This window comes from Salmo salar, chromosome ssa05 (assembly GCF_905237065.1).
Source record: "Salmo salar chromosome ssa05, Ssal_v3.1, whole genome shotgun sequence".
In the NCBI taxonomy this organism is placed as follows: domain Eukaryota; kingdom Metazoa; phylum Chordata; class Actinopteri; order Salmoniformes; family Salmonidae; genus Salmo; species Salmo salar.
The window spans coordinates 54939025-55010733 of record NC_059446.1 but is presented as its reverse complement, the minus strand read 5'-3'; the positions used below and the strand labels follow the sequence as shown (position 1 = coordinate 55010733).

General features: G+C 43.6%; 6 protein-coding genes across 6 annotated transcripts; 5 read left to right on the top strand and 1 right to left on the bottom strand.

Moving 5' to 3' along the window:
• The first annotated feature begins 2897 nt into the window (after positions 1-2897).
• Positions 2898-5010, top strand: LOC106605142 (myomesin-3-like). The gene is made up of 4 exons (XM_014200493.2): positions 2898-3003; positions 3084-3128; positions 3391-3528; positions 4533-5010. Exons 3-4 carry the CDS (start codon positions 3442-3444, stop codon positions 4869-4871), a joined length of 426 nt encoding a protein of 141 aa, XP_014055968.1. The 5' UTR covers positions 2898-3003; positions 3084-3128; positions 3391-3441; the 3' UTR covers positions 4872-5010.
• Positions 5011-6618: 1608 nt separating this feature from the next.
• LOC106605000 (myomesin-3) lies at positions 6619-15052 on the top strand. Its single transcript, XM_014200191.2, is given in 11 exon segments — positions 6619-8517; positions 8640-8770; positions 9724-9811; positions 11088-11126; positions 11400-11505; positions 12472-12635; positions 12943-12979; positions 13201-13223; positions 13340-13395; positions 13970-14088; positions 14090-15052. Coding segments are annotated over 10 exon segments (903 nt in total). The 5' UTR covers positions 6619-8517; positions 8640-8731; the 3' UTR covers positions 14322-15052.
• A 643-nt stretch (positions 15053-15695) lies between these two features.
• On the top strand, positions 15696-17035 carry LOC106605182 (fatty acid-binding protein 10-A, liver basic). The gene is made up of 4 exons (XM_014200562.2): positions 15696-15944; positions 16226-16398; positions 16635-16724; positions 16928-17035. The coding sequence occupies exons 1-4, from the start codon at positions 15878-15880 to the stop codon at positions 16976-16978; spliced, it is 381 nt and encodes a 126-aa protein (XP_014056037.1). The 5' UTR covers positions 15696-15877; the 3' UTR covers positions 16979-17035.
• A 14507-nt stretch (positions 17036-31542) lies between these two features.
• srr35 (35 kDa SR repressor protein) lies at positions 31543-35797 on the top strand. Its single transcript, NM_001173914.1, is given in 5 exon segments — positions 31543-31679; positions 32962-34119; positions 34408-34597; positions 34730-34780; positions 34960-35797. Coding segments are annotated over 2 exon segments (348 nt in total). The 5' UTR covers positions 31543-31614; the 3' UTR covers positions 33245-34119; positions 34408-34597; positions 34730-34780; positions 34960-35797.
• A 7707-nt stretch (positions 35798-43504) lies between these two features.
• On the bottom strand, positions 43505-48242 carry LOC106605140 (proline-rich nuclear receptor coactivator 2-like). The gene is made up of 3 exons (XM_014200491.2): positions 47782-48242; positions 46937-47155; positions 43505-46519 (listed from the first exon to the last, which is right to left on the bottom strand). Exon 3 carries the CDS (start codon positions 46491-46493, stop codon positions 46023-46025), a length of 471 nt encoding a protein of 156 aa, XP_014055966.2. The 5' UTR covers positions 46494-46519; positions 46937-47155; positions 47782-48242; the 3' UTR covers positions 43505-46022.
• Positions 48243-56998: 8756 nt separating this feature from the next.
• On the top strand, positions 56999-68130 carry LOC106605139 (cannabinoid receptor 2). The gene is made up of 3 exons (XM_014200489.2): positions 56999-57224; positions 65094-65208; positions 65371-68130. The coding sequence occupies exons 2-3, from the start codon at positions 65124-65126 to the stop codon at positions 66468-66470; spliced, it is 1185 nt and encodes a 394-aa protein (XP_014055964.2). The 5' UTR covers positions 56999-57224; positions 65094-65123; the 3' UTR covers positions 66471-68130.
• The last annotated feature ends 3579 nt before the right edge of the window (positions 68131-71709 follow it).

Here is a 71709-nt window from a genome sequence, read left to right as displayed (position 1 = left end):
CCTTGGCTCAGTCCCCCTAAAGCAGAAAGACTTCATAGGCGATAAGGACTTTAAAGGCTAAGTGGCTGTGAAAAAAAAGTGGTTGAGATCAATGATCTGAATCCCCTTCCTAAAGCCAGCCTCTATTGGGCTTTTCCAAACTACACTGGCAGAATTTATACTTGGCTTTACAGTATGTGGCTCGGTTAGGATTAGCCAAGTTTTTTTCAACTGCACAAAGTCCATCACATCAATGGAGTTGAGTGGAGACGAGAGTGTGCGGACAGTATCTCTGACTACGTCAAGTCGCTGTCAGTCGATACTTCTAAACATGTAAATATGTCAACCCTTACCGTGTACCTATGTTTGTCCTCTGTAGCTGCGTGCCTTTCTTTATTTGCTGAAATCCATCATTTTTAATAAAACGTTAATCAAATTCAACCATCAAATGCAAAATGGTTTCTTCGTCTCGACTGACAGCGTCTACATGCAGTCAGAGGTGCACCCCTTCCACAGTCGTCGTAACCCAACTCCACCGACATGTCCATATGTGTGGAGTTGAGAAACCCAGCTAAATTAGGAAGTGAGAGCACAACCTCAGATTTCAAATGAACTCTGCGAATATCAGGACTATCGTTACAATGTATCTTTTTTGTTTTGTCCACCGTTTGTCCATGTAAGAACTGACATACTGAAACTCAGAGCTAGCTGACCCTTGTTTTCTCAATGACCAGGGTATTGTTCCTTAGGCACCAAACAGAAGAACTTGACCAATAACAAACCCGAATGAACACAACCCTGGTTATAATTTAGACAGTAACTGTATTCATTTTGTGTTGTCTTATTTACAGGTCTGTAACCTGGATGGGGGGGCAATACTATCAGTTCCGTGTTTTTGCTGCCAACGTGGTTGGTGTTGGTAAACCCTCTGAGCCCAGTGAGGCTTTCCTGTGTGAGGAGTGGACCATGCCTGAGCCAGGTGAGGATGATGCAATCATGAAAACACACACACTTACTCATGCACGCACATACACACGGACGCATGCACACACACATGCACACACACACACACACACACAAAGAGTTCGCACCCACACGCACGTTTACTCTCTAAAACACACACACATTCATACATTTCCTCTCTAAAACACACACTCTTTCTCTCTCCCTGTTCCCACTCTGTCATTCGGTAATGGAGCAGTTCAGTGCACAGCCGTGGCCAGCTGTGTTGGCCCCATGGTCTTTCTCATAGAATGGCTGCCTGTTGTGATATTCATATTGGAAATGGAGAGAGCCACACACCATTTATCCCGCACAGCCCATTAATCCAGCTGAATCCATCCTGATCTCCCCGTGTCTTAAATAATTTAAATGCGACTGAAAATCATTAAGCAAATGAACTACCGTGCACTGGCACTAAAAACGAAGGGGTAGATTAAGCAAAATCACTTTACTTGTTTTTTTAAAATTCTGTTATTATTATTCGTTCGTTTCTTTATGTTGGCCTGTTCTGTCATAGACAACTTGGCTGTTTATGGGTGATTATATAAGACGGGAAAAGGATGAATAAGAATATTCTCCGTTTTAGCCTGATTTTAAATCATTTCAAATAGTTTATCTGTGCTTGAATAAGCATGCATGTTGCAATGTAACCAGTAGAAAATTCCAAAAAGTGCAGACCCTGCCCACCTGGCACTCCAGTCAGGATGAACCAAACACTGATTTCAAATAGTACTTGAACCCATGTCTGGTTGGTATATTTCTATCACAGTAGACACTTATCAATCCATGTACTGTATAGAATGAAACACTATGGGTTGACACAGATAAACAAATGTGTTTTTTTCCTATATTTCTCTCTTTGTGTTATGCTAACCCCACTCATCCCCCAGGCTGCCCTTATGACCTGGAATTCAGGGAGGTGAGGCATAACTCTCTAGTCGTCCTGTGGGCAGTGCCTCTCTACGAAGAACAGCAAGGACCAATCACAGGGTACCTGGTGGAGCTGAGCGAGGGCGACCAATCACAGAGCTGGACTGCTGTGAATGAAGAGCCAATTGCAGACACCGTTTTCAAGGTTGGTGAGATATACTTGTTTTATGTAATAAGGATATAGGTACATTAAAATAGAGTTAATATGTTTTTGATAAAAAATTATCAAATTGATTTTGGTGTGTTTGTGTTCCCAGGTGTCAGGTTTCCAGTCTGGTCAGACCTATCGTCTCAGAGTGTGTGCCTTCAACAAGGCTGGAATGGGCATCCCTTATCTGCCCTCTGAGCTTATCAGAGCCCAGACCCAACCAGGTGAGTCATTTTAGGGTTTTAGTTAGCCTGGTTCACGGTCTGTTTGTGTTTGGCGTAACAATGACCATAGGAGTTGGCAAAAGAGCACAAACAGGTCTGGGACCAGGCTTGATTTTAGCAATACAGGTCCCTGATGAACAATATCACCAGAATGACTTATGATTCATGTTCTTTCTCCATCAGACACCAGAGACATAGAGATTGGTGTGGACAATGATGGCTTCATCTTCCTGGCCTTTGAGGCCACTGAAATTACGGAGAAGAGCACGTTTGTCTGGAGCAAGAACTACAAAGAGGCTATTGAAGCTGCAATAGGTACTGCAATGTTGTGTGTATGTGTGTGTCTGTCTGTTACAGAGAGAGAAAAACAGTGACCTGTAGAGTTGTGAGAGGGCATGTAACCCATGAAAGACTTTAATGTTAAAGAGGTCAGCAAAGGGTCAGACTCAATGGAGATTCTTCCTCACCTCACACTACGATGCAAAATGTCCTCTCTTTTCACTGAGCACTATGGTCCCATTCAGGCCTACTGAGTCCCCTGGTCTGTCCTTTAAGCCCACTGTCCTTCTGTCTGTCCTTTTAGCTAACTGTCCTTCCTTCTGTCCATCCCCAGGTCCATCCTAACCTTCACAAACGCCACTAAAGAGGACCTGGGCCTGTACACAGTAGAGATGAGTGACAACCCAGACATCTCTTCCAGTTTCACCTTCACTGTGGAAGGTACTTTATACTCAAAGCTAAAGAAGACCTGCACAAAAGATGGCTTCTCCCTATAATTCTCCCTCTTTCTTTTCCCATAGATCTGGAGAGACTGACTGAGCTCGGAAGGCACATCTGCCACCCATGTAAGACTTAGTTACTGTAATAATACAAGTCTCTATCGAGCTAAAACAATTGATAGTGCTCCTTTTCAAATAGAAACAGGCATTATAATATATTGTTCAACATCACAATTTCAACAACCTATTCCCTCAGATGTTTTCTTGGGTAAGCCCTATTTTTCGATTCCTGTCATTGCACCCTTCCTAGATTCTTTTGTTTGCTGAAGCTTGGAGGCCAACCTGAATGCATAACCTATTCCCTATTCATTGTTCCCTCCCCCTACAGTGATAGCCCTGCGCTCCAAGTGGCAGGTGGAGGTGTCAGAGGAAAGGGAGCATGCGTCTCTGGATGCAGACTGAGAGCCCGAGCAACGCTGCAGAGCTCCGCCTCGTTCTCAACGACAGAGAGATCTCTAGTACTGCAGTAAGGAGCACTTCAAAACACAGGCTATATGTTCTAATCTCAGAACCCAGAACTAAACATTGTGTGTACTAGTCTGTCAGGAGAGTGTGTATGTCTCAAATGAATACTAAAACTAGCTTGGGTGTCAGAATGTTCCTGCTTTAGTCGATAGTGCAGTAATGTACGAGTAGGAAGACGATGACAAGTTGGCTGAAGCAGAAATAGACTGGTCCAGGCAAGTTATAGCATGTCTCCCAGAGGTGTGTATAACGCATAAGCTACTGAATTTTGCATACACACATTTATTTTTAAATATATGCAGATGATTATGTGTTCCCGAATCCATTTCCAGTGACATTCTCCATAAAACAATGAAATGTAGATGTGCCACAAAATAGCAAAATGTTTTATATTTTCCTCATTCAAGTTTGCATTAGTAAGAGGTATTGGCTGTATAGAAAGAGAAAGTAATCACAAAAATGTTTACCCTCACCATCGTATTTGCAATTTCATTTAAACATAAATCACCTTCATAAAGATTTTCACCCGAATGTACGTAGCAATATGATAGCAATGTTGATTTGTTATGAAATCAACCTAAAAATAACCACAGGTTGGAAGACTACTGTCGGCAGAGGTTGTTGCAACAGATGTGGATTTCCCATGGGGTTAAACTAATATCACACCACATGCATGGTTTTTGGACTCAGTGTCTTGCATGTGGTTACTCGGTATGGAATAGCATGATTGCATCCATGCACGTGTGTATACATGTACGTCAACACTGCTAAGGGTTTATTACTAAATGACTACAGATGAGGATTTTGTGAATAAACCAATCCCCATTTCCCCCATTTTAGACCCCTTGCCTTGATTAGGCCAAATCAACATGCAAGTCACACTTGTAGAAGTTATTGTAAAAACATGCTTTCTGTGAGGTATGCGTGCCTGCGTGTGTGTGCACATGTATGTACATACGTGTGCATTCATGTGCTTGTGTGTGTCCTCTCTCTCTCTCTCCCTAGGCCCATAAGATTAACTTTGATAAGGGCAGTGGGCTGCTAGAGATCCTGTTTGACCAGCTGTCAAAGGAGGACGAGGGCTCCCACACAGCTCAGCTCTGCAACGGCTGCGCCAAGAACCAGTTCACCCTGGTGCTCGTGGACGAGAGTGAGTCCATCTGGTCACCCCAACTCACTGCCGGGATGTTCATACTACCGAACCGAGCTGAGCTAAACCAAGCTGTGATGAGCTGGCCTGTTTTTGCATCCTCCGTAGTTGCTGGAAGTGCTGAGCTAGCACAGTTTGCTTCAGATCGGCACAATAGAGTGAAAAGGGCAGCTTACTATTGCTGTGAACTCTAAAGAGCAGTAAATATTTGGCTTGGCTTGATATATAGATTTGTTCCAATCAACTATATTGGTAGTTAATATATACTGCTCAAAAAAATAAAGGGAACACTTAAACAACACATCCTAGATCTGAATGAAAGAAATAATCTTATTAAATACTTTTTTCTTTACATAGTTGAATGTGCTGACAACAAAATCACACAAAAATAATCAATGGAAATCCAATTTATCAACCCATGGAGGTCTGGATTTGGAGTCACACTCAAAATTAAAGTGGAAAACCACACTACAGGCTGATCCAACTTTGATGTAATGTCCTTAAAACAAGTCAAAATGAGGCTCAGTAGTGTGTGTGGCCTCCACGTGCCTGTATGACCTCCCTACAACGCCTGGGCATGCTCCTGATGAGGTGGCGGATGGTCTCCTGAGGGATCTCCTCCCAGACCTGGACTAAAGCATCCGCCAACTCCTGGACAGTCTGTGGTGCAACGTGGCGTTGGTGGATGGAGCGAGACATGATGTCCCAGATGTGCTCAATTGGATTCAGGTCTGGGGAACGGGCGGGCCAGTCCATAGCATCAATGCCTTCCTCTTGCAGGAACTGCTGACACACTCCAGCCACATGAGGTCTAGCATTTTGTTGCATTAGGAGGAACCCAGGGCCAACCGCACCAGCATATGGTCTCACAAGGGGTCTGAGATCTCATCTCGGTACCTAATGGCAGTCAGGCTACCTCTGGCGAGCACATGGAGGGCTGTGCTGCCCCCCAAAGAAATGCCACCCCACACCATGACTGACCCACCGCCAAACCGGTCATGCTGGAGGATGTTGCAGGCAGCAGAACATTCTCCACGGCGTCTCCAGACTCTGTCACGTCTGTCACGTGCTCAGTGTGAACCTGCTTTCATCTGTGAAGAGCACAGGGCGCCAGTGGCAAATTTGCCAATCTTGGTGTTCTCTGGCATATGCCAAACGTCCTGCATGGTGTTGAGCTGTAAGCACAACCCCCACCTGTGGACGTCGGGCCCTCATACTACCCTCATGGAGTCTGTTTCTGACCGTTTGAGCAGACACATGCACATTTGTGGCCTGCTGGAGGTCATTTTGCAGGGCTCTGGCAGTGCTCCTCCTGCTCCTCCTTGCACAAAGGCGGAGGTAGCGGTCCTGCTGCTGGGTTGTTGCCCTCCTACGGCCTCCTCCACGTCTCCTGATGTACTGGCCTGTCTCCTGGTAGCGCCTCCATGCTCTGGACACTACGCTGACAGACACAGCAAACCTTCTTGCCACAGCTCGCATTGATGTGCCATCCTGGATGAGCTACACTACCTGAGCCACTTGTGTGGGTTGTAGACTCCGTCTCATGCTACCACTAGAGTGAAAGCACCGCCAGCATTCAAAAGTGACCAAAACATCAGCCAGGAAGCATAGGAACTGAGAAGTGGTCTGTGGTCAACCCCTGCAGAACCACTCCTTTATTGGGGGTGTCTTGCTAATTGCCTATAATTTCCACCTGTTGTCTATTCCATTTGCACAACAGCATGCGAAATGTATTGTCAATCAGTGTTGCTTCCTAAGTGGACAGTTTGATTTCACAGAAGTGTGATTGACTTGGAGTTACATTGTGTTGTTTAAGTGTTCCTTTTATTTTTTTTGAGCAGTGTATATATCCTCAGTGTGCTAGTAGGTATGTGACCCTGTGGTTGTGTCTTTGGCACACTTTGGGGGGGGGGGGGGCTCTGAGGGGGGCTCTGAGGTACCAGAACACATTGAGAGAAAAAAGTGTCAACTGCAAAGTGGCAGCGCTGCAGACAGAGTAAACAGCCAAGTAGCCAACCGTCTATGGTGGTGAAACGGACAGTACTCTCCAAGGTGTTGATTCATTCAAAGAATTTTAGATGTCACTGCAGTATGCCCACATACTTGAGAATAGCTGCAGGGCTTACACAAATTTCTTATAGCCTAATTTTCCAGAAATCAATGTACAGCAACATTTTTAGACGACACTGCAGAACACCTGTCATATTATGCATATGCACACATACTCAGCTATGGGGCTTGCAAGACCAGAATTTCATGTAATTTTCAAGACGTCAATGTAGCAGTAGAACAAATATCACGATACAGGAATATAACTTCAAATAAAATAAATCAATGTATGCTACAGCAGAACACACATATGATAATACATAGGACTCCTGCCTGTGTGATAATAAGAAGCACATATCCATATTACCTTCACAGCACCGAACAATTTTGTAAAGGAAATAAAAATGTCCTACCTTAGTTTTCAAAACCTCCCACAATGACTCTCCGCATGTCAAGTCCATTTAACTCCAGAGAGTCAATTTGTTGCTCAAAGCCATGAGCGGGCCTGTGACGATTAGCTTCCTTCCAGGGATTTTCTGAAGACTCTGGCTGTAGTGTCTATTTTTTCATTTTCAGTGTTAACTATTTTAATTTAACTAGGCAAGTCAGTTAAGAACAAATTCTTATTTCCAATGACGGCCTACCCCTAATCCAAACGACGCTGGGCGAATTGTGCGCTGCCCTATGGGACTCCCAATCACGGCCGGTTGTGATAGAGTCTGGAGTCAAACCATGACACCTCTAGCACTGAGATGCAGTGCCTTAGACCACTGCACCACTCGGGAGCCCTAAAAACTATAACCTGGTTGTCCTCTTTAGCCTTGTCTATAAGGCTTGCTGCAACCAACTGTGCCTTGGTTCGGGCATGTTGAAAAAAAAAATCTGTGGGCTTTGTTTACGTCTGAGGCATAGGATGTTAATTTTCTGTACATCCCACCCACTCTTTTGCTAGTTTAATCCCTCCCGGTCGTTTCTAGACCCAAGCTCCCTACCCTGTTGCACGTTGTACAGCCCAACTTTTAATTCTACATGACAAGCCAGGGGTTATACGTTTGATTGTTCTTGAACTGCAAATTGCACCTGCTCTGAGCACTTCGTTGGTGGATGCACTGGAATCAGTGTGGCAGGATAGGATGATTACACAGAAGGATTGCCATGCTTTTACTTGATGGTGTTTTTGGGGGGACGGGAGAAATAATGAGGAGGTAACTTGATTTAACGCCGATCGCTTTTATTCGAATGTCTACAGTGCGAACAGTGAAACAATTAATAAATCATGCCGCGAGAGGTACCGGATCAAACAAAGTCATATCTGAAAAGGTGCCGGATCCTCTCAGAGAGTTTCTCCCATCCGGCTGACCAAAGTCCATGTAGGATGTGTTTTCATCTACTGCCAACAGTAGATAAATATCTAATTTCAGTGTAAAATGCTCCTGCCAAATAGGTTCCAAATGTGCTGAAACAGATTCAATACGCCTCAATGCCCTAGTTTCCTATCTGTCACCAAAGTTAGTCCCTTTCCTTAGCTTTGTGGCTAGTGGCAAAAACATACCCATCTACAGTTTATGGAGTGCAAACACTGTTGAACAGGCAGCTATATCTTTACAACATATAGTGCTGACACACCAGAATATAGTGAGTTTCATTGATTGAGTGCCAGCAAAGATGGCCGCTGTATCTCTGGTCCAGTGTGCGCAGTTAATCATCGCTCTGTTTTTCCAAGGACCCTATTTTCTGGAGTTTTTGTCATGGACCGTGATAGAGGACTGTGAGTTTATAATCAAATGCAAGGTAATTTGTAGATTAGTTATCATTTATAGATCAATTATCCAATATCTTGTTATCTTTGTTATGAAATAATCACATGGATTCTGTATTCTAATATGCATGTGTGTTGTTATGAATGTATTCAGTGTTACTGTATCATTCTGGGTCCATGTGACCAACGTAAGCAAGGATACGACTCTGAAGTGGTTCAAGGACGGCGTGGAGACTCCAGCTGTGTATGACCAGCAGACGAGTCAGCACCATGACTCTGCAACAGGTACACATACCACATCCAGTCCTCATAGGGCTGGTTTCCTGAACCCAGATTAAACGTAATCCTGGACTAAAATACACTTTCAATGGAGATTCTCTATTGTGAATGATTTTAATCCAGGACTAGGCTGAATCTGGGTCTGGGGAACTGTCCCAAAATGTCACATCACTTTGCTCAACCCCACTATTTAGCGCAAACGTGGAGATTTGACCTGGCGACCTTCCGGCTACAGATCCCCCGCTCTAACTATTAAGCTACCTACCACCTCATATTTGCAGTATAGTAATGGATATGTAAAGTAATGCACAGTAGTACTGGATGTACAGTAACGGGATGGTGGCAGATGAGGGAATAGGGTTAAGCTCAGGAGAACACATATCATCAGTGATCATCACACACACACACACACACACACACACACACACACACACACACACACACACACACACACACACACACACACACACACACACACACACACACACACACACACACACACACACACACACACAGAGAGAGAGAGAGAGAATCTGTGTCAGAGTGTCTCTACAGTATGAGTATTTATAGATCATTGCATAATTACCCACTGGGCACACACTGGTTGGATCAACATTGTTTCCACATCATTTCAATTAAATTGCGTTGAACCAATGTGGAATAGACGTTGAGTTGAAGTCTGTGCCCAGTGGGTAGGATTATCTGTGTACAGAAAGTCAAATGTGTTCACAAACCCTATGTGTATGTGCGTGCTGACATTGTTTATTTATTTTTCTTTTTGTACCTTTATTTAACTAGGCAAGTCATTTAAGAACAAATTCTTATTTTCAATGACGGCCTAGGAACAGTGGGTTAACTGCCTTGTTCAGGGGACATGAATAACGCAGGCATGTCTGGTAACCAGACATGCCAGCGTGTGTGTCATAATGATTAACTGTTGTCTCTCTGGTGAATCTCAGGTGACTAAGAAGGAGGCAGGCCACTGCAAAGCTGTGGCGTCTGATGGTAGAGGACAGGATGTGAGCACACTGGAGTTACTACATGAAGGTGAGACATCATGGCACTGTCATGGACAACCACAGACATGGGCCCATATTTGTAAAGTACTCAGTTTTGCTTCGTAGATCCTAATGAATATGATGACTTGGACTGGGGGGGACCTGATCGTAGATCAGCACTCCTACTCTGAGGTGCTTTATGAATACGGGCCGCGGTCTAGCCGAAATATCGGTGAAATATTACAGTACGTTGTCTCTCAAGTTACATTGTTATGAGGCAATTTCAAAGTGCATTATTGGTTTATGTCTCATGATCATTCTGAAGATGCAGAAACTGAGACTGCACATTATGTAATATTATCATCCATGTATTATTTTAATTTTTTTATTTTATTTAATCTTCATTTAACTAGGCAAGTCAGTTAAGAACAAATTCTTATTTACAATGACGGCCTACCAAAAGTCAAAAGGCCTCCTGCGGAGACGGGTGCCTGGGATAAAAAAGAATAAAAAAGGAATACACTATAAATATAGGACAAAACATACATCACAACAAGAGAGACACAACACTACATAAAGAGAGACCTAAGACAACAACATAACAAGGCAGAAACATATGACAACACAGCATGGTAGCAACACAGCATGGTAGCAACACAAAATGACAACAACATGGTAGCAGCACAACATGGTAGCAGCACAAAAACATGGTACAAACATTATTGTGACCAGTCAACAGCACAAAGGTCAAGAAGGTAGAGACAATACATCATACAAAGCAGCCACACAACTGTCAGTAAGAGTGTCCATGATTAAGTCTTTGAATGAAGATGCATAGAGGTTAATGAACATTATAAACGGGGTGGTTTGAGCCCTGAATGCTGATTGGCTGAAAGCCGTAGAATATCAGACCATTTATCAGGGGTATGACAAAAATGACTTCTTACTGTTCTGACTACGTTGGTAACCAGTTTATAATAGCAATAAGGCACCTTGGGTGTTTGTGGTATATGTCCAATATACCACTGCTAATGGCTGTATCCAGGTGTTCATAGAATGTCTTATATGGACTTTGGTCAGCCGGATGGGAGACACTCTTGTTGGCCCTGGCAGGAACACTGTGGACCAATCACAGCGCTTAGGGACCCAGCCCAGAGGTCAGAGGTGAACCAGGGGCCAATAGGGGAACACTCACGACGCGTTGCATCATGCACAAGAACAGCCCTTAGCTGTGGTATATTTGTCATGTACCACACCACCTCAGACCTTATTGCTTAAGTAGAGCCCACTGTCTGGAGACAAAATTATTCTGTCTTTATTTACAGAGTATGACAAGCTCCTCCAACTCCTGAGCAAACAGTGTGGTAAGTTCAGCATAGAGTTCCTAATACTATTACGGCAACATTTCAGTACTGAAACATGAGTGACTTCTCAAGCATTCTATGGACAGTTTTTGGATGGGGACAACTTAAGATGAAGTCATATCCTGACTACAGGTTAGAATCAAATACAAATGTATTGGACCTAGACTACAGTTTAGACAGCATGCCCTGTCAACTGTCAATATCCCAACAAGGACATTCTGTCACAGAGTATCATCTCTCTGAGTTTGACTTTTTCCTCTCTCTGTGGCACAGCGCTGTCTGCAGGCCCAGTGAGGATTCAATGCACTGCTATGGGCTTCAAGCTCTACTGCTCTCTCAAGTACTATATCAGCTACATGAAGACCAGCTGGCACTTCAAGTGAGTTCCCTTGCCTGGCCTGGCCTCTGTACTCTGCCCTGCCACACAGGCTGTGCTCCAGGCCCACTGGTTCTAAGTTGTATACATTATACAGTCAGCCTTTGCTATACGGAATAGGGTGAAGTTGCCCCTAGGCGCTGATCTTGGGTCAGTTTCCCCACTAATTGTTAAGGCTAGGATTGGGGGAGGGGAAGTTGACCCTAAATCTGCACCTAAGGGACACTTCACACCAGAGCATGGTACAGGGAACAGGGACTGGACTTTTATCGCCACCTGCTGGCAGCTTTTATGGTTAGCACCAACCACCAACCCTGGTTCCACAGAGTTACGGAGCAGGCAGGCTTTTGTTCTAGTCCAGCATTAACACACCTGATTCAACTAATAGACGGATCATTAAGACTTTGATTAGTTGAATCAGCTGTGTTGGTGCCTGTCTGGAGATCCTGCACATCCTGTAGCTCTCCATTACGAGAGCTGGTGACAACCCAACACAGAAAAACCACATGAATTTTACACGTGAACACAGGTGAAGTGCTCCAAAAACACGTTTTCATGTGATCACATGTGAAGTTAATGTGATAATATGTAACGCAACATGAAACTACCCGTGAAAATGTGAAATTTCATGTGAAATCATGTGATTTGTCTGTAAGGGCACTGCTGTAGCAGCATGGTTTGTTGTCCAATTTAAACTCAGTTGCTTTAGCATTTTTGTTTTTCTTCACATCGCCCCACGTCTTCCTTAGTGAGACAGTCTGAGTCTTTAATCCCAAATCCATCTCATCTCACCAGATTGAAAAAGACCAAACATAAAGGCTTTTACAAAGAAACTTAAAACTGAAAAAGTAAAGCCCTCAGACATAAATAGTTTTAGGCCTTGTATGGAAGTATCTTTTGTTGGATTTTAGACAAATATATTCTATTCTATTGAATCGTATTATCATGTTCTATTTCATTGTGTACCAGGGAGAGTAGGATTGGCCAGTTGGAGAGGTGTAAGCCTGGCAGCAGTATGCCGAAGCTGTGGGTCGAGGTCTTTGCGCCCACGGAGAACGATAAGGGGAAGTACACCCTGGAGATGTTTGATGGTCAAGAAAAGCACACCCGCTCACTAGGCCTATCTGGACAAGGTTAGTCTGACCAGTCTGATTCACTCAAAAAGCAGTATTGTCTCAAAGCAGTTAAGCGAAATAGGCTTCATACAGGGATTTTACTGCTTCAGATTCATGTCAATGTCTTCACAACTAGAATGTAAACTTCAGAATCTGACTATTATTACTCAATTATAATTTAATTTGTCTGCAATCTTGATCTACATTCATATCTTCTAAGACAGGCAGTTGGTGAATATTACATTCTTCCTAAATACATTTCAGTAATCTATATTTAATTATCTCTCTCTCTCTCTCTCTCTCTCTCTCTCTCTCTCTTTAAAAGCCTTTGCTGATGCTCTTTTGGAATACCAGAGGTTGAAGTAAGTGCATTACCATATTGATGGTGAGCGCCCAGCATGGCTTGCAGTGGTAAACACTAACACAAACAATTGCAGGTACTATTTCCTATCACTATTCTCACATGGACAAACAGAAAACTGTTCTATATTCAATATTAATGAGTTTACATATAGTATGGTGATGGATATGAAACCATTTGCAAATGTATTTACCGGTTTTACCCTTGTTTTTTACTACAAAGGCAAGTGGCGGTTGCTGCGAAAAGTGAGTAGCCTACTCTTTCATTGTTTCTTAATTATTTAATTTTCTGTACACTGGAATGATTGAATGAGCTTCCTATGGATGATTCAAGGGAGTAAATGTCCTTCTCGTTGCTTTAGATCGGGCCAAGGTGACCAAGGGCCTACCAGATGTGGTAGCTATCATGGAGAATGAAGTAGGCTAACTACTAAATAATACTGTCCTATTACGTGGTTACCATGTTCACTAGTACTTCATTAACCTTTTACGTCCGATTTTTGTAATTGTACTGTTAGACCAACGAGTAGAAGAGCTGATCTAGGATCAGTTTAGCCTTTTAGATCATAATGAATACAATTAAATGGACAGGGGGAACTGATCATAGATCAGCACCTTCTCCAATACGTTATTTTAAAAAAAATATAGCCTTACCTGCCCAAGTCAACAGTGACAAGTGGTATTTGGTCATTGTTCATATTTACAATGACTGTTGTGAATCATGTCATCTCTATGTAACCGATGTGAAATGGCTAGTTAGTTAGCGGTGGTGCGCGCTAATAGCGTTTCAATCAGTGACGTCACTCGCTCTGAGACTTGAAGTAGGGTTTCCCCTTGCATTGCAAGGGCCGCGGCTTTTGTGGCGCGATGGGTAACGATGCTTCGTGGGTGTCAGTTGTTGATGTGTGCAAGGGTCCCTGGTTCGAGCCCAGGTTGGGGCGAAGAGAGGGACGGAACCTACACTGTTACATCTATTTCCCTCTCCTCCCCAGTCTCTGTGCTTGACCTGCTTCGCTGACGGTGACCCTGCCCCAGAGATGTTCTGGCTGAGGAACGACAAAGGCATCGCCTCGGGGGGGCCAGTTAAACATCGCCAACGAGAATAAGTGCAGCACTCTGACCGTCAACAATGTGACTAGCGAGGACTCGGGCAACTACAGCATCTTTGTGCGCAACCAGTACGGCACTCAGACGGTCAACGTGACCATAAGCGTGTACAAGCACGGCGCCCGATGCAGTGGAGATGTAAGGAAGGGGTGTTGGTTTTGTTGCACTAAGAGACGATTCCAACTGGGTACAGACGTCAATTCAATGTATTTTCCACGCTGGTTCCACATGACATGAAAACAACGTTGATTCAACCAGTGTGTGCCCAGTGGGTTGTGTTTGAGTGGTGGTTGAGCCAGTTCGTTTTCATGGGGTTAAATTGGAGTTAATGGGGAGTGAAATGCTAGAAGCGGTTAATTTGTGGCATTGGGATGTAGCAATGACTAAGAAGTTATTTGTGCAAGAGGGAATGCGGTCAATTAGAACTATTTGAGGTCCAGTCAAAAATGCAACAACCTGTATTGTTGTGTCATTAGACTACCAATAAATATCCCAAGAGTGTCAGCTACAATTTTATGATGTCGACCCTTTCTTTCTGGAGTAATTTAATAATAGGACATGTGAGCAGGGGCTAGAAAGCTCTGAAGTAGGATTCAATGGCCAAGGCGAGCACATTAAATGTTAATTTCATGTCTTGACAGCAGCAGACTTGATGCCAATTGCAATTATCTCCCATGTTGTATTTCACTAGAGGTGTCATGTTAGTCATGCACACGGAGCAGATTACATAGGTGCGCGACACATCAAGTGCGTTTTTCTATATCAACCTAATTTATGCTCTTACCTCCCTGTATTAAGGCTGTAATCTCACTCACTCAGTCGGCACCTGCATCTCAAGTAGGTCTATTAGCCTGTTAGCTCTCCACATACAGTGTTTGTCCTATCACGTGTCTCTGCAATCGCTTCTAATAAAGCTGCTAATAAAGTAATTTGATCTTGGTGGCTCAACACCGTTTCATTCACCTCAACATGCCTCTGATGTTGTTATTGTGTGCACTGTTTGAGATGTCTGCTAGAGGGATTCGTAATTCAATGATTATTAGAAACATCTCAAAAGTGCGGGAAAGTATTATGCAAGCAAAGAGTAGCTACAATATGTCTTCTGAACTGATAGAGGAGCTCTTGCCCAATGTGTCATTCACCCATTGCCTGGCTAAACAGTGGAGTAGATTTGAACACTGTTTTTAGGAAGATTCCACAGGACATCAGACCTGGGTTCGAATACTATTCAAACAGTTTCAGAGTTTGCTTTAGCCTGCCCGGAGAGCCATGTGGCCTGGTTTGCACTTTTGCACTGATTTTATCGGTTCCATTGTGCTAGGCAAGCTCGATAAAGCCCAGCTAAAGTATTCAAAATGATTTCATATAGCAATTTAAACACGGGTCTGCATTTAGGACAGTATTGCAATAAGTGCTCAGAAACAAACTTGAGATCTGCGTGTCAGAAGTTTCAGACGCCAATCTATTGGGATGAGTAAAACCCATGCATAAGTCATTTTATAGCTGACATAACGTACTCTTCCCCATCCCAAGACAACTGGAAGTTGGAGTCATGCCAGACAGATGTAAGCGAACTCTGGGTTGTTCAAACAATGGGGAACATTACTTCAGAGGCGGTGTTACTGATTAGACACAGAGACACAGAGCAGAGCCCCTCTACCTGCTGATATAAGTAGCTGTGGGGGACGCAGTGCCATCTCTACATTTGTGTTGAGCTTCGCACAGCTGTCTCAGGCTCTTATTGCCCATCTTGGTGAAGGAGAAGAAACCGGACCGGTACAGACACAGACAAAATGGCCTTCAGTGGAACGTGGCAGGTGTACGCTCAGGAGAACTACGAGGAGTTTCTCAGGGCCATCTGTGAGTTTCCTAAAGATCCATTGCATTGCATGTATAGGGTTGTTTAGGGGTGAATCTGAAATGTATTTGCTTGATTCCTCGTGTCCTCTTGGAGGAGAGAAGATTAATGGTTCCTCCCCTCTGACCTCATCCAATGAGTTTTGAAAACGGACAGAGGATGTAAGGAATCAAGGAAATACAAGAGATTCAACTATAGATTCCCAACTATGACCCAAAATGAAAAGGTAGGGTGTGCCTCCATGGGTCCAATCCTAAACTAATGAGTCCTGCCTGTCTATCAGCCCTCCCAGAAGATGTTATCAAGCTGGCCAAAGACATCAAGCCCGTCACTGAGATCCAGCAGAACGGCAATGACTTTGTCATCACCTCCAAAACTCCTGGCAAGTCCGTCACCAACTCCTTCACCATCGGCAAAGAGGCCGACATCACCACCATGGATGGCAAAAAGATCAAGGTAGGAAATCCCAATATACCTGTCTGTGTTGAATCTATACTTATGAAAGTATTGATTGATTGACTGACATATTGTTAAATCGTCAGGTTTAATCTTTGAACTGAAGTCCAGTAATCGGGGGGGTCAAGACGATAGTCTTGTATCTGCAGTTAGTGTATGTCTTGTTCACTCTTCCAAGTTCTCACTTGTTATTGCTTCACATTACTGATCACCTCTCTCTTCTCTGGCCCCTACAGTGCACTGTCAGACTGGAGGGAGGAAAGCTGATGTGCAACACAGATAAATTCTCCAGCGTCCAGGAGCTCAAGGGAGGAGAGATGGTTGAGGTAATTTGACCTAATGTTGGTACCACTGAAAAATAACACACTACAAATCTGTCAGTACAGCGTGTCAAATATAAGCATATACAGTTGTGAAATATGAGGCACAGATCAAACAAGCTGTCTATTTCTACCTTATGTGGTTTCATTTATATAATAGTGACCTGACCACAGTAACTAAACACTTTTCACTACCTCCTCCATTTCAGACGCTGACAGTGGGCTCTACGTCACTCATCAGGAGGAGCAAAAAGTTGTGAACCTGGAATGGTAGCAGGCAGTCCTTGGCTATTTAAATAAACTTGCTTGACATAAAACGTGTGGTTTATTATGTGTGCTGTGAACATGCTGCTGTGCATCATCTAATAAACCGTGAACACTGATTGAATAATAGAAAAGTATTCAATATATATTTCACATATGATTCAAAATACACAGTCTATCTTTTCACAGTGCCCTATCAAATACTGAATAGGCCTATAGTGTGATAATTCACACTCAAAACAGCAAAGTCGGGTACATCAACTCATTTCACATTGTAAAACAAACCACTGAATCGCTAATGCATAATTTACATTCAAGATGTACAACTAAAAGAAAAACCTGTATCTACGGATTTCACATGACTGGGAATACAGATATGCATCTGTTGGTCACAGACATTTTTTTAAAAAGGTAGGGGCGTGGATCAGAAAACTAGTCAGTATCTGGCGTGACTAGGGTTGCACATTTTTGGGAATATTCAGAGCTGGTGTCACGTCCTGACCAGCAGAGGGAGGCATTGTATTAGTTTTGGTCAGGACGTGGCAGGTTTTGTGTGTGTGAATGGTTGTGTTGGTGATTGGGACGCCCAATTGAAGGCAGGTGTGTTGAGTTGCCTTTGATTGGGAGTCCTATATAGGAGTGTGTGTTTTTCTTTGGGGTTGTGGGTAGTTGTCCTTGCACTGCGTTGTATGTGCCTGCAAGACTGTTGCTGTCGTCTTTATTGTTTTGTCCAGTGGATACTTTACTCCTTTTTTTTTAATTAAAAAACATGAGTATCCACATACCTGCTGCGCCTTGGTCCATTTTTGAAGACAGTTGTGACAGAACTACCCACCAAACCAGGACCAAGCGGCGGAAGAGGAAGGAGCAGCAGGAGTACAACATGATGGACCAATGGACTTGGGAACAAATCCTGGACGGAGAGGGACCATGGACGCAGGCTGGGGATTATCGCCTCCCGCAGTGGGAGATTGAAGCGGCGAGAGCGGAGAGGCGCTATTACGAGGAGAAAGAGCGCAACGAGCGCGAGAGGCAGCACCAAGAATTTTTTTGGGGGGGCACACTGGACAGTCGGTGGAGCGGAGGTCGGAACCAGAGCCAGTCGGGCTGACATGGGAGGTGAGCGAGGGGTACGAGGCAGAGACGGTGACAGAGTTAATGGGTAAATTAAAGGAGAGAGAGATGAGAGAGCTGCTAGTGTGGTGCATAAAGTACGGCATTCGCCCTAATGAGCGTGTTGTGGGAATGACGTCACCTGAGGCAGCTCTCCATACTCGTCCTGAGGTATGTGCTGGTTGTCTGGTAAAGACTGTGCCTGCGCCCAGATACAGGCCTCCTGCATGTCTTCCCAGCCCTGCACGTCCTGTGCCTACGCCCAGAACCAGGCCTCCTGCATGTCTTCCCATCCTGGTCAAGGCCGTGCCTCCTCCACGGACCAGTCCTCCAGTGGGTCTCCCTATCCTGGTCAAGCCCGTGCCTCCTCCATGGACCAGTTCTCCAGTGGGTCTCTCCACCCTGGTCTCTCCTGTGCCACCTCCTCAAACCAGGCCTCCAGCGGGTCTTCCCAGACTGGTGAGTCCAGGGCCTGCGCCCAGAGCCAGGCCTCCTTTATGTCTCCCCAGCCTGGTGAATCCTGAGCCGGATCTGCCAGAGTGGCCCGCCGTGCCGGATCTGCCAGAGTGGCCCGCCGGTCCTCCGGCCCAGCCCGAGTGGCCCGCCTGTCCTCCGGCCCAGCCCGAGTGGCCCGCCTGTCCTCCGGCCCAGCCCGAGTGGCCCGCCTGTCCTCCGGCCCAGCCCGAGTGGCCCGCCTGTCCTCCGGCCCAGCCCGAGTGGCCCGCCTGTCCTCCGGCCCAGCCCGAGTGGCCCGCCTGTCCTCCGGCCCAGCCCGAGTGGCCCGCCTGTCCTCCGGCCCAGCCCGAGTGGTCCGTCTGCCAGGGTCAGCCCGAGTGGCCCGTCTGCCCGGCGCAGCTATCGGCGCCACCGAAGTGGGCGACGCCGACGGTGGAGCGAGGTCCACGTCCTGCACCTGAGCCACCTCCAGGATAGGTGGGTTGGGGAGGGAGGGTGTAGCACCGTGCCGTCGGTGACGGCAGCCACCCTCCCATCCCTCCCTTATTGTTTAGGGGGATAATTTTTGTTTGGGGGTTTGTTTTTTTCTTTTAGGTGCATTCCGGGGTCTGCACCTTGAGGGGGGGGGTACTGTCAGCAGAGGGAGGCATTGTATTAGTTTTGGTCAGGACGTGGCAGGTTGTGTGTGTGTGTGTGAATGGTTGTGTTGGTGATTGGGACTCCCAATTGAAGGCAGGTGTGTTGAGTTGCCTTTGATTGGGAGTCCTATATAGGAGTGTTTTTCTTTGATGTTGTGGGTAGTTGTCCTTGCACTGCGTTGTATGTGCCTGCAAGACTGTTGCTGTCGTCTTTATTGTTTTGTCCAGTGGATACTTTACTCCTTTTTTTGAAATTAAAAAACATGAGTATCCACATGCCTGCTGCGCCTTGGTCCATTTTTGAAGACAGTTGTGACAGCTGGAAACGTTCCGTGGGAATATATGGGAATTAACGGAAATGTATGCAAATTAATATACCATTTAAATGTAGATGTTTTTTGCATTGGATATATTTACCATATCAAATGGGGACAGAAACATAAACATTTTACCTTATCATAAGTAGACATAATTTCAAATGATTAAATCCTTCCAATAGAAATAAAAAAAATAACCATTTAGTTACAAATTGAACTTTAATTCCTCTTCCCATGGGATGATTTCACTGAACAACAAAAGAAAGGGAATATCCAATGATCCATCGCATCTCCCAAAAATGTTTTCAACATACAGTTGAAGTCGGAAGTTTACATACACTTAGGCCAGAGTCAATAAAACTTGTTTTTCAACCACTCTACAAATGTGTAGTTAACAAACTATTGTTTTGGCAAGTCGGTTAGGACATCTACTTTGTGCATGACACAAGTAATTTTTCCAACAATTGTTTACAGACAGATTATTTCACTTATAATTCACTGTATCACAATTCCAGTGGGTCAGAAGTTTACATACTGTGCTTTTAAACAGCTTGGAAAATTCCAGAAAATGATGTCATGGCTTTAGAAGCTTCTGATAGGCTAATTGACATTTGAGTCAATTGGAGGTGTACCTGGTGGATGTCTTTCTAGGCCTACCTTAAAACTCAGTGCCTCTTTGCTTGACATCATGGGAAAATCAAAAGAAATCAGTCAAGACCTCAGGAAAAAAAATTGTAGACCTTCACAAGTCTGGTTCATCCTTGGGAGCAATTTCATACACCTGAAGGTACCATGTTCATCTGTACAAACAATAGTACACAAGTATAAACACCATGGGACCACGCAGCCGTCATACCGGTCAGGAAGGAGACGCGTTCTGTCTCCTAGAGATGAACATACTTTGGTGTGAAAATCAATCCCAGAACAACAGCAAAGGACCTTGTGAAGATGCTGGAGGAAACAGGTACAAAAGTATCTATATCCACAGTAAAACGAGTCCTTTATTGACATCACCTGAAAGGCTGCTCAGCAAGGAAGAAGCCAGTGAACCAAAATCACCATAAAAAAGCCAGACTATGGTTTGCAACTGCACATGGGGACAAAGATACTTTTTGGAGAAATGTCCTCTGGTCTGATGAAACAAAAATATAACTGTTTGGCTATAATGACCATCGTTATGTTTGGAGGAAAAAGGGGGAGGCTTGCAAGCCGAAGAAAACCATCCCAACCGTGAAGCACGGGGGTGGCAGCATCATGTTGTGGGGGTGCTTTGCTTCAGGAGGGACTGGTGCACTTCCAAAGATGTGGCAAAATGGCTTAAGGACAACAAAGTCAAGGTATTGGAGTGGCCATCACCAAGCCCTGATCTCAATCCTATAGAAAATGTGTGGGCAGAACTGAAAAAGTGTGTGTGAGCAAGGAGACCTACAAACCTTACTCAGTTACAACACCTCTATCACGAGGAATAGGCCAAAATTCACCCAACTTATTGTGGGAAGCTTGTGGAATGTTATGTGAAACGTTTGACCCAAGTTAATCAATTTAAAGGTAATGCTACCAAATACTAATTGTGTGTATGTAAACTTCTGACACGCTGGGAATGTGATGAAAGAAATTAAAAGCTGAAATAAATCACTCTCTACTATTATTCTGACATTTCACATTCTTAAAATAAAGTGGTGATCCTAATTGACCTAAGACAGGGAATCTTTACTAGGATTAAATATCAGGAATTCCCTGTGGGTCAGAAGTTGAAAGAAGCTGAAAGAAATCATTCTCTCTACTGTTATTCTGACATTTCACATCTGTAAAATGATTTAGTCTAGAAACTAAAGCTTTGGTTGTCTTCCTCTCAGGCTTCCATGTCTTCTCCCTGGACCTCCTCAATGTCCACCTCTTGAACACACCTCTTGAAGACTCTGAGGCCTCATCTTCACCCTCACTTTCCAACATTGTTGAGGATGGCTCGTTGTCAGGCTCAAAAAGCCTCAAATTTGCCCAGATGGCCACCAATTTTTCAACCCTTGTATTGGTGAGCCTGTTGAGTGCTTTGATGTGTGTGTTCCCAAACAAGGACCAGTTGCGCTCTGAGGCAGCTGATGTTGGTGGAATTTGGAGGATGATGGAGTTAACAGGGGAAAGAGCCTCAGATCCACAAAGTCCCTTCCACCAGGTGGCTGGCGAGATATGTTGGCATGACTGCCATATTGCATCTCCATCCCAAAGCCCTTGCTTGGAAGTGTACTTCGCCAGACTGCCAAGAACCTTGCCCTCATCCAGGTCAAGGTGGCGAGACATAGTAGTGATGACACCATAGGCCTTGTTGATCTCTGCACCAGACAGGATGCTCTTGCCAGCATACTTGGGGTCCAACGTGTACGCTGTGGCGAACAGAAGTCTTCACGCTTTTTGATGTATTTCAGAACTGCAGTTTCCTCTGCTTGGAGCAACAGTGAAGTGGACAGGGCAGTATGGATTTATTCTCTTATATCTGCAAGCAGAGTCTGAACATCAGAACGGATGGCATTGTCTCCCTCAATCCGTGCAATGGCTACTGCTATAGGTTTCAGGAGTTTCAGGCTGCTTACCACTCTCTCCTAAAATACATCATCCAGGTGGATCCTCTTGATGGGGCTGTCCATATCAGGAGACTGTGATATGGCCATTTCTTGGAGAGACTCCTTCCCCTCCAGGAGACTGTCGAATATCATGACAACACCACCCCAATGGGTGTTGCTGGGTAGCTTCAATGTGGTGCTCTTATTCTTCTCACTTTGCTTGGTGAGGTAGATTTCTGCTATAAATTGATGACCCTTCACATACCTAACCATTTCCTTGGCTCTCTTGTAGAGTGTATTCATTGTTTTTAGTGCAATGATGTCCTTGAGGAGCAGATCCAATGCATGAGCAGCACAGCCAATAGGTGTGATGTGAGGGTAGACCAAGCAGCCTTCATGTTCGCAGCATTGTCTGTCATCAGTGCAAATACCTTCTGTGGTCCAAGGTCATTGATGACTGCCTTCAGCTCATCTCAATGTAGTGACCGCTGTGTCTGTTGTCCCTTGTGTCTGTGCTCTTGCAGAATACTGGTTGAGGGGTGAAGATGATGTAGTTAATTATTCATTGCCCACGAATGTTCGACCAGCCATCAGAGATGATTGCAATACAGTCTGCTTTCTCTATGATTTGCTTGACCTTCACATAAACTCTGTTGAACTCTGCATCCAGCAAATGAGTAGATAAGGCATGTCTGGTTGGAGTGGTGTATGCTGGGCAAAGAACATTCAGAAATCTCTTCCAATACACATTGCCTGTGAGCATCAGAGGTGAACCAGTTGCATACACAGCTTGAGCAAGACATTCATCAGCCTTTCTCTGACTACGTTCCTCCATTGAGTCAAAGAAACTTCTGATTCCACGAAGACCATGAGCTGTTGCTATCGATAAGGTGTCTGATTAATAATTTTTACCTCGAATAGAAGTAGAGGGACTTTTGTCAGAGATTGCTTGTTGTGAGCACTGAGGGAACTTTATGCACTTGGCCAGATGATTCTACATCTTTGTTGCATTCTTCACATATGATTTGGCACAGTATTTGCACATGTTCACAACTTTTCCTTCTACGTTAGCTGCAGTGAAATGTCTCCACATATCAGATAGTTCCTGTGGCATTTTCCTGTAAAGATTATATTTTTTTTGTAAAATAACAAACAAATACAATTCAATGTACAGATAAATAGTTAAGCAGTTAGATTAAACAACTCCTTTGTAAGATAAAAATTTTTTAAAATGTAACATGTATGGAAACAAGTGAATTAACACTCCTCAGTTAGCAGGCTCAAGCAAGCTAAAACCCACATGGTAGCAAAAACTAACTAGCAGAAATTGTTAACAAGTTATAAATGATTTAAACACACTTTGCTGTAGGCCACTATTTACTAGTTAACAAAAAATTATGTATGTCACATAAAATATATTCACCCCACCCAGTATTGGAATCAAAACTTACCAGAAAGCATGTAGTCCTTGGCTCAGATGGTATAGTAGTGTGGGCTCAATAACATCTCATTAGTGTGCAAGATCTTGAGAATCAGCTGTACATGTGATGGAGAGTGCACTGTACATGTGATGGAAGAATGCACCGTGCATGCAGAGGGTTGCAATTCCATTGAATTGGGGATAGTTTAATAACCAAAATATGCCACAAAACCTAGAATTGCCTTATGTGTACCCCACAAAAAAGGTTCACTGTTATAAGCTAACTTTTTTGATGAATTTAAGCAAAATTCCCCAAATTCCTGGCCTTAACTTCCCATGGAAAAGTTTCCGACCCTTTGCAACCCTAGGCGACCACCATTTTCATTATGAAGTGCTGCACATCTCCTTCCCATAGAGTTGGTCAGGCTGTTGATTGTGGACTGTGAAATGTTGTCACACTCCTTTTCAATGGCTGAAGTTGCTGGATATTGGTGGAAACTGGAACACGCTGTCATACATGTCAATCCAGAACATGCTCAAAAGGTGACATGTCTGGTGAGTTTGCAGGACATGCTCAACTTCCAGGAATTGTGTACAGATCCTTGCAACACGAGGCCGTGGATTATCATGCTGAAACATGAGGTGATGGCAGCGGATGAATGGCACAACAACGGGCCTCAGGATCTTGTTACGGTATCTCTGTGCATTCAAATTGCCATCAATAAAATGCAATTGTGTTCGTTGTCCGTAACTTATGCCTGCCAATACCATAACCCCACTGCCACCAATTTCACACTCCCTCAGAACTTGGGAGAAATTAGCTTTTGTGCGTATGGAACATTTCTGGGATCTTTTATTTCAGCTCATGAAACATAGGACCAACACCTTACATGTTGCATTTATATTTTTGTTCAGTGTAATTTATTCCACTGTAGGGATGAATATTTTAGCTGAAACCTTCCTCAGCGTACATGGTCATTACTAAATACACAGGTGGCCACAGGTGTTCAGACTGATGGGTAATATTGGCCAACAAAACCCAAGCAGGGGATACTGGTAAGCCACTATTTGAAGTTGTGATTCTTACCTGATGAGTTCAGGACAGGCTGATCTTTCCATTAAGCTGCTCCAGGGGGCTTGCTCCAGGAAGTACACCTGACGGCCCCAGCACAGACGTCAATTCAACGTGTATTCCACGTTGGTTCAATGTTGAAGGCGTCTGAATACTTTACGAATGCACTATACCTAGTATCAGGCATAATTACATGTGGCCATTGACCAATTTTATAAAATGACTGCAAAATAGAGTTGTTTTCCTTGCAAAACGTCTTCTGTTTGGAGTAAATGGTTTCTGTTGCAAAACGTTTTGCAACAGACAAAATTATTTGCAACAAAATCAATGTAAGGAATAAACCCCAGGTGTCAATCAAGTTTGACTGGCCATCTTCCATTTTGCACATTAGTTTGACTAATCTACAATGACTCATTTACTGTATGTGACTGTGAAGGAGAATGAATGGGCACAAGCCAAGGTAGAGAGACTGTGAGGGAACCACCTGCCGGAACAACCGAGCTACCCCCCACTAAGGCTGCGTTTAGACAGGCAGCCCAATTCTGATATTTTTCTCACAAATTCAGGGGTGTCCAACTCATTCCATGGAGGGCCTAGTGTCTGCTGGTTTTTGTTTTTTTCCTTTCAATTAGGACCGCCCCGTAGCACTCACTTCCGTCATCATGAAGTGCTTTGAGAAACTAGTCAAGGATCATATCACCTCCACCCTACCTGACACCCTAGGCCCACTCCAATTTGCTTACCGCTCCAATAGGTCCACAGACGACGCAATCACACTGCACACTGCCCTAACCCATCTGGACAAGAGGAATACCTATGTAATTATGCTGTTCATCGACTACAGCTCAGCATTTAACACCATAGTACCCTCCAAACTCGTCATTAAGCTCGAGACCATGGGTCTAGACCACGCCCTGTGCAACTGGGTCCTGAACTTTCTGACGGGACGCCCCCAGGTGGTGAGGGTAGGAAACAACATATCCACCCCACTGATCCTCAAAACCCCACTGATCCACCCCACAAGGGTGTGTTCTCAGCCCTCTCCTGTACTCCCTGTTCACCCATGACTGCGTGGCCATACACTCCTCCAACTCAATCATCAAGTTTGCAGATGACACTACAGTGGTAGGTTTGATTACCAACAACGTCGAGATGGCCTACAGGGAGGAGGTGAGGGCCCTCGGAGTGTGGTGTCAGGAAAATAACCTCACACTCAACGTCAACAAAACAAAGGAGATAATCGTGGACTTCAGGAAACAGCAGAGGGAGCACACCCCCTATCCACATCGACGGGACAGTAGTGGAGAAGGTGGAAAGTTTTAAGTTCCTCGGCGTACACATCACAGACAAACTGAAATGGTCCACCCACACAGACAGCGTGGTGAAGAAGGCGCAACAGCGCCTCTTCAACCTCAGAAGGCTGAAGAAATTTGGCTTGTCACCAAAAACACTCACAAACCTTTACAGATGCACAATCGCGAGCATCCTGTCGGGCTGTATCACCGCCTGGTACGGCAACTGCTCCGCCCACAACCGTAAGGCTCTCCAGAGGGTAGTGAGGTCTGCACAACGCATCACCGGGGGCAAACTACCTGCCCGCCAGGACACCTACACCACCCGATGTCACAGGAAGGCGAAGAATATCATCAAGGACATCAACCACCCGAGCCACTGCCTATTCACCCCGCTATCATCCAGAAGGCGAGGTCAGTACCGGTGCATCAAAGCTGGGACCGAGAGACTGAAAAACAGATTCTATCTCAAGGCCATCAGACTGTTAAACAGCCATCACTAACATTGAGTGGCTGCTGCCAACATACTGACTCAAATCTCTAGCCACTTAATAATTAAAAATTGGATGTAATAAATGTATCACTAGTCACTTTAAACAATGCCACTTTATATAATGTTTACATACACTACATTACTCATCTCATATGTATGTACTGTACTCTATACCATCTACTGCATCTTGCCTATGCCGTTCGGCCATCGCTCATCCTATGTACATATTCTTATTCATTCCTTTACACTTGTGTATAAGGTAGCTGTTGTGAAATTGTTAGATTACTTGTTAAATATTACTGCATGGTCGGAACTAGAAGCACAAGCATTTCGCTAGACTCGCATTAACATCTGCTAACCATGTGTATGTGACCAATACGATTTGATTTGATTTGATTTAGACAACCAGGTGAGGGAGTTCCTATCTATTAAGTGACCTTAATTCATCAATCAGGTACAGGAGGAGCGAAAACCGCAGACACCCGCAGGCCCTCCGTGGAATGAGTGTCGTGCACTAATTATTCTTTTGACCAATCACATCAGATCTTTTTCAGGGCAGATCTGATTGGTTAAAAGACCAATTAGTGAAGAAAAAAATGGGTCTGAATTGGGCTACCTGTCTAAATGCAGCTTAAGGTGTGCTGAATGCCAACAAACACTAACAGGAGAATGTAAGAGACAGGTAAGTAATGCAAGTAAACTGAGTTATTGGCCAAATATTCTCAGCCAGGTTTTGGCCTGAAAAATCATATGTAGAATAAAAGGTGTAACCATTTAGTAGTTATAAAACTCAGTCAGTAACATTTCATTTGCACAACATTGAAACCATGAAGGGCACCTAGTTCAACTGCACTGGGACAGACATGATTTTCATTCAATGCAAAATCCCATATTATACAGTATATTATAGAATGATCAGAGCTTTTGCCTACCCAAAATCATAAAAGTGCATGCAAAGGATTATTTTGTTCCCCACTTTAGAAACCACACACTTTTACACAAGTCATGCCAGTAAAACAGACCACTGAACCCTTAAACAATGTTTAAAATAAATGTACAAACATTTAGGGTGCATACCCACTTACAATATCACAAAATTAAAAACCTTGCAAAAAAAAGGAAGGGGTGGAGTATCCACAATCAAATACTTTACAGAACATGTACATAACTAAAAGAAAAACTGTATTCTGATTCAAATGAATGTGTGCACTCATTCAATTCAAGATGACAGACAATGAAGGGGAGATGAATGCTTACACATCTGAAATGACTACTTAGATGAGGCTCTTAAAGTCCAACTTTCACTAACAACCAAGGTAGTGAAAGATCTAACACATTTTCAAAACCCATCAGACAGTTGGGTTTCAGTACCACCTTTGAGTGACTTTGCATAAGCACACCTAACTGAAACAACCAGGCAAGTTGTGAAATGGTACAAATCAAATGAATGAAACTTGTGACATTTTCAAACCATAGATTTCCATATTTTTTTATGGTTTGGTTTGAAGACCCACACACACCAAAACCTCACATGCACAGATAGGCTTGCTAGGTCTACATAAGACACTTCAGTATCATGGCATTCACACATTTTGTTTGTGCATGCCGCCACCTACTGTGCGGTAGTGTATAATGTTACATATTGATACAAACTGAAAAATGCACCACCATCCAACCCTACAGTACCAGTCAAAAGTTGACACACCTACTCATTCAAGGATTTTTCTTTATTTTTACTATTTTCTACATTGTAGAATAATAGGGAAGACATAAACTATGAAATAACACATGGAATCATATAGTAACCAAAAGTGTTAAACAAATCACAATATATTTTGAGTTTCTTCAAAGTAGCCACCCTTTGCCTTGACGACAGCTTTGCACACTATTCTCATTCTCTCAACCAGCTTCACCTGGAATGCTTTTCCAACAGTCTTGAAGGAGTTCCCACGTATGCTGAGCACTTGTTGGCTGCTTTTCCTTCACTCTGCAGTCCAACTCATACCAAGCCATCTCAAGTGGGTTGAGGTCAGCTGATTGTGGAGGCCAGGTCATCTGATGCAGCACTCATCCCCCTCCATGGTCAAATATCCCTTACACAACCTGGAGATGTGTTTTGGGTCATTGTCCTGTTGAAAAACAAATGATAGTCCCACTAAGCGCAAACCAGATGGGATAGCGTATCGCTGCCGAATGCTGTGGTAGCCATGCTGGTTAAGTGTGCCTTTTAATTCTAAATAAATCACCTGACAATGTTACCAGCAACGCACCCCCACACCACTGCCTCCATGCTTCACGGTGGGAACCACACATGCGGAGATCATCCGTTCACCTACTCTGCGTCTCACAAAGAGATGGGTAATCTGCTTTTACCATCAGTCGTATTAGCCTCTGTACAATCATTGGATAACAAAATAGACAAACTACGATCACATATCCTACCAATGAGACATTAAAAACTATAATATCTTATGTTTCACCGAGTCGTGGCTGAACGACGACATGACTAACATACAGCTGGCGGGATTTACGCTGCATCGGCAAGATAGAACAACCACCTCCGGTAAGACGGGGTGGTGGTCTGGGTATATTTGTAAACAACAGCTGGTGCATGAAATCTAATAGTAAGGAAGTCTCAAGGCTCGCCTGAGGTAGAGTATCTCATGCTCCAGATACTCAACTAGTCTAAAGAAGGCCAGTTTTATTGCTTCTTTAATAATAGGGAAGACATCAAAACTATTAAATAACACATGGACTCATGTAGTAACCAAAAGTGTTAAATAAAACTGTTTTACAGTTTTCAGCTGTGCTAACATAATAGCAAAAGGGTTTTGTAATGATCAATTAGCCTTTTAAAATGATGAACTTGGATTAGCTAACACAACGTGCCATTGAAACACAGGAGTGATTGCTGGTTGCTGATAATGATATGCCTAATGTAGATATTCCATTTAAAAAATCTGTTTCCAGCTACAAGTCATTTACAACATTAACAATGTCTACACTGTATTTCTGATCAATTTGATGTTATTTTAATGGACAAAGAATGTGCTTTTCTTTCAAAAACAAGAATTTCTAAGTGTGTGTGTATTACGAGTGGAGAGAAATACTCATTGGAGGCAATCAAAAAGTGTCAAATTTAGTCAAGATGAACATTAATTGTATTGAGGCTTATTTGATCTAATAGAAGTTTCGTAATCCTTAGGTTGTTATGAGTGTACTGATGTGTGTTGCACGTGACATCCCGGCAACTTTGAGGAAAAAATACCATCGAAATTTGAGAGTCTTTGCATATTCATGAGGCTAGCATAGCATCTCACTCTCCATCGCATACAGGCAGTTGACGTCAATATTTTTAAAAATTATTCAAATAACAAATGTGTCCACCAATCCAAAGAGAGGAATAGGCGGGAGCTTGGCAGAACGGCAATCACCGCCCCTGCGAGTAACCAGTTATGTTATACACCCTGATGTATTCCAATGTGCTTATCTCAAGCACACTGGTGTTGCAGTAATGAACATTTACCAAGAGATGGCATCAATGTGCCCTTGTACACACAAGGGCTGGTCCATTTATTTTTTTATTTCGTTTTTTTGTTGCCTGTTGAAGTTGCATTATTTGGCTAATATTAGGTAGCGTCATATGAGTCATCCTGATCTTGGTACCCTTACGTTCTGCTTCACTACACGGATATCAGTATAGCGAAACAGACCGTAAGCTCTCGCAAGATCAGAATGGTTCGTACAAGGCTAAATAAAATGGGCTGGTGGCTTCAAGGAAAAAAATTGTCCAGTGTGTTAGAAATGCCAGGGTCGATTTCTAGTCCGTCTGCCCCTGCTGCATCCCTCTCCAGACCATTGGAGACCAGGGGCCATCACTAGTTAACACAGCCACAAAGACAAAAAAAACCACCTATTTCTACATTTTCTCTTCTTAAAATCTGATTTTAAACCTAACCCTAAAAATCATATTTTTGTTTTCATAAATGTTTACAATATAGCCAATTTTGACTTGTTTTGGCTGTGTTATCTAGTGAAAACCTATCACCTTTGTGGCAAAAATATCTATTGAATTTTTCCAGTAATTGTCTTCAAAGCTGATTCGTTCCATCACTCACAGCTGTATATTTGTGAACATTTTAATATACATCCAATGTCTGCCATGATTCTGGATGACGTGATGGCGTTGTAGATGCTCGCACTTGCTCCAGTGTGCCCCGAGAAGGTGTTACCGACTCTGTAAAGCAGATTGCCGCGACCCCAAAACGGAGTATGTGAATTAGATTACGTTGAAAACAACGTCCAACATGGCCGACTGTCTCCAGTTCAGATTTACCTCAGTGCTCGAGACCCTTCCACACAACTCTCCAAAACTAGGCCTACACCAAACATGCAAAACTCAATTTTTATAATTTTCTTCCTGGATGTTTTTTATATAAATAATTTCAGCAGTGACCCTAGCTCTTGAGAACCCAATGGTGCCCAAGGGGATTTACAGCCAGTGACCGTCTTGGGTTCTCAGTTGAGGGTATGGAGGACAACTGGATATGTGAACTATCGACGCTCTGTTTTAACATTTATAAACATTTGTCATTCTCCCTAGCGATATGGTTTTAGAAACTTCAGGAACTTTCATATACAGTGTATTCAGAAAGTATTCAGACCCCTTGACTTTTTCCACATTTTGTTACGTTACAGCCTTACTCTAAAATGTATTAAATCGTTTTTTCCACTCATCTACACACAATACCCCATAATGACAAAGCAAAAACAGGTTGAGTGGTCAGAACGCTCGGATCAACTTGTGCCTCTGAGAGCGAAATGCTCTGAATTTATTAAAGGACAATCTGACTCTGACTCTCCAATACTCTGAATTTACAAATGCCCAGAGCACACTCTGAGTGTCCCTGGCACTCCAGATTGAATTTACGAGGTTATGTGAGGTTTTATGTGTTGTTGTTGGAGGTGCGTCTTGGTCAGTTTAGCTCAGAAAATGCTGCCCTCCTCAATGGCCCCCTAATCGTGCCTAATTAGCGGGCCGACCGTGGTTACTCATCATTTAACATCTAAACAGCCCTTGCCCAAAATGCCAGATGGCCAGGCCACCCCTGGTGGGCAGGGCTAAAACAATGGTATCTGAGCCTGCGCGCTGGCCTCTGTTCGCCGATAGACGAGACCACCTCGCTGCTTTTTTGCTACAGCTAGAACAAGTCGTATAATTTACTGATATTAAATTATATCAGCAATTTCAACCGTAACAACAATATTTTACAATGGCTAGGTACATGAGGCCCCCTAACCCATCACTCTTCATTAGAAACATCTCCGACGAATCCAGGTAGCTATGATTTGAATCATTCGGGCGTGCGAGGTAGTACAGTAGCTAGCTAGCACTAGCTAACGAGCAACGTTAACTAGGTGGCTAAACTGTGTTTACTGATTTTAGCTAGCTAGCATTTACAATGAAAACTTGTAGCTAAGTGTTGCCAGTTGCTTTTTAGTTTGTATGATGGGAAATGTTAACGTTAGTTGGATAGCTAAGCTAGTTATCAGAAAACGTTAGCTCGCTAAGCTTTGTATCAAAGCTAACGTTAGCATGTCTGCTAGGCTGCACATGAGTTTGCACCAAATGGAATGGTTTGCACAAAAACAGGAGTTGTTTGAACCAACTGTGAATAAATTAACTTAGCTGGGTATCTTTCTACCTGCCAGGTTGCCAGCAGTGGTGGGAAAAGTACCCAATTGTCATACTTGAGTAAAAGTAACGATACCTTAATAGAAAATGGCTCAAGTAAAAGTCACCCAGTATAATCCTACTTGAGAAAAAATATTTTGGTTTTAAATATACTTAAGTATCAAAAGTAAAAAATTATTGATATTAAGAAAACCAGACGGCACGATGTTCTTGTTTTTTAAATTGTATTTACTGATAGCAAGGGGCACACTCCAACTCTCAAGCATAATTTACAAACAAAGCATTTCTGTTTAGTGAGTCCACCAGATCAGATGCAGTAGGGATGACCAGGGATTTTCTCTTTAGGTCCGCGAATTATACCATTTTCCTGTCCTGCTATGCATTCCAAATGTAATGAGTACTTTTGGGTGCCAGGGAAATGTATGGAGTAAAAAGTACATTATTTTCTTCAGGAATGTAGTGAAGTGAAAGTTGTCAAAAATATGAAATGAAAGTACAGATGCCTCCAAAAAGTACTTAAGTAGTGCTTTAAATTATTTTTACTTAAGTACTTTACACCACTGGTTGACTGTTTATGCTCTTTTTCCAACTCCATATCATGGAACTGGCTGAACCAGTACCTGGGCTTAATTGGCATGCATGCCAAACATGACAATAAGTGACAGGAGTTGGCATGATGGCACAAACAGACTGGCACTCAGGCTACCATCTACCTAGCTTGTAATGCATGAAATACCTCTTGTCCAATGTCACATTTTATACCCCTATTTCAATGGTAAGTATTAAGCCAATTTAGTTGAATCTGAAGGTTATTGGCCACAGTTGCAGGTTTGAACTTTGAATCACACTGGTTTAATGTTAGCCCAAAAGGGTTGAACTTCGCTGGCCATTAGATGAAATGTCCTGTCATTTCATAACACTTTAGGCCAGAGGAACTACGCCGTGAATTTGGTCGTTATGGGCCTATTGTAGATGTCTACATTCCACTTGACTTCTCTACACGGCGACCAAGAGGATTTGCTTACATTCAATATCCTTTATACTCATGTAATGTATTAATGAACATGTCTTTCATTCGGTGCATTATTATTATTCACACGTGGGGTCATATTGACAATGTCACACGTCTTGAGTTTGCCTACTGTTTTGAAGTATCGTATATTTGTCATAAAAGTAGGCTATACTGGTTTATGGGAGGGGAACATTGAATGTTGTTAAACACAGTAAAATGTGTACAGACATGAATCAACATCTCCTCTTCTAACTAAAATTGCTTCTGTTACCCTAGAAATGTTAGACGTACAGTTCTGGAGAAACCCCAACAAAGAATGTAAAGACTGGTGTAGTGTAGTTTCAAGCCAAAGGGACCATAATGATTTCAGGCAACAGGAAATAGTGGGAGAAGAACACAAAGAGCAAAGTTAAAGCACGAAGATACAAGGAGGCGAAAAGAGGGCACGAAGGCAGCCGTTTGTCTACCAAAGAAAGGAAAATAAAAGGATGTATTGGGCGAAGACAAGCCGGAAATCTCAAGTTCTTCTGCCAAGCAGTTAAAGAGCATAAAGGTCAAGCTGAAGCTCAAAGGTCAAGCATGTTAAAGGTAACAAGCTTAATGTTTTGTATCCTACCAAATAGAACCCTTGCTCTTCACCTCCAGACATTTTTGCTCTGTGTGTTCTGTGTACGAAAGGGCAAGACAATTCTAACTTTAATTGTAAGAAAGTTTACTGAAATAAGATTTCAATGTTGCATTTGTATGGCCTTTGTTCTCGTTTCCTCACGAAATTTGAACAGACGTTTCAGCTTCATGTTTTTAATCTTTTAGCTTACTATTATCCCATGTTGGCACACAATTGACTTAGCAATTTGAAGCGTCCAGCCTCTTTACTGAATTTTTTTAATACTTTCGTAGTTGTATGTGTGCATACATGTCTCCCCATTTCCACAAGTGAAAGTAAAAAGCCTTAAGTCTGTAGCACATTCGAGGACGTGCGAGATGCAGAGGATGCCCTCCACAACCTGGACCACAAGTGGGTGTGTGGTCGACAGATCGAGATCCAGTTTGCACAGGGTGACCGAAAAAGTAAGAATGGGTTTTATTTAGGTGCCCTGTATGAATGCACTATTTACTACCTACCAATCAATTCAATGTGAAGAATTTCAAGTTTCACTGTCGAAACAGTTTACCCAAGAATCTAAGTAGGAAAGTCTAACTAGGCCTACAGCTTCACTTTTAGTGGTAATATCTTGACTCGGGTCTCTCAGACTAGTGACATCATTGCCAACCTGAATGCAAAATTATTTTTAAAACCCTTCTTGCTCAACTATCCCTGTGCCCAGTATTTCATTTTAATAACTCTTGTCCCTCCAGCCCCCAACCAGATGAAGACTAAGGAGAGCTCTCCTCGCAGAGGGTCCCGCAGCAGCTCCTTCTCCCGCTATGACGACTACGAACGCGGCGATGGCCGACGCAGACGCTCTCGCAGTCGCAGCTATGAAAGGCGCCGGTCACGCAGCCCTTCCTGCGACCGCCGTCCTCGGAGGTCGGAGAGCCCTAGAGAGTGAGTTCCTCTGTGACATTGAAACTAAACCACCGTTTCGCTTGTCAAGTAATCCTCCCAAAGGGGCTTTCATTGCAGACCGAAATGCCTTTGTATAAAGACTGGTTCTTACTTTTACTTTTCTCTCTAAAGCTCTCGATCATATGGCAGGCACAGGCGAAGCAGAAGCCATGAAAATGACAGGTAGACCAATATATACGACTCATTATTCTGACTTGTCTAACACGACACAGTGCAGTGAGATTGCATTTATAATGCATAGGCCTTTGTTTTTACAAACACTTCACTGTTGTCAAGTCAGTGTATTCATTAGTGTGTTGACTGATTGTTCTGTTCATATGCCATCATCCTTTTTTCTACAGGTACAGGGGCCCTCCACGTGAACACCACAGGATGCACCACGCACCCCCGTCTCGTAACCGCTCCGCATCCCGCTCCCCCTCTCCTCCCAGATCCAGGCCCAAAGACACAAAGTCTCAGTCCAAATCCCCCAGCCCCGTCAAGGACTTCCACCCCTCTTCTGGCTCCCAGAAACAGGCCTGTCGACGCTCCTACTCCAGATCTGTGTCCCGATCTCGCTCCAGATCCTAGGACCCCACCACCTTCAAACCCTGTTATTCTGTAGCTAAAGGTGTTTTTGTTCAACACTACAACATATGAATATGGTATCTAGGGAGTGGTTATTACACACCCCACCTCGGTTCATTAGTTGAGTTAACATGATATCTCTGGGCTGATGCCATACAACAGGAGAGCTGGTTGTCCCTACAGATGGATAGTACTTTTTTATGTTAGTTCAGTTTCATTCACCTCTGAAAAACATTGGCTGTCTTCAATTTACATTCATATCGGTTTAATTCTATTAATTGAGAACCCAATGGATTTAAGTTCAGCACATAAGAATTGGTCAACTATGAAATGCAAATGTACAGTTTTGGGCTAACGGGTATTAACCTCTGGCTACAGAAGAGGTTAAGAGTCCAAAAACCCATTTATAAGAAAAGAGAAGTTATAAATCTGGAGTTAGCAGCGATATCTAGCCATCAAGTTAACTGCTATTATTTTTGTACATTTGATGTTGCTAAAATCTCCTGCATTTATTTTTTTTGTTGATCAATTGTTATTTTTTGTGTTCAAATCGAGCAGCAGTGTTTTCTTTTTGTGGATTAAAAATGTTATGTTTTAACTTTTCTAATCATCCGAGTTGTACAAAGATGTCGCTCCCTTGAAAGTATGAGACACCGGACAGTTTGTTAGGGACACCTATCCATTACTGTGTTGCCCCACCCCCCCCTTCCCCTCCAGAACAGCCAGTATTCTTCGGGCCGTTCTACAAGGTGTCAGTAGTGTTCCACAGGGATTTTGGACCTTGCTGGTGCAATGGCATCTCGCAGATTGGAGACATCACGCAAACATTCATGCTGCGAACAGCCCGTTCAATCTCATCCCAAAGATGCTCTAAGTAAAATGAACTCGCTGTCATGTTCCAGGTGCTGTTTTTCCACTCAGTTGTCCAGTGTTGGTGATCGTGTGCCCACTGGAGGCGCTTCTTCTTCTTGTTTTTAACTTATAGGAGTGGAACCCGGTGTGGTTGTCTGCTGTATAGCCCATCAGTGACAAGCATCAACAAGTTGTGCATTCTGAGATTCCGTTCTCCGTCGATTAGGTTACTCGTTTTGTCCATCCTAACGTTCAATTTAACAATGTCTCGATGCATGCTTTATATAGCAAGCCACGGTTTGTAGGAGCGATCAATTTTTTGGGTGAGCTGGGTGGTTTACCAAATAAAAGTATTGTTGGATAGGTTTAATTCTGTCTGACTTCTTACCTGTAAAGTTTTAAAATGTACCCTATTGGTAATATTTTTTTGTGTAATATACACTACATGACCAAAAGTATGTGGCCATCTGCTCTTCGAACATCTCATTCCAAAATCATGGTCATTAATATGGAGTTGGTACCCCCCCTTTGCTGCTATAACAGCCTCCACTCTTCAGAGAAGACTTTCCACTAGATTTTGGAAGATTGCTGCAGGGACTTCAATTCAGCCATGTGCATTAGTGAGGTTGGGTGATTAGGTCTGGCTCGCATTCGGCGTTCCAATTAATCTCAAAGGTTTTTGATGGGGTTGAGGCCAGGGCTCGTGCAGCCCAGTCAAATTCTTCCACACAGATCTCGACAAACCGTTTCTCTATGGATCTCGCTTTGTGCATGGGGGCATTGTCATGCTGAAACAAGAAAGGGCCTTCCCCAAACTGTTGCCACAAAGTTGGAAGCACAGAATCATCTAGAATGTCATTGTATGCTGTAGTGTTAAGATTTCCCTTCACTGGAGTTAAGGGGGCCTAGCTGGAACCATTATTCCTCCTCCACCAAACCTTACAGTTGGCGCTATGCATTCGGGCCGTTAGCATCTCCTGGCATCCGACAAATCCAGATTTGTCCGTCGGACTGCCAGATGGTGAAGTGTGATTCAGAGTCCAATGGTGGCGAGCTTTACACACTTCAGCAGACGCTTTGCATTGCGCATGGTGATCTTAGGCTTGTGTGCGGCTGCTCGGCCATGGAAACCCATTTCATGACGCTCCCAACAAACAGTTCTTGTGCTGTGGTTGCTTCCAGAGATATTGGAACCGAGGACAGATTTTTATGTGCTTCAGCACTCCTAGACGTTTCCACTTCACAATAACAACACTTACAGTTAACCGGGGCAGCTCTAGCAGGGCAGAAATTTGATGAGGTGGAATCCTATGATGGTGCCACATTGAAAGTCACTGAGCTCTTCAGTAAGGCAATTCTACTGCCAATGTGTGTGTATGGAGATTGCATGGATGTGTGCTCGATTTTTATACACCTGTCAACCACGGCTGTGGCTTAAATGGCCAAATCCACTCATTTGAAGGGGTGTCCACATACTTCTCTATATATAGTGTATTTACTGAGAACTTTGTTACTACTGATGGGCACCATTATCAGTTGCATTTTTCCATTTGATATCGGTTTGTTTAAAATACATGGCAAATGTGCAACTGAGTTAACATTAACTTTTCTTTTCACTTCCACGGCTCTGTGAAGTCCAGACAACTGCTTGTGGATTGCCTTTTGGTGCCAGGTGTGAATGTTCTAGCATAAACCTACGTAACCAGTTTGAACACAATGGGAAATCACATCCAGTCGATAGCCCATCAGCAGGCTTTTAAGAGAAAGTCTGTGAGGGTTTTGTGCCTGCAGGAACAGTCGTGTGCTTTTTTTTACATCATTGTGAAGAATAACCCGAATTTTAAAAGCCTTGCTGGTGTCGATAAACAATATAAATATCATTCCAAATTATTATTGATGGTCCAGGCCCACCACTAATTGTTGGTTTAGAACGTCTAAAACACTATCCATGTTAAATTGTTACTGATTATTTAGGCCGAGGCCAGACTGATCCGTGGAGAACGGACACCAAAATTGAATGGATGTTGCGCGTGGGTGGGTGCTTAAATTAGTCCTATTTCACACAATGTACAAGTCTATATTAATACACATGTGTGAATTGGAAATGTGTTTTTTGCATATCCCAACTCCCCCCGAAACACCCCTGGAGTGTGATGTATAAAATACCCTATTTTCTAATTGGCCGTCGGCCCGTCAAAAGTACAACTCATTTGAACTTTTTGGCTATGGAATGACTACTAGCGCTATTGTACACATTTTTCCATGAGACAGAGAAAATGTATTTTTAAAGCAAATCACCTGCTTTTCTACACATTTTGCAATGACTTACGCTTTTGGGGTCTTTCCCACCTGCCACCGGAAATAATAATAATATGGGTCGTGGGCCTCCTGGTCAGTAATAACGCCCTGACTACCACTGCTGTACAGACAGGCAAGTGCAAAGGCTATTTGTATATTGATGGAAATGACTGTCACTGTCAACCACGTTTCCATCCAGTTTTTATGCGAGTAGAGTTTCATTGTAATTTTCTAAATGCCGGTCAGCTCATTTGTTTCAACATGATGGGATCTTTTTGTGTGGGTAAAATTAATTATGCTGGAAACGGCGGCATAACATTTTTAAATAACTCCTATTGAAGTAAATTTGGAGTCACGTGATGATATGGTGTGTGGTCCTCCCATTATGACTTGGGAAACCATGCAGTTTATTAGGCCACAGATGAATTATATACTTCACAGGATGGTGAAAGTGCACGGTGATGAGGTTGTTGCTGCTTTCCAATAAATATCGAGGGTCTTATTCTGGTGACATGATCGGTACTTGACTGCCGTTTGACAGATACAAATATTCTCGTTCTCATCTGTAAACTCAACTAGACAACTCCCACTGTATTTGCAAACCATGCCAAGCCCAGTGTAGGCACATTTGCTATTTAACGCAACAGTTTTTGTGACAACTATCAGTTGAGTTGAAAATACAATGGCAACACATTGAACTTTAGATGTGCATGAAAATTGAAGTGAAAAGTATATTTTGTTGCGCACTAGGTCATCACGCACTGATTTTATACGGAACCACTCCATTTGGTGGAAACAAAGTACTGGTGGGAAAATGATGCGAATATTCGCATGAAAATCTTTCGCCAATTGGATGGACACCCAGTTACTGCAAAGCCGTCATCAAGGCAAAGGGTGGCTACTTTGAAGAATCTCAAATTTAAAATGTATTTTGATTTGTTTTACACTTTTTTGGTTACTACATGATTCCATGTGTTATTTCATAGTGTTGATGTCTTCACTATTATTCTACAATGTAGATAATAGTAAAAATGGAGAATGAAAACCCCTTGAATGAGTAGGTGTCCAAACTTCTGACTGGTACTGTATATGTGTGTGTGTGTGTACAGGGCATTTGGAAAGTATTCATACCCCTTGACTTTTTTCACGTTACAGCCTTATTCTAAAATGGATTAAATAAATAACAAATCCTCATCAATCTACACACAATACCCCAGAATGACAAAGCGAAAACAGGTTTTTAGAAATACCTTATTTACGTAAGTATTCGGACCCTTTGCTATTAGACTCGAAATTGAGCTCGGGTGCATCCTGTTTTCATTGATCATCCTTGAGATGTTTCTACAACTTGGAGTCCGCCTGTGGTAAATTCAATTGATTGGACATGATTTGGAAAGCCACACACTTGTCTATATAAGGTCCTACAGTTGACAGTGCATGTCAGAGCAAAAACCAAGCTATGAGGTCGAAGGAATTGTCCGTAGAGCTCAGAGACAACATTGTGTCGAGGCACAGATCTGGGGATGGGTACCAAAACATTTCTGCAGCATTGAAGGTCCCCAAGAACACAGTGGCCTGCATCATTCCTAAATGGAAGAAGTTTGGAACCACCAAGACTCTTCCAAGTGCTGGCCGCCCGGCCAAACTGAGCAATCGTGGGAGAAGGGCCTTGGTCTTAGAGGTGACCAACAACCCAATGGTCACACTGACAGAGCTCAAGTTCCTTTGTGGATAAGGATAACCATCTCTGCAGCACTCCACCAATCAGGCCTTTATGGTAGAGTGGCCAGGCGGACGCCACTCCTCAGTAAAAGGCACATGACAGCCCGCTTGGAGTTTGCCAAAAGGCACCTAAAGGACTCTCTGACCATGAGAAACAAGACTCTCTGGTCTGATGAAACCAAGATTGAACTCTGACTAACGCCAGGCATCACATCTGGAGGAAACCTGTCACCATCCCTACGGTGAAGCATGGCGGTGGCAGCATCATGCTGTGGGGATGTTTTTCAGCGGCAGGGACTGTGAGACTAGTCAGGATCGAGGGAAAGAAATGGAGTAAAGTACAGAGAGATCCTTGATGAAAACCTGCTCCAGAGTGCTCAAGAGTGCAGCGACGCTCCACATCCAATCTGACAGAGCTCGAGAGGACCTTCAGAGAAAGATAAACTCCCCAAATACAGGTGTGCCAAGCTTGTAGCATCAGTCAACAAGACTCGAGACTGTAATCGCTGACAAAGGTGAATTAACAAAATACTGACAATTTGCTAAAATGTCTAAAAACTTGTTTTCGTTTTGTCATTATGGGGTATTGTGTGTAGACTGAGGGAAAAATGATTTAATCCATTTTAGAATACGGCTGTAACGTCTGAGGGTCTGAAAACTTTCCGAATGCACTGTATGTGATCGGATGTGTAGATATTATGGACAGTGTGGATATAATATGTAGTAAATCTGAAGAATACGTAGGAAAGAATAGTATATGTGCAGCAATAGATGAATAGGATAGACTTGACTAGAATACAGTATATACACATTAAATGGGCACAACAGTATGTAAACAAAGTGACCAGTGTCCCATGTCTATGTACATAGGGCAGCAGCCTCTAAGGTGCAGGGTTGAGTAACCGAGTGGAAGCCGGCCTGTGACTGAGATCAGGGCAGGGTACTGGGTGGAGGCCGGCTAGTGATGGCTATTTAGCAGTCGGATGGCTTTGAGAGAGAAGCTGTAGATGTCCTGGAGGGCAGGCAGTATGCCCCCGGTGAGGCGTTGAGCAGACTGCACCACCCTCTGGAGAGCCCTGCGGTTGCGGACGGTGCAGTTGCTGTACCAGGCAGTGATACAGCCCGACAGGATGCTGTTGCACCTTCACCTCAGTCTGTGTGGACCATTTCAGATCGTCAGTGATGTATACGCTGAGGAACTTGGAAGCTTTTCACCTTCTCCACTGCGGCCTCGATGTGAGCGTGTTCCCTCTGCTGTCCATGATCAGCTCCTATGTTTACGTTGTTATTTTCCTGGCACCACTCCACCAGGGCTCTCACTTCCTCCCTGTAGGCTGTCTCGTCATTGTTGGTAATCAGGCCTACCACTAGTGTTGTCTACAAACTTGATTGAGTTGCATGGCCACGCAGTAATTGGTCAACAGGAAGTATGGGACCCCTCCGGGGCCTGTGTTGTAGATCAGTGTAGTGGGGGTGTTGTTGCCTACCGTCACCACCTGGGGATAGCCCATCAGGAAGCACAGGACCCAGTTGAACAGGGTGGGGTGCAGAACCAGGGCTTAATGATGAGCTTGGAGCGTACCATGGCATTGAAGGCTGAGCTGTAGTAAAAAAATAAATGCATTCTTACATAGGTGTTCCTCTTGTCCAGATGGATCCATTGGGGCGGTATGCAAATTGTAGTGGGTCTACAGTCGTGGCCAAAAGTTTTGAGAATGACACAAATATTAATTTTCACAAAGTCTGCTGCCTCAGTTTGCCATCATACAATTTGAATATACTCCATCCAGAATGTTATGAAGAGTGATCAGATGAATTGCAAAGTCCCTCTTTGCCATGCAAATGAACTGAATCCCCCCAAAAAACATTTCCACTGCATTTCAGCCCTGCCACAAAAGGACCAGCTGACATCATGTCAGTGATTCTCTCGTTAACACAGGTGTGAGTGTTGACGAGGACAAGGCTGGAGATCATACTGTCATGCTGATTGAGTTTGAATAACAGACTGGAAGCTTCAAAAGGAGGGTCGTGCTTGGAATCATTGTTCTTCCTCTGTCAACCATGGTTACCTGCAAGGAAACACGTGCCATCATTGCTTTGCACAAAAAGGGCTTCACAGGCAAGGATATTGCTGCCAGTAAGATTGCACCTAAATCAACCATTTATCAGATCATCAAGAAACTCGAGAGGTTCAATTGTTGTGAAGAAGGCTTCAGGGCACCCAAGAAAGTCCAGCAAGCGCCAGGACCGTCTCCTAAAGTTCAATCAGCTGCGGGATCGGGGCACCACCAGTACAGAACTTGCTCAGGAATGGCAGCAGGCAGGTGTGAGTGCATCTGCACGCCCAGTGAGGCAAAGACTTTTGGAGGATGGCTTGGTGTCAAGAAGGGCAGTAAAGCCACTTCTCTCCAGGAAAAACATCAGGGACAGACTGATATTCTGCAAAAGGTACAGGAATTGGACTGCTGAGGACTGGGGTTGTCATTTTCTCTGATGAATCCCCTTTCCGATTGTTTGGGGCATCCGGAAAAAAGCTTGTCCGGAGAAGACAAGGTGAGTGCTACCATCAGTCCTGTGTCATGCCAACAGTAAAGCATCCTGAGACCATTCACGTGTGGGGTTGCTTCTCAGCCAAGGGAGTGGGCTCACAATTGTACCTAAGAACACAGCCATGAATAAAGAATGGTACCAACACATCCCCCAGGAGCAACTTCTCCCAACCATCCAGGAACAGTTTGGTGACAAACAATTCCTTTTCCAGCATGATGGAGCACCTTACCATAAGGCAAAAGTGATAACTAAGTGGCTTGGGGAACAAAACATCAATATTTTGGGTCCATGGGCAGGAAACTCCTCAGACCTTAATCCCATTGAGAACTTGTGGTCAATCCTCAAGAGGCAGGTGGATAAACAAAAACCCACAAATTCTGACAAACTCCAAGCATTGATTATGCAAAAATGGGCTGCCATCAGTCAGGATGTGGCCCAGAAGTTAATTGACAGCATGCCAGGGTGGATTGCACAGGTCTTGAAAAAGAAGGGTCAACACTGCAAATATTGACTCTTTGCATCAACTTCATGTAATTGTCAATAAAAGCCTTTGACACTTATGAAATGCTTGTAATTATACTTCAGTATTCCATAGTAACATCTGACAAATATCTATACACTGAAGCAGCAAACTTTGTGAAAATTAAAATGTGTCATTCTCAAAACCTCTGGCCACGACTGTAGGGTGACGTGATCCTTAACTAGCCTGAAAGCACTTCATGACAGGAGAGCTACAGTTAACTTCACTTACTTGCTGAGGATATGAATATTCTATGACAATGTGTAATCATCAATATAACCATGTGTAACCGTTTCAAATAAATACAGTAGGCTGTACTAAATGTGGGAAATGGTTTGGAATAATGAGCACATTCAGGAAAAGACACAGACACAAAGTAGGGGGGAAAAGGGAAGGGATTTTATTTTTGGGGGTTACTTTGATTAGACCAATTAAAGTAGTGCTCGAGTTTCTTTTTTTTGTCAAATTCAAATCAAGTCTGGACATGTGGCATATTTTCATATTCATTGGTGACAGTAAACAAATGGGACAAATTAAAAGCCAATTTGTTGAGAAACCCTTCAGTTTCAAATTTAGGATGAAGAGCCTTATACATGTATGAATCATTAGCAGAAACCAACAGGACATCTTTGTTTTAAAAATAAACAGCAATGCATTAAAAACACAGATATCAAAACAAAAGCAGATGAAAAACAGTTTCACAATAACATAGGGCCAAATTCAATTATCTTCTAGCAGAAGAACAGCAGATAATTGAAGGTGGTTTTAAGATATACATTTTTGGTCAATGAATAACATTACCTAATCAAAAAATACAAGTCCATGTTGATTCAACAACAGAAGTTTGCAATGTTGGGTTAAAATGTAGGCACAATCAAGTTGACAAACTCAATTCAGGGCACATTTTCCATTCAGATCATAAGTAGTCCCGGATAAAAAAATAATTTCAATGGAGACTATCCATTGAAATAGTTGTTTTAATCCAGGTTTGGGGTTAATCTGTCTGGGAAACTAGCCCACAGTGGCTGTCTTCAGGCTGTAGCACACCTGGAAACTAAAATAATTTAACAATTCATACATATCGAAGTCAACTCAAAAGGTCAAATGTAAGTTACGTTTTTTTGCACACTGCATTTTTTACCCTACACTGTGCATAATACAAAATAAAAAACATTATGTGCAAGATTACTGGCAATAATTGCACAGTGCAGGGGTATTGACAAATGCTATAGGCAGATTTCTTTTTTACAAAAATATTCAGTATTTGAAGTCAAGACATGTCCTTAGCATGACTTATACATTCAGTGTTATTACTAAAAAATACTTTATCAAGCAGGTTTAAAAACACCCTGCTAAATGTACATATGCTACAAGTATTTTTTATACATTTCATTATTTACATGGCTCTTTAACTTATTTCAAGCTCGTGAGCTCCGTTTTGTCGTCTCTAAGATGGCCATTACAGTTCCCATTCTGCAAAGAAAATAAAAGACTGCCTCCCCTCAAATTAGAACCTAGAGGGAGATAGTCAATTAACCACCCACCAATATAAAGGGCCTCTCAGCCTGTAACTTCTGAAAACAATTTTGATTGCAGTGCAAGAGTAGGGTGCAGGAGGCAGTGAGTATCTGGAGATTGCTGCTGGAGACTTTAAATGTAAACAGATCCACACTGGCCTTGCGCCTAATGTCCTCTGTGCCACATTACGCACTTCTCTCAACTTTGCACTTCCTCATAAGAAACTGCCACACAGCAAACAGGGCCATGACACAGGAGATCGAGGTTGCGAAACTTACAGTCCCACATCCCTGTTGAATCTGGCCCTCTTCCGCATTGTTTACTGGGTGGGGTTTCAGTAGGGAAGGAGATAGTTTGAAAGTGGCTAATAGCAGTACTGATTGCATTGAAAAAGTGACCCAGAGGACAAATTCCCTGCGCCACTCAAGCCAACGTGGTTGATATGGCACTGGTAACCACGTCAGACATACAAGGGAGAGATGGCGAGAGAAAAAAATATAAAAAAATCACAGCAAAAGACATTGCTTTGGTTAAGACAAAACTGACTCATTGATTAACTACATCACAAATAGACAAAATAATTGTATGATAGAGCTGCAGGCCTTGGACCAGCACAACTGCCATAGTGCAGTGCGCACAGCGCAATAAAAAAGTACAGGAGTTGAACGTCCAAGGCCTGTGTGCCATGGCCTCTACACTTCAGTTTGAGGTTATATTTGTGACCTGTACTCACTACTACAGCTGATTCTCGCCTGAAAGATAGCTCTGGTTTCCCTGCAGAACAGTGGCTTTTACATCCCCAAAAACAAGATGGAAAATAATAAGTCAAACTAAAAAGAAATGCTACTATTGTAGATTGTGCTTCAGGCAGCACCAGGTTGTCAGAGGTGAAATCCTTAATGATTAACAGAACTTAACGTGCCAAAGTAAGAATTACCTGCCCACAGAAATGGACTGTAAATGAGACCGCATGAACATGTGAATACTAACAATATCCAACCCTACCGTTTGGGAAGAGAAGCCCACAGACTTGCTATAACGGCCAACAAAAAAACAACAAAACAAAAAATAAAAGAACAGAGCACGAATACGAAGGATATCCAGTTCAACGTTAGTGACAGAAACAGACTCCAATGAGAACATTCTCCCCCACCGACAAGGCTGCAGCGCTGTAATATCTGTGGTTTCTCAACAAAAAAGGGTGCCAAACATTTGCAGAGAGATTTCCCAGCAAAATGCCTCCCACCCTGCGAAGACCTCAATCTAAAATAGCTAAAAGTGTATTACAACGCTGGGGCATTCTAGGCAGGCAGGAGTCTTCAGAGGGGCATTCGTTCACACGTTGGCTTTGAAAGACCAGGTTATGGGAGTCCATCTCTAGGCATGCACCTTGAGGAGGCTCTTCAGCTGGAAGGCCATAATCTCCCTGCTGTCACGGGTACCCATGGGGACCCAGTGGCTGGGGGGCTTGGGTAGCACGCTGGGGGAGGGTGGCTCGCTGAACTTGGCCCCTGCATAGCTCGGGCCGCCACACTGGGCAGCCAGAAGTGTGTTCAGGTGGGACACAGCGCCCTCCCAATTCTGATCGTAGGCGTTGGCAAAACGGACAGAAGCATTTTTCTTCTCAGCCGACGCGGCCAGCCGCGCCTCTGGAAACCAGGGGTAGGCTGCGCCCTTGCGGTGGCCATGTTGGTGAGGACCTCCCGCCGCCCCTGAGGATGCTACTGTTGTCATTCCATTCTGATCGCGGACAACTCTCTGCTTGGCCCGGCCCAGCTGATGGTTCTTCTTGGGCAATGGGCGCTCTGGGTGGGACACTGGAATGTTGTACCTCTCTCCACCTCCCATACTGTACTTTTCACACAGTGTGTCACCTAAGGAGGAAGACAAAGTAAAAAAAACTTTGAAGCAATTCATTTCTAACATTTACAATTTAGTCATTTTGCAGAAACGCTTATCCAGAACTTAAGTGCCTTGCCCAAGGGCATACAGATGTTCCACATTGTCAGCTCGGGGATTCGAACCAGCGACCTTTCAGTTACTAGCCCAACGCGCTTAATGCTAGGCTAATGTTACCTGCTGCCCAAAAATGAAATGACAATTGCCCCCGGTTGTCTATAATAAATATATATAATGCTTGATTTATATTTAAGACGGGCAAAATAGAATTAACAGAACTTCTGGAAAAAATGTGCATACCCGAATCTACTTCAAAGAACTCAATTGTCTATGTGCAAAAACTCAGCCCTTCCCCCACCCGACTGGAAAACGGTGTCGCATCCGTTGCCTACCTCTTTGTTGTTAGAAAGTTGAATGTGCAGAGATGTATCCTTAATTTCTCCTTTCCAATTGGGCTCCAGGTCCTCGACGTAGTCTTCGATCTCCTTCTCGCTGCACTTTTAGGTCCAGCAAGATCTGGAGTTGTCATGTGCCAATGAGCGTCGTTTTCCCGTGAAGTCGAGTAGAACATCAATTCACTTCAGCGCACGAAAATGCTCCAAGGCGGCGATCTAAACAATACAATGTTTTTATTTTTTTTTAGAAATACTTCGGGTAAAATAGCACGATAGTGCTCGCGCAGTGTTCGATAACAAGCCAAGAATGTAAACTGTTGATGTTACAAACAGAGAATGGGGCCAGCTTTCGTGTGCCAAACATGCATCGTCACAAAGCCAACTAATAATGTTAGCCAGCGAGCTAACAACATTCTACAAGTAGCAACTGTCAGGTAAAATTCATATAAACTGGTACTGTAGTAAAATAATGGATATTCGTTTAATGGAAAATAAAGCAGGTAGTTAACTAGCGTCCATGTTTAGCTATGTAAAGCCACCACGTAAACAACTAATAATCATTTCACTGGCTTCGAAGAATGCGAACGTCTTCGTTAGCTAGCTTGGTGAACGTTAGCTGTATACATTTTTAAAATACGCCTAGATTAACCGTAATGTGTGCTTGTTAACATTACTATACTAAAGTTATGTATTCAGGGTTATTATCATCATTGTAAGTAAATACGGTCTATCTAGGTCACTTATCTGGCAGCAAAACAAAGAACACCACTCATATGTATGGCGTCACAAATTCTAGCTAAATGAACTTAGCCAATTTAGCTAAACACAACACCGGCTCTTACCGACTTCCTCAGGCTTGGTTGGTAAAAGCCGTTTGTCAGAGATTTTTTAATTGAAGTCTGAAATCTTTGGGTGGAGAATCTCGAAATGTGTGGACCTTACACGGTGTAAAAGATGTGTATACTTCTAATCCCTCTCGACTGTCTGATTTGCAACAAAATGGAAGCTCGCGCAGGTATATGTAACTGCGCTAGCTGAGCTCTCACCAATCACAACAGCTATGTGACGGAAGGACCAATCGGAGAGGCGATACACAGACGCATTCATGTCTGTTGCCAGACTGTTGACGTCAAAAGAAACCCCCCGCCCTAAGCTTCCTTTGTTGAGGGTATTTCCACGAAGAACTGGTAAAAACATAAAGAAAACCACCCTTTAGATTCAAATCAAATAAAACAAATCGACATTTGTCCTTCAAACTTGACATTCAATAGCTGCTGTGTCGGCAAAAGCTAATGCTGGTGTTCTTAATAAACAATTGACCAAATATTTCATGATATGAGTAGCCTACACTAACCAGGTTTCCATCCAACCTTTTTATGCTAGCTGTTGGCTAGAGTGCATGTGCCAGGACCAGAGTGGGCACATTCGCTATATAACGGAAATGTGTTGTGACAAAACCATCAGTAGAGTTGGAAATTGTATGGAAACCCATTTAAATAGTATGTTTTATTCGGTAAATGGGAATTGAACAGCAAAAGTAATTTTTATGTGCACTACGTCATCACGCACAGCCTTTTATCAACAACAACAACAAGTCAATCTGATGGAAACAGAAGTCGTGGGAAAATCCGCATGTTGTTTATGTTTTTTTATTTTTTTAGAATATTCGTATGACAATCTGTTGCCAATTGCATGGAAACCTAGTTTATGAAAGAAAATCTGTCAGAGATCAATTCCTACTGAGATTATGATATGATTGGCGACTCAATAGTTCAGTAGTTTAATTTAACTGAGCTAAAGGGTAGAGCTGCGCTTTCAGGGAGCGGGACTCTTAACACGAAAGCTTATAAGAAATCCCGCTATGCCCTCCGACGAACCATCAAACAGGCAAAGCGCCAATACAGGACTAAAATCGAATTTTACGACACCGGCTCTGACGTTCGTCGGATGTGGTAGGGCTTGCAAACCATTACAGACTACAAAGGGAAGCACAGCCGAGAGCTGTCCAGTGACACGAGCCTACCAGACGAGCTAAACTACTTCTATGCTCACTTCGAGGCAAATAACACTGAAACATGCATGAGAGCACCAACTGTTCCGGAAGACTGTGTGATCACGCTCTCTGCAGCCGATGTAAGACTTTAAATCAAACAGGTCAACATTTACAAGGCCACAGGGCCAGACGGATTACCAGGACGTGTACTGCGAGCATGCGCTGACCAACTGGCAAGTGTCTTCACTGATATTTTCAACCTCTCCCTGTCCGAGTCTGTAATTCCAACATGTTTTAAGCAGACCTCCATAGTGCCTGTTCCCAAGTACACTAAGGTTACCTGCCTAAATGACTACCGACCCGTAGCACTCACATCAACACCATTATCCCAGAAACCGTAGACTCACTCCAATTTGCATACCATCCCAACAGATCCACAGATGATGCAGTCTCTATTGCACTCCACACTGCCCTTTCCCACCTGGACAAAAGGAACACCTATGTGAGAATGTTATTCATTGACAACAGCTCAGCGTTCAACACCATAGTGCCCTCAAAGCTCATCATTAAGCTAAGGACCCTGGTACTAAACGCCTCCCTCTGCAACTGGATCCTGGACTTCCTGATGGGCCGCCCCCCAGGTGTTAAGGGTAGATAGCAACACATTCGCCATTCTGATCCTCAACTCAGGGGTCCCTCAGGGGTGCGTGCTCAGTCCCCTCCTGTACTCCCTATTCACTCATGACTGCACGGCGTGTGGTGCCAGGTCAGAGACCTGGCCGTGTGGTACCAGGACAACAGCCTCTCCCTCAACGTGATCAAGACAAAGGAGATGATTGTGGACTACAGGAAAAAGAGGACAGAGCACGCCCCCATTCTCATCGACGGGGCTGCAGTGGAGCAGGTTGAGAGCTTCAGGTTCCTTGGTGTCCACATCACCAACAAACTAACATAGTCCAAGCACACCAAGACAGTCGTGAAGAAGGCATGACAAAACCTATTCCCCCTCAGGAGACTGAAAAGATTTGGCATGGGTCCTCAGATCCTCAAAAGGTTCTACAGCTGCACCATCGAGAGCATCCTGACTGGTTGCATCACTGCCTGGTATGGCAACTGCTCGGCCTCCGACCGCAAGGCACTACAGAGGGTAGTGCGAACGGCCCAGTACATCACTGGGGCGAAGCTTCATGCCATCCAGGACCTCTGAACCAGGCGGTGTCAGAGGGACACCCTAATCATAGACTGTTCTCTCTGCTACCGCACAGCAAGCAGTACCGGAGCGCCAAGTATAGGTCCAAGAGGCTTCTAAAGAGCTTCTACCCCCAAGCCATAAGACTCCTGAACACCTAATCAAATGGCTACCCAGACTATTTTCATTGCCCCCCTTCTTTTACACCGCTGCTACTCTCTGTTGTTATCATCTATGCATATTCACTTTAATAACTCTACCTTCATGTACATATTACCTCAACTAACCTGTGCCCCCACACATTGACTCTGTACCGGTACCCCCCTGTGTATAGTCTCGCTATTGTTATTTTACTGTTGCTCTTTAATTACTTTTATTTCTTATTCTTATCCATATTATTTTAAACTGCATTGTTGGTTAGGGGCTCGTTAGTAAGCATTAACAGCTCAGCATTAACAGCTCAGCTCAGCTCACTCTAAGGTCTGCGCCTGTTCTATTTGGCGCATGTGACTAATACAATTTGATTTGATTTGAATAAGTATTATGTAATCTCAGATGTCATCACAAAACCAACTCAGTGGCAGTAATGATTTGTACATTGTCTATTCCTGAATATAACAGCAAATCTTAAGATATTTATAGTGGCTTGTATTTATTTTTTATTATGGATTTAATATGGTTTATCTCGTATTTGAAAAAAAGAAACAACATTTAACTGAATTTCCTGTAGTAGTGGGTGGGTGGTGATTCATGTGAAAGGAAGAGAGCAGCTGCAACAGGCTTTCTCAAGTCTGGGCAAATGACTATCAGCGGTTACTTGCTAACAAAGGGCCCACGTATCACCATCCCCCTCCCAAATCCTCAGGTTTCACGCTGTGTGACAATACATAGATCAAAACCTGCAGGCCGAGTTATTGAAATTGGGGTCAACCTTGAGAACAGCAGGAAGGGTGTCCATTCCTTACCCACCCATGAAACTATGATTGGGGACGGAGCCTGATTGGCCATCACCACATACACGTTGTTGTTTTGGCCATTCGTTTCTCTCCCTGGTCAAAGAGTCGCCAGTCTGGGCTTCTTGATTGCTGTCTTGGTTCCTTCTGCCTGCGGGGTAATTCACTCCACAGGTGGTTGGGGGAGAAAGGGAAGGCTGTAGTTTGGACAGCTGTTACGTGTTAAAATCAACAACTCACACAGTTACAGTGCATGGCTTAAAGGGCCTCTATTCCTAACCCAGGGCTGTAAATTCTCCCGAGTGGCACAGCGGTCTAAGGCACTGCATCTCAGTGCAAGAGGCATTACTACAGTCCCTGGTTCGTATCCAGGCTGTATCCGGCTGTGATTGGGAGTCCCATAAGGCGGCGCACAATTGGCCCAGGGTAGGCCGTCATTGCAAATAACAATTTGTTCTTAACTGACTTGCCTAGTTGAATAAAGATTAAATTTTTTTTAAATGTACTTTTTTTGGGTGAAAAATAAAGTTTCATCCTACTTACTGGGTTCATTAGAGAGCATTTAGTTTATTGTGTGTATAGCAGGCCTCTCCATCCAGGGTCGTTATATGAATAAATTGTCTGCTGTAGTTATTTCTCCGATATTTGCTCAAGATGGTAAAAAGGTCCCTATAGCTTATTCCCTTTATATGTTTGTTGTGGTGTATTTAGGGTTCAGGATTATTGACCATAGATCATAAAGTGAAAGACCTTTTAGTTGATTGCATTACATAACTTTGCGTTCTCAATAAATCCCACCCCTAACTGGGTCAATGTGGTTGCCCATATGTAGATAAACGTAGGAAAAAAATAAACATCCCTTTTTCAGGACCCTGTCTTTCAAAGATAATTTGTAAAAATCAAAATAACTTCAAAGATCTTCATTGTAAAGGGTTTAAACACTGTTTCCCATGCTTGTTCAATGAACCATAAAGAATGAATGAACATGCACCTGTGGAACTGTCGTTAAGACACTAACAGCTTACAGAAGGTAGGCAATTAAGGTCACAGTTATGAAAACTTAGGACACTAAAGAAGCCTTTCTACTGACTCTGAAAAACACCAAAAGAAAGATGCTCAAGGTCCCTGCTCATCTGCGTGAACGTGCCTTAGGCATGCTGCAAGGAGGCATGAGGACTGCAGATGTGGCCAGGGCAATAAATTGCAATGTCCGTACTGTGAGACTCCTAAGACAGCGCTACAGGGAGACAGGACGAACAGCTGATCGTCCTCGCAGTGGCAGACCATGTGTAACCACACCTGCACAGGATCGGTACATCCGAACATCACACCTGCGGGACAGGTACAGGATGGCAACAACAACTGCCCGAGTTACACCAGGAACGCACAATCCCTCCATCAGTGCTCAGACTGTCCGCAATAAGCTGAGAGAATGCTGGACTAAGGGCTTGTAGGCCTGTTGTAAGGCAGGTCCTCACCAGACATCACCGGCAACAACTCCCCTATGGACACAAACCCACCGTCGCTGGACCAGACAGGACTGGCAAAAAGTGCTCTTCACTGACGAGTTGCGGTTTTGTCTCACCGGAGGTGCTGGTCGGATTCGCGTTTATTGTTGAAGGAATGAGCGTTACACCGAGGCCTGTACTCTGGAGCGGGATCGATTTAGAGGTGGAGGGTCCGTCATGGTCTAGGACGGTGTGTCACAAAATCATTGGACTGAGCTTGTTGTCATTGCAGGCAATCTCAACGCTGTGCGTTACAGGGAAGACATCCTCCTCCCTCATGTGGTACCCTTCCTGCAGGCTCATCCTGATATGACCCTCCAGCATGACAATGCCACCAGCCATACTGCTCGTTCTGTGCGTGATTTCCTGCAAGACGGGAATGTTAGTGTTCTGCCATGGCCAGCGAAGAGTCCGGATCTCAATCCCATTGAGCACGTCTGGGACCTGTTGGATCGGAGGGTGAGGGCTAAGGCCATTCCCCCCAGAAATGTCCGGGAACTTGCAGGTGCCTTAGTGGAAGAGTGGGGTAACATCTCACATCAAGAACTGGCAAATCTGGTGCAGTCCATGAGGAGGAGATGCACTGCAGTACTTAATGCAGCTGGTGGCCACACCAGATACTGACTGTTACTTTTGATTTTGACCATTCCATTTCTGTTAGTCACATGTCTGTGGAACTTGTTCAGTTTATGTCTCAGTTGTTGAATCTTGTTATGTTCATACAAATACATGTTAAGTTTGCTGAAAATAAACGCAGTTGACAGTGAGAGGACGTTTCTTTTTTTGCTGAGTTTAGGATTTTTTTGTTTTGGGGCACTATAGTCAGCCACTGTCAAGATGCAGGTCTGTTATTAACAGTACTTTCTCACTCAGTGTCTATGTTTTTGAACAATAGTGCAAGTCCTAACATACTACACTAGAAACCACAAAGACCGAATTTATAAACCGTTTCCTGCTGTCATACCACTAGGTGTAAATGTGCTGCATCCTCTCTGATAATGGACTATCCATTTGTACACAGTGTCTGGTTCGTTTGAAGTAATTGCATTTACCATTGCCATGGAGCTCTCTCCAAGCCGTCTGACAGCGACGGTTTATTTCAGGACACGTAAGGAGATCTGCCCTCATTTTATACAATTATAGGAAGATATCTTCTGTTTTCAGAGACGAGAGCAGCACCTCAGACCAGACCTCTATGAGGACAATAAATACGTCTCGCCTGTGTCTGATTTCAGCTTCCATGTTTTACATCAGAGCATGTTTATAATCTGTGGTAATAGTACAGTGATGACAGTATACACTGAGTCTGTGACTTATTATAGAACATATTGTTCTAGATTTTAAATATTTATAGCAGGTCCAAGTCTACGGGACAAAACAATTGTATAATGGTTACAAGGGATGAATTCCAAATGTGCTCACCAACGTCTAACACTCATCTGTGTATCTCACTGTAAAAGAGGGTTGTTGCAACATTTTACCAGTCTATCAAGCCGTACACCTTGACTGATTACCCAGTGTGTACTACACACCCCTGTGACAAGTCCTTGCAAGGGTTGGGCCTCCTCAGGCCAGAAGCTATGTATGGTATTTAGGTCATTGGGAGGCTCTTCTTGGTCACACAGGAGTATAGAGGAGGTACACGCAGGATGTCACATAACCCACGTTGTCAAACTCTTCTGTCATGGGAACACAGGCTATCCCTCTCACACTCACCCTATTTTGGGCAAGAGGTTGGGTGTGTTTGTGTAGAATTAATGATGACTGCAAATGTATTGTTGAGTGATGCATACAAAGAGCTGAAAGGAAAACCAACAGGCTGTTGCAATTGCATTTTAGATTAGGTAATCTGCTGTAAACAAATTATCAACTGTAATACAATGACTTTGACTTTGTTCCATTAATCTGAAAGGAGGGAATAGGACACAGTCAGACTACACTTTAAGTGACGGGTCATATCAGTGCCTTTTTTTCTATCTTTAAGTGAAGCGGTGGGAGATGGGAAGGAAATGTGATCTTGAGGAGACAGCACTCAACATTATGGCCATAAAAATATGAAACCTGGCCTGAAGCTCTTTCTCATTGAATGTATAAGGAGAAGATACTTTTTGTATTTGGTTCTGGGTTGGGAGACTGTTTATTTCACTTACTGTATAACATTTAAAATCATTCAATGAATAACCATAAAAGGTATAGTAGGTGCCAAATGCTGAGCTTGTGCACCTGTTGAGACAATGCCAGAAATGAAAAAGTGGAGGAGCCTAGCTGCCTGCTTGTAATCAGATTTCCTCCCTCTGCCCAGCCAAATCGGTCAGGTCACTGACAGGACAGTGAAGAGGAGGATAGTATACTGCCTTTACATCAGACACGGTCAACTCTTGTGAGTGGGCCAATGCCGGACCAGGCCATCTTTTTCAGTCCAAATGTGTTCAATATATTGTATAACATTCTTCTATGTGTGTTGTAAAGCTAAAATAGTAAAACATGAATTATTTCAGATTGCCTATGGGTAAATTAGGTCTTATAACCTGATTAGAATATATTAACATATTTTGGATTTAATATGTCCTAAATTACAGTTTCTTAATTTAGATAGGCTAATAAAGTATTGTAATTTTCTTCCCTGTGGGATTTCTCTAATTTATTATTTCTACGCAACAAACTCCTGCTCGCCTCAATCATACCACTTCCCCTACAAACTTTTACTATTCTTGAGTTACTCCAATAGGTATAGTAGTTTTTGCAGACATAGTTTTTCTTCACTCACTGGTTGTTATTGTCGCCCCCTCTTGCGTAAAAACAACATTACATCCTGGTTGTCTCATCGTGCATGGCCATAATTTATATAAGGTTGTCATAGCAAAAACTCGGTGTCACTGTGAAAATAATTTCTGTATTGAGCAATATGCAGTGAATACAACTTTTGCACAATGAGGGGAACCTTGACACAATCATGCCATAAGGGAAGAGAATAAAGAACAGATCATATTCAATTGGAGTTTTGAGCTCTCAGTTGTATAAAAAAACAATGGTACCATACTTAATAAAAGCTTCAGTACTTTAGAATCAGTGAAAAGGTTATCATTATCAACCCCTGTGGAGTAAACACAATATTTCATTGCACTTAACAGGCAATTTCTGCATCACTATTGGCTGGTTTATGGGTAGCCAGAGGTCACAGTCTCGGTCTTTTCTGTTCTTTAACCTTGTTTCTTCACACATCCTGAAACACAGCCCACTCTCACAGTGAGTGCTCTGTCTCCTCCCAAGGCACAATTTTAACACTTAATGCGCAAATGGAATTGACAAAAGGCAGAAAGCATGAACATGTTAGTACTTCAGGGACTGCAAATGGTCTCTCTTTTACTGCACATTGGGGAAATGAATAAATGTATAAATATATTGGAGAAATGGAAAGGTGAGGGTGGAGAGATGGGGGTTAGCCAACCTCTCCATTTATATGGAGTATTGTATGTGTTAGGAGGACATTATTTAGGACATTACAGAGTGATGGCCCGCCCTGAAATAAATAATCTCTTATGACCTTTAATCATGACCTGTACGACTTCAGAACGTGTAGAATTTGTAAACGTAAACATGGATAAACAAGACAACAGGAGTGGCTTCGGGACAAGTCTCTGAATGTCCTTGAGTGGCCCAGCCAGAACCCGGACTTGAACCCGATCAAACATCTCTGGAGAGACCTGAAAATAGCTGTGCAGTGACGCTCCCCATCCAATGAGCTTGAGAGGATCTGCAGAGAAGAATGGGAGAAACTCCCCAAATACGCTTTTAGCGTCATACCCAAGAAGATTCAAGGCTCTAATCACTGCCGAATGTGCTTCAACAAAGTACTGAGTACTTATGTAAATGTCATATTTCACTTTATTTTTAATACATTTTCAAAAATGTCTAAAAAACTATTTTTGCTTTGTCATTATGGGGTATTGTGTATAGATTGGTGAGGGAAAAAAACAATTTAATCAATTTTAGAATAAGGCTGTAACATAACAAAATGTGTAAAAAGTCAAGGGGTCTGAATACTTTCAGAATGCACTGTATATAGGGGTTAGAATGATGCTGTCTGATTTTTAGTCTGTGACCCATGTGTTATTTTTTTAATAGCATTTATGAATTGGTACCTCGTTGCATGTTTTAAAGTGACTGTTTAGAACATATATGTCTGTGAAAATTGTATTGCCTTGTTGCAGTGTCACAACTTAGTTGGCACAGTATGTTTCAACATTTGTGCAGACACTTATGCCAATGTTTCTGTGGGCCAGTAGAGGCTGGTGGGAGGAGTTATAGGAGGACAGGCTGGTATGGAATAAATAGAACGGAGTCAAACATGTGTTTTCCATATGTTTGATGTATTTGATACTGTTCCATTGATTCCATTCCAGCCATTACATTGAGCCCAAAACACAGAAAGCATGAACATGTTAGTACTTCAGATACTGCAAATGGTCAGACATCAGTCTCGCTCTCTCTCTCTCTCTCTCTCGCTCTCCCTCACTCAGTCACCGACTGGTTCTGGGGAGTGGAGTTAGATGGAACTCTGTGGCGCTGTAGCTGAGGTCATCAGTTTGGTCTGTTTTCTTCCTACACCACAACAGAACTGACAGAAAAGCATCCACACAAGGTAAGCACCTGCCTTTATTCTTGTATTATTTTATACTAAGATACAGTCCACCCCATACAGGGCAGAAACATTACCTTCTGGTTTCTGAGCATCATAGAGCAAATAATTATTTGCACAATCTGTTTGAAACCTGTTATGAGGGAAATGCTGAACGTGAGCGCATGATTGTTAGGTTCTGAAGCACAAAGCATGCTCTCCTTAGGATTTTGCATGCATTTAGATGTTAGATGATGCTGTCTGATTTTCAGTCTGTGACCCAGATCAGTCTGTGACCCATGTGTTATTTTCTTAATAGCATTTATGAATTGGTACCTCATTGCATGTTTTAAAGTGACTGTTTAAAACGCACCAGTCTGTGAAAGTCTTCTTGCCTTGTTGCAGTATCACAACTCAGTTGACACAGTATGTTTTAACATTTGTTGAAATGTCTCTGTGGTCATACTGTAAATGTAAGATATTACCCATGAGTCCTTACTCAGTAATAGGTTTGTGTACTTTGCATTAATTAAGATATGTATGAGTGGTCCAACTACCTTCAAAGGACAGAAAAGTAGCCTACTGTGACCTGCCAATCAAAAAAATATTTCAGGTCCACACGGAGGAGAGAGGAAGCCTGGGGTGGTGTAATAAGCAGAGTGCATATACTCAGCCGTCATCTCCCTCAAGCAGATTTAGAAATATTGTCACTAAAGTCAATAAGGTTCTCTGTGAAAAGTAATTTACTTCCTATTTCTCCAGTCCCGATATTCCAAAATATACTTTCATAAAGCAGATATTTGTGATGAAAAAATAATAATGATCATTCAGAACCAGATAAAATGAAAACCAGATGTAAGCAAAAAGTGGGGCACTGGTGCAATGCTGAAGAAAAGTGACCTATTTGTCTGGTTATGAATGTCCTATTTCTATAGAGACAGCAGGGCCGTAACTACAGTTTGAGTTTTAGTGAGGTCATTTTTGAAAGTTGAAGCTCATTGACTGCATTTCTATACAATTTAAAAACTTTAAAAGCCTATTTGGAGAACAGAAAAAACAAATAAATGAACCCAGCCATTATCACCTTTGCTGCTGTAGGTTCATTCACCTAAGTCGATATACAAAAAACACAAATCCAACATTTACTTAGAGCCAACTCTGAAAATAGCACTGCTAGGTGATTTGATGAGTCATAGTCAATCAATCAATAACATAATAATATTCTTAGCAAAGATGATTATCTTTAATGTATAATCTGTGGAAACTATGAGAATAGAAAGGTTCATAACTTTTGTGAAACATCACAGCACAGTGTAAAAATATATGGCAGCTGGAAATCAAAACTAGATGGTCTTCAGAGATAGATGGGAGGGGTAGAGGGTAGCTGAAGGCTGGGACTAAAAACAAACAAAAGATAACTGATAAAATGTAAAAAATAAAAAAATATACTGTCTGTGAAATGTTTGTAGTATGTATAAGCTGGAAGTGGAAGCTTAAGTATTGTTGTCCATGAGTTTACTCCAGTTAGGGGAGGGGTGGTAGGGTTAGGGGGGTATTTCTGTTTTAAAATGTTATAAATTTGCAAAAAACAAATATGCTTTCGCTTTGGCATTATGGGGTATTGTGTGTAGATTAATGAGGGGAAAAAAATATTGAAATACATTTTAGAATAAGGCTGGGACGTAACAAAATGTGGAAAAAGTGAAGGGGCCTGAATACTTTCTGAATGCACTGTATATGGGGGATTGGAAATGATTCAGACAATTATATTGACAGAAGTCACAGTCTATCTGTAACATTAAAGCTGATCTACCCGCTAACATAAAAAAACGATTAAAAAAAACCCACACAGCCTATTACCTATGCAATTGTAACGTTATACCCCCTAAAATAGGGTAAATATAAGAAATGATTTACACTGACACGTAGCATCAGTGACGAAGGAAAAAGTATTACATATTTAAAACTGTATTGTTTGCATTTTGATTGCATTGTAATGTATGCCTAGGCCTATGTGGGAAGATATACTATGTGGAGACGTTCATATTGAAACATCTTGTTTTTTTCAGTTCCTAACTTGTTTGAGAAGATTAGTACAGATTTTCTCAGGGGACCCCACATGGGGCCCGACCCCAAGTTTGGGAACAACCGTATTAACCACTCTCTCTGCTTCGTCCTGCATGCATTGCAGCCCGACTCAACCTCACCACTGAGCGCCACATTACTGTCTGTCTCAGTAGCCTACTCTCTGTAAAGCAAGGTGATTATGAGAACTTAGTAGCATATTTTTTGCTCCTGTTGAGGTAGGCTCCATTTAATGTTAGCTTCTTACTTCATCCTTATAGCCAGCTAAGTAGTTCTAACCAGAGCCATTTAACGTTACTGCAATAGAAGTCTCTGCCGGCAGATAGCCAGCTGACTGACATACATTACATTACCAAAAGTATGTGGACACCTGCTCGTCGAACATCTCATTCCAAAATCATGGGCATTAATATGAAGTTGGTCCCCCCTTTGCTGCTATAACAGCCTCCACTTTTCTGGGAAGGCTTTCCACTAGAATTTGGAACATTACTGCTGGGACTTGCTTCCATTCAGTCACAAGAGCATTAGTGAGGTCAGGCACTGATTTTGGGTGATTAGGCGTGTCTTGCAGACGGCGTTCCAATTCATCCCAAAGGTGTTTGATGGGGTTGAGGTCATGGTTCTGTGCAGGCCAGTCAAATTCTTCCACACTGATCTCGACAACCCATTTCTGTATGGATCTCGCTTTGTGCATGGGGGCATTGTCATGCTGAAACAGGAAAGGGCCTTCCCAAACTGTTGCCACAAAGTTGGAAGCACAGAATAGTCTAGAATGTCATTGTATGCTGTAGCTTTAAGACTTCCCTTCACTGGAACTTTGGGTCCTAGCCCAAAACATGAAAAACAGCCCAAAACCATTATTCCTCCTCCACCAAACTTTACAGTTGGCACTATACATTGGGACAGGTAGCGTTCTCCTAGCATCCGCCAAACCCAGATTTGTCCGTCGCACTGCCATATGATGAAGCGTGATCCATCACTCCAGAGAAGACATTTCCACTGCTCCAGAATCCAATGGCGGCGAGCTTCACACAACTCCAGCCGACGCTTGACATTGTGCATGGTGATCTTAGGCTTGTGTGCGGCTGCTCGAACATGGAATCCAAATTCATGAAGCTCCCGACGAACAGTTCTTGTGCTGACATTGCTTCCAGAGGCAGTTTAGAACTTGGTAGTGAGTGTTGCAACCGAGGACAGATGATTTTTTACGCGCTACGAGCTTCAGCACTCGGCGGTACAGTTGTGTGTGCTTGTGAGGCCTACCACTTCACGGCTGAACTGTTGTTGCTCCTAGACGTTTCCACTTCACAATAACAGCACTTACAAATGACCGGGGCAGCTCCAGCAGGGCAAAAATTTGACGAACTGACTTGTTGGAACGGTGCCACTTTGAAAGTCACTGAGTTCTTCAGTAAGGCCATTCTACTGCCACTGTTTGTCTATGGAGATTGCATGGGTGAGTGCTCGATTTTATACACCTATCAGCTACTGGTGTGGCTGATATAGCGGAATCCACTAATTTGAAGGGGTATCCAAATACTTTTGTATATACAGTGCGTTCGGAAAGTATTCAGACCCCTTGACTTTTTCCACATTTTGTTACGTTACAGCCTTATTCTAAAATGGATTAAATAAAAACATTCCTTATCAATCTACACACACACACACTTTAATGACAAAGCAAAAACAGGTTTTTAGAATTTTTTGCTCATGAATTAAAAATGAAAACAGAAATACCTTATTTACAGAGGTATTCAGCCCCTTTGCTATGAGATTCGAAATTGAGCTCAGGTGCATCCTGATTCCATTGATCATCCTTGAGATGTTTCTACAACTTGGAGTCCACCTGTGGTAAATTTAATTGATTGGACATGATTTGGAAAGGCACACACCTGTCTATTTAAAGGTCCCACAGTTGACAGTGCATGTCAGAGCAAAAACCAATCCATGAGGTCGAAGGAATTGTCCGTGGAACTCTGCGACAGGATTGTGTCGAGGAACAGATCTGGGGAAGGGTACCAAAATATTTCTGCAGCATTGAAGGTCCCCAAGAACACAGTGGCCTCCATCAGTTTGGAACCACCAAGACTCTTCCTAGAGCTAGCCTCCCGGCCAAACTGAGCAATTGGGGGAGAACGACCATGGTCAGGGAGGTGACCAAGAACCTGATGGTCACTCTGACAGAGCTCCAGAGTTCCTTTGTGGAGATGGGAGAACCTTCCAGAAAGACAACCATCTCTGCAGCACTCCACCAATCAGGCCTTTATGGTAGAGTGGCCAGATGGAAACCACTCCTTAGTAAAAGGCACATGACAGCCTGCTTGGAGTTTGCCAAAAGGCAGCTAATGAAACGAGATTATTTGGTCTAATGAAACCAAGATTGAACTCTTTGGTGTGAATGCCAAGCTTCATGTCTGGAGGAAACGTGGCCCACATCTCTACAGTGAAGCATGGTGGTGACAGCATCATGCTTTGGGGATGTTTTTCAGCGGCGGGGAATGGGAGATTCGTTAGGATCGAGGGAAAGATTAACAGAGCAAAGTGCAGAGAGATGCTTGATGAATACCTTCTCCAGAGTGCTCAGGACCTCAGACTGGGGTGAAGGTTCACCTTCCAACAAGTACAACGACGCAAAGCACACAGCCAAGAACACGCAGGAGTGGCTTTGAATGTCTTTGAGTGGCCCAGCAGAGCCCGGACTTGAACCTGATCGAACATCTCTGGAGAGACCTGAAAATAGCTGTGCAGCGACACTCCCCATTCAACCTGACTGAGCTTGAGAGGATCTGCAGAGAAGAATGGGAGAAACTCCACAAATACAAATTTGCCAAGCTAGTAATGTCATACCTAAGAAGGCTGTAATCACTGCCAAAGGTGCTTCAACAAAGTACGGATCAATTAATCTGAATACTTATGTAAATGTGATAGTTTTTTTGGTATTATAAATTAGAAAAAATGTCTTAACTTGTATTTGCTTTGTCATTATGGGGTATTTTGTGTGTAGATTGATTTAGGGAAAATCAATTAATCAATTTTAGAATAAGGCTGTAACGTAGCAAAGTGTGGAAAAAGTCATTGGGTCTGAATACTTTCCGAATGAACTGTATATTGTATCTATAAGTGCCTATTTACCAGTTGTGCACTCATTCTTCAAGAGTCGGTTTTTGTTTGTAGACACGGCAGTAGTAGCGGGAGGGTCAAATTGACAAAATTGCCTTTTGTCCGGCGTCTCGCAAACAGCGTTTTCTTCTTTGTGTGGCTTTCTGGCAGACTAGATGCTGTGTTGCGAATTCCTGCCTTTTGCAGGTCGGAGTGCGGATTGCACATTTAAATTACACCCCCCATCTAACCCTGCACCTATACACTATCCCCTAAACGATCGTACACCAGGACATTGGCCTGGGAGGATGGAACCCCTTCTCTCACAACCTCCTGTAGATCTTCCGCTTGAAAATCTTTCACCCAAATATTTCTCTGCTGCTGTAACTACTAGATCTGTCTTCATCAGCTCAGTGCAGTTGATCACTATGGCTATAAACGCAAGAAATCCAACCTTACTCATCCTCTCTGGATCCCTCTCTTCAGGCCTATTCACTGGGGGGCTGCCAGTCGAGTCACTCACCCTTAAGCTATCCTCTACTCTCTTCACTGCCACAGCATAGGAAACTTTCTGTCTCACTGTAACGCTGGCAATCTCAACCTGTCTCTCTTACACAGGGCACTTTGGATCACCTGCTGCATGGACACCCCCACAGTTGTCACACAGTGTTTTCTCTATCCCAATTGTACACTTCCTCTGACTATGTCCTCCTAAACATTTCTCACATCGTGGGAACTCCCTTCTACACACTGCTGCAACATGTCCAAATTATTGGCACCTAAATCACTGTAGCGGGTTCGTAATATAGGCCCTCACAGAATAGCAAATATAACTTAACCTCTGTGTCAAAGCTCAACAAGACCGACAAGGTATTCTCAGTCTCGCCAAAAGGCGAGTGTCACAAACACCAGGAATATTATTTTTCATTTGATCCACCTCTACAATCAACGCTACCCCACTGATCACTCCTTTTAGCGGCACCCTGCTCCAGAGAGCAAAGCACTACACAGGTTGAGCCCTGAGTCGTGTGACGCAAAGCGCCAGCTTCCACTAGGCAGAGGATGCACAAAAAAGAAAATAATTCCACTTCTCAAAACTTTCACAGTTCTAACCATTCCCAGTTTGTCCTTTACCCAGCTTGACACAACGGCCAAAAAGCAGGAATCCACTCTTTCCAAAAATCTCACTCTTACCGGTCCAAAATCATCTCCGGCAGGATTCACAGAGCAAACGTTGGAAGTCTCTACCACACCTGTCGCCGCAGGTAGGCCCATTTCATCACACTTCATCTGGCTCAACTTAAGAGCGCCGACTGACTTCATTTCGAGATCCTAAAGGTTCTCAAGGGAGCATGTAGACTTATAAGTTTATTTGGTTTGTATTCAGGAGACGAAAGTGTGTACACAGGAGACAAATGATCTATTCTGCACTTCTGCATTGAGGAGTAGAGGGGTGTGCAGTGAGTTTGCACAACGTCAGCAGCATCTCTAGACTAGTTGCCTATTGAGCCGACTGCGAGCTGGGGTAGTTTGTTTCACGTCCAGGGAGGCAAATCCGGGGTGACGCAGGCAAATCTGATTCCACTTGTTCTCATAGAGGCAAGCGCGATTAGAACTCAGTCAGATCAAGAATATAAGCGTTCTGAGCTTTGATCAACGCTGGGAGCAATATTTAGATGTTGACTCGTAAAATCACTAGGAAATCAGCTCAAAGTAATTTCAATCTTGGAAATATGCTCGTAAGTATTCCCACGCATATATAGAGAGACATACACTGAGTGTACAACACATTAGGAACACCGTCCTAATATTGAGTTGCACCCCCTTTTGCCCTCAGAACAGCCTCAATTCGTAGGGGCATGGACTCTACAAGGTGTCAAAAGCGTTCCCTAGGGATGCTGGCCCAATGCTTCCCACAATTGTGTCAAGTTGGCTGGATGTCCTTTGGGGGACCATTCTTGATACACACGGGAAACTGTTGAGCTTGAAAAGTGAGAGCCTCAAGGTCAAAGTGAGAGAGATCTGGAGGTAGCTTTATGTCTATTGATGATGTGTTTGTTTTTACCGTGCCTCTTGAGGTGGCCTAGAAGGGATGGATTTTTCTCTGCTGTAAATAGACAGAGTATTGCTTTGAGGTGATAAAACAGGTCCCCGTGTTTAATGGTTGTGTTTTCCGCAGAATGTCTGAAGCTTGTTTTTGGTAGATTTAATTTTCTGCTAATAGGAATATATTTGAACACAGGGACCTGTTTCATCACTTCAAAACAATACTCTGTCTATTTACAGCAGAGAAAAAAATATAAACGCAAAAAAAATAGGACAATAATTGGTTTTGAATTAAACACATTCACAAGCCATTTATTAGCACATTTTCACCATAAAGAGACCCTGAAAGGATTCAGGAAGGAGGCAATTAGGAGGCAACTCCTTCTCACAACGCATTGGAGGAAAAGATCAGAGGTTCCTCCCCTTGGACAGTCTCCTCCGATGCATTTTGAGAAGGAAGCGAGGAACGGCAATGCGAAAAGTCAAGGAAGTACAATTTGAGATGCACCATTCAGGAAATTCTGTTTAACCAATCAGAGATAATGTCTCCATCCAGTGGTCAGATTTGGTACTGTCTGATGACTTGTGGCCCATCTGCATTTCTATGGGTGTGTACAGTATGAGAACAATGTTCATACATTTCCCCTCTGCACCTCTAAGTAGATCTCAGCGCTAACCCCTGACCTGTAAGAGATGGATGGATGGGATGAGCCTGTAGGGTCCTCTGTAGGGGCCATGATGTCCAAAGACAATGGCAGCACCCCCACATCACCTCTGGGTATGTATATTAGAATATTAATGTCATATTTTAAATAGAATAACTTTGTAATAGAGACACACGAAATATAAGGATGATAATGATTGGTAATGTGAGTTGACATTGACTGCTATACAACATAAGCCAATCACTGATGTCTGAATTATGTTCCTGTGTCAACAGTCAACCGGTCCTGTGCGGACCTGAAGTGCTATATGGTTCTGTTCGAGGCAGAGAAGACAGCCATCGGCTCCATCTGTTTCCTGGCCGGACCCTTCACTTTCCTGGAGAATGCTTTGGTCCTGGGTGTGATCGCCGCTACGGCCGCCCTGCGCCAGCGCCCCTCCTACCTCTTCATCGGCAGCCTGGCCCTGGCCGACGTCTTTGCCAGCTGCTTCTTCACCACCAGCTTCCTGGACTTCCACCTGTTCCACCGTCTTGACGGCCCCATCGCCTACCTCTTCAAGCTGGGTGGGGTGACGATGGCTTTCACCGGCTCGGTGGGTAGTCTTCTGCTGACTGCTCTGGACCGCTATCTGTGTATACATCAGGCGTCGAGTTATAAAGTGGTGTTGACGCGCCGCAGGGCCCTGTTGGCTATCCTTGCCCTGTGGAGCGCCACCATCCTCATCTCCTTCCTCCCTCTGATGGGCTGGAGGTGCCCCACAGGGCTCAGCCCGCCCTGCTCGTGGCTCTTCCCATACATCGACCACCGCTACCTGGCCTGCTGGGTCAGCTTCATCCTGGTGCTGCTGTCACTCATCCTGGGAGCCTACGCCCTGATCCTGTGGAGGGCCAATCGGCATGAGGCCTCCATGACGGGCCTCCAGGGGGCACCTACCGGTGGTCAGGCCCGCATGCGGCTGGACATCCGATTGGCACGTACCCTGGGCCTGATTCTGCTCATCATGGTGGGCTGTTGGCTGCCGACCCTGTCCTTCATGCTGGCAGATGTCTCGGTGCAGCTCACACACGCCCAGCAGCGAGCCTTTGCTTTCTGCAGCACCATGTGCCTGGTCAACTCAGCCGTCAACCCACTGCTGTATGCCCTGCGCTGCCGGGAGCTGAGGGTGGCACTGATGCGGCTGTTGGAGGGCCTGAGTGAGGGGCTGGGGTGCTGCCAGAGGCACGTAGGGGGAGACTCGACCACTACCCTTCCCTTAGGCGAGGGCAACAGCTGTAGCGCGCACTCCGAGAGTGAGGCGCCCAGACTCGTTAGCTGCCAACCGAACACAGTCTCAGAAATGGTTGGCAAGCAGCAGCTGGACATGACTGGAAAATGAGAAGGGGTGAGAGGCTTACTGTATATCAGGGTTATTGTAGTGGAGTGTTGTGAACTTGTGTTTCTTCTGTTGTGTTCGTAGCGATAAGGAGGTAATGTCTCTAAAATTAACTGTGATAACAGAGACTAAAGCAAAGATATAGACCATGTTACCATAAATTGTGTTGACCCACCTACAAGCCAAGTCACTCCGAGATAATAGCAGCAGGGTAAGTGGATTTTTACAAACCAGTAGAAATTAGGGGAATTATCCCAAATTAACATCTTTGGGAAAACAACAGCACTGGTGGTGTTGGCAGTGCAAATGTAGATAGCTATGTGTGCTTGTTTTAGCTTGAGTGTTTGTCCTTTAGCGTCCAGAAGAGGATCCTGTCGGGTTCCCATCTGCACATATATACCTGTCCTGAACAGAGGCCCTGTGGATTGTAAACAGTGTCTTCCACATGTGACTGCAAGCAGTGTCGAGATCAGAGGCGTAGGCAAGGCTGAGCCTGGGTGGGTCCACTCAGAAAAAAAAGAGATCCACTCAGATTTTGTATTATTTATTTTAATATTTTCTTTATGCTCTTTAATTGTAAGTGTTCCAAATGGAATATTATTTGTCTTTTATGCAAACACTATCAGAATTCATAGCAAGCAGTGCACTGGGTTAGTCAGATTTGATTAAATATAACAAAACAGATGACCTGGAATGACATCACTTGCCAAAAATAACTAACTGAAAGCCACGCCCCCAATGAGCAACAAATTTGACTGCATTGAGGCATATGTCACTGTGCTTCTATGGCTATACGCACCATGACACTACCTATTTCATTTGTTAATTTAGCAAACAAGACAGCTCAAAATCCAGCACTTTTATCCACTAGCGGTTCTGGGGGGGACAGTGCCCCTGTGACAACAATTTTGGACCCCCTTGTGGCCCCCCTAAATGTGGAGTATGAAATAATTTTTACATACATTTTTGCTATCTTCTTTTTTTACATCCGTTATTAGACAGTGGCAACGATGATGATTATGAACATGGTCTTTTGCCTGCTAATGCCTGCAATGCAGTGAAGAAAACGATATGACAACAATAACGTCTAATGTAACTGGCCCCTCTAACAGTACAACTGGCCCCATCTTGGGCCCCCCCAGTTGAAATGGTCTAGAACTGCCACTGCCTTTATCACATTCTACACACCTATATTTTAGCTTTAAATAGCATTAAAAATCCTACATTTTCTCTCAGCCTTAAGGCAAAATGTGTAGAATAGCATGAGATGAGCTAAAAAACTGCACATTTTCCCCTCTACTCTATGGCAAAATGTGTAAAATAAAATTGGGGGCCCAGACAAGTTTCTACAGGCCCAACCAACAACAGATTTCTGGCTACGCCACTGGTCGAGATAAGTGGGGCACAGTTTAGAAAGATAGAGAGTCGCACAACACAGAGACTAGAACATTCTTTTCTATAGAACACTATAAATAGCAAATATAGTTCACAAGTCATTTTAGTAGATCGATCACAAAACAATCAAACACAAAGGTAGATGTTTTGTCTTGTTATCAAAATAACATTTTATTTGTCACATGCTTCTTAAACAACAGGTGTAGACTAACAGTGAAATGCTTACCCACGGGTCCTTTTCCAACAATACAGAGTTAAAGAAAAAAATAGAAATAGTGATATGAGGAATAAATAAACAGTGAATAATGAATAACAAGAAAGAGTTAAAACGAGTCAATGTGCGGGGGTACTAGTCTGGCAATTAGCAAGACACCCCCAATAAAGGAGTGGTTCTGCAGGTGGGGACCACAGACCACTTCTCAGTTCCTATGCTTCCTGGCTGATGTTTTGGTCACTTTTGAATGCTGGCGGTGCTTTCACTCTAGTGGTAGCATGAGACGGAGTCTACAACCCACACAAGTGGCTCAGGTATTGCAGCTCATCCAGGATGGCACATGAATGCAAGCTGTGGCAAGAAGGTTTGCTGTGTCTGTCAGCGTAGTGTCCAGAGCATGGAGGCGCTACCAGGAGACAGGCCAGTACATCAGGAGACGTGGAGGAGGCCGTAGGAGTGAAACAACCCAGCAGCAGGACCGCTATCTCCGCCTTTGTGCAAGGAGGAGCAGGAGAAGCACTGCCAGAGCCCTGCAAAATGACCTCGAGCAGGCCACAAATGTGCATGTGTCTGCTCAAACGGTCAGAAACAGACTCCATGGGGGTGGTATGAGGGCCCAACAGCCACAGGTGGGGGTTGTGCTTACAGCCCAACACCGTGCAGGACGTTTGACATTTGCCAGAGAACACCAAGATTGGCAAATTCGCCACTGGCGCCCTGTGCTCTTCACAGATGAAAGCAGGTTCACACTGAGCACGTGACAGACGTGACAGAGTCTGGAGACGCCGTGGAGAATGTTCTGCTGCCTGCAACATCCTCCAGCATGACCGGTTTGGCGGTGGGTCAGTCATGGTGTGGGGTGGCATTTCTTTGGGGGGCCGCACAGCCCTCCATGTGCTCGCCAGAGGTAGCCTGACTGCCATTAGGTACCGAGATGAGATCCTCAGACCCCTTGTGAGACCATATGCTGGTGCGGTTGGCCCTGGGTTCCTCCTAATGCAAGACAATGCTAGACCTCATGTGGCTGGAGTGTGTCAGCAGTTCCTGCAAGAGGAAGGCATTGATGCTATGGACTGGCCCGCCCGTTCCCCAGACCTGAATCCAATTGAGCACATCTGGGACATCATGTCTCGCTCCATCCACCAACGCCACGTTGCACCACAGACTGTCCAGGAGTTGGCGGATGCTTTAGTCCAGGTCTGGGAGGAGATCCCTCAGGAGACCATCCGCCACCTCATCAGGAGCATACCCAGGCGTTGTAGGGAGGTCATACAGACACGTGGAGGCCACACACACTACTGAGCCTCATTTTGACTTGTTTTAAGGACATTACATCAAAGTTGGATCAGCCTGTAGTGTGGTTTTTCACTTTAATTTTGAGTGTGACTCCAAATCCAGACCTCCATGGGTTGATAAATTGGATTTCCATTGATTATTTTTGTGTGATTTTGTTGTCAGCACATTCAACTATGTAAAGAAAAAAGTATTTAATAAGATTATTTCTTTCATTCAGATCTAGGATGTGTTTAAGTGTTCCCTTTATTTTTTGAGCAGTATATATATATATTCATATTCCTTAATTAGTTAATCGATTTCTTCTCTTCAGCTCCCAGTCTCCTGTTAAAGTGACAAACTGCACTGCTGCTAAGACATTTTGGTGTTTACTATGCAGCATTTGAAACAAAGTGTTGTGTGTTTATAGTCCCCCCCTCCCTCAAGAGGACAATCCTTCTGAACACAGATGACAGCCTGGAGACAGGGAGTCTGCCATTTCAGGTCAGAAAACAGTGGGAATAAAGGACAGACAACATGGTTTATGTGAGGGGGTGAGATGGCAGAGACTAGATAGAGAGAGACAGTCATTTCTGGGTAACAATTCAGTACCTTACTGTGATTGTTTTCAATTAAAATGGTCAAAAATAAACAAAAATAGCTTCTTAGCTAAGAGCAATTTCTTATGCAATACTTTTGCTACGACTGTCGGAGTGGTCTGAATGGGGAGGGGAAAACTGAAAACTAGCTCTTGTTGGCAGAGAGGTTTGGCACTCTTTTTCTTATAAACTCAGCCAAAAAAAAACCGTCCCTTTTCAGGACCCTGTCTTTCAAATATATTTCGTAAAAATCCAAATAACTTCACAGATCTTTATTGTAACGGGTTTAAACACTGTTTCCCATGCTTGTTCAATGAAACAAACAATTAATAAACATGCACCTGTGAAACGGTCGTTAAGACACTAACAGGCAACTATGGTCACAGTTATGAAAACTTAGGACACTAAATAGGCCTTTCTACTGACTCTGAAAAAACACCAAAAGAAAGATGCTCAAGGTCCCTGCTCATCTGCGTGAACGTGCCTTAGGCATGCTGCAAGGAGGCATGAGGACTGCAGATGTGGCCAGGGCAATAAATTGCAATGTCCGTACTGCGAGATGCCTAAGACAGCGCTACAGTGAGACAGGACGGACAGCTGATCGTCCTCGCAGTGGCAGACCACATGTAACAACACCTGCACAGGATCGGTACATCCGAACATCACACCTGCGGGACAGGTACAGGATGGCAACAACAACTGCCCGAGTTACACCAGGAGCGCACAATCCCTCCATCAGTGCTCAGACTGTCCGCAATAGGCTGAGAGAGGCTGGACTAAGGGCTTGTAGGCCTGTTGTAAGGCAGGTCCTCACCAGACATCACCGGCAACAACATCGCCTATGGGCACAAACACACCGTCGCTGGACCAGACAGGACTGGCAAAAAGTGTTCTTCACTGACGAGTTGCGGTTTTGTCTCACCGGGGGTGCTGGTCGGATTCGCGTTTATCGTTGAAGGAATGAGCATTACACCGAGGCCTGTCCTCTGGAGTGGGATCAATTTGGAGGTAGAGGGTCTGTCATGGTCTGGGGCGGTGTGTCACAGCATCATCGGACTGAGCTTGTTGTCATTGCAGGCAATCTCAACACTGTGCGTTACAGGGAAGACATCCTCCTCCCTCATGTGGTACCCTTCCTACAGGCTCATCCTGACATGACCCTCCAGCATGACAATGCCACCAGCCATACTGCTATTTCTGTGTGTGATTTCCTGCAAGACCGGAATGTCAGTGTTCTGCCATGACCAGCGAAGAGACGGCTCTCAATCCCATTGAGCACGTCTAGGACCTGTTGTATCGGAGGGTGAGGACTAGGGCCATTCCCCCCAGAAATGTCCGGGAACTTGCAGGTGCCTTGGTGGAAGAGTGGGGTAACATCTCACATCAAGAACTGGCAAATCTGGTGCAGTCCATGAGGAGGAGATGCATTGCAGTACTTAATGCAGCTGGTGGCCACACCAGATACTGACTGTTACTTTTGATTTTGACCCCCCCCCTCCTGTTCAGGGACACATTATTCAATTTCTGTTAGTCACATGTCTGTGGAACTTGATCAGTTTATGTCTCAGTTGTTGAATCTTATGTTCATACAAATATTTACACATGTTAAGTTTGCTGAAAATAAATGCAGTTGACAGTGAGAGGACGTTTGTTTTTTTGCTGAGTTTAGATGGGTTGTCTGACAATGTCACAAATTACAGTATGCGCAGGCATCGATGTGGCCGGAACGACTTTGTGATCTCACTCTCCGTACCAGAAACGA

Excerpts from the sequence above, each read along its gene's own strand:
- LOC106605142 (XM_014200493.2), top strand. The coding sequence starts at position 3,442 with ATGCGTCTCTGGATGCAGACTGAGAGCCCGAGCAACGCTGCAGAGCTC. Across the intron at positions 3,529-4,532 it reads GAGAGATCTCTAGTACTGCA|GCCCATAAGATTAACTTTGA; the intron begins GTAAGGAGCACT and ends CTCTCTCCCTAG.
- LOC106605182 (XM_014200562.2), top strand. The coding sequence starts at position 15,878 with ATGGCCTTCAGTGGAACGTGGCAGGTGTACGCTCAGGAGAACTACGAG. Across the intron at positions 16,399-16,634 it reads TGGATGGCAAAAAGATCAAG|TGCACTGTCAGACTGGAGGG; the intron begins GTAGGAAATCCC and ends TGGCCCCTACAG. Across the intron at positions 16,725-16,927 it reads AGGGAGGAGAGATGGTTGAG|ACGCTGACAGTGGGCTCTAC; the intron begins GTAATTTGACCT and ends CCTCCATTTCAG.
- LOC106605140 (XM_014200491.2), bottom strand. The coding sequence starts at position 46,493 with ATGGGAGGTGGAGAGAGGTACAACATTCCAGTGTCCCACCCAGAGCGC.
- LOC106605139 (XM_014200489.2), top strand. The coding sequence starts at position 65,124 with ATGGATGGATGGGATGAGCCTGTAGGGTCCTCTGTAGGGGCCATGATG. Across the intron at positions 65,209-65,370 it reads CACCCCCACATCACCTCTGG|TCAACCGGTCCTGTGCGGAC; the intron begins GTATGTATATTA and ends CTGTGTCAACAG.